We start from the raw sequence: 52,841 nt of genomic DNA, 5'->3' as shown, positions 1-52,841 counted from the left end.
GCTAAGTTTGTAAAATAGTGTGTTTCTTTGTATTACATCGAAAGCATCTTTAAGATCGAAATGAAAAACATATAACTTCGTGTTTTTTGCAATAAATTCTTGCGCTACACTAGTGAGGACGAAAATATTATCTACCATGGAGTAATATTTTCGAAATCCAGCTTAAAATTCGCTTAATCTACCCAATTTTTAATTCTATTATACAGGAGGGTTGTTGTTGTTGTTGTAACCCGCCGAGACCTGAAAGCAGATAACATGAAAAGATTGCAAGACGAATACATGGGTAAAGGAGTGGATAGGTGGGATTGAGTACTGGGATGAGGGAAGGGGAGGGTGTGGGAATAATTTGAAACTAACCAGGATGCAGCCGAAGAAACCTAGCTACTTCAAGAGGACGGGTCCAAAGATCGATTGGACTTAAATTGGTGTGTGCATTGGAGCAAGAAAACAGATGGGCGACGTCATGGAGCGTCGAGCTGCAGTTTGGGCAAACATTAGCAATGGATGCGTTAGTACGTGACTGTTAAGCACACGGCTATATCCTGATCTCAATTGAGATAGGAAATGTCTTGCCACACGAGAAAGACTACATTCATCATAGGAGGGTTGTAAATACTTTAGCTGATGTATTAAGAAATATTATTCCTCTACAATTTGCCACATTAATTGACCTTTTTTAAATAGGGAAAATATTATGGGTTTTTTGAAACTATCAGGTGGGACTGCATTTTTAAATATATAATTGTATGATTCAACCATACGCTCTATAAACTGTGGCGTGGCATATTTTAAAAACTCAGCTGGAATTCGGTTTTCACCTGCGGCTTTGTTAGTTTTTAAATTCTGGAGCACTGCACAGACTTCTTTAATCTTTATTGGAGCATATAAAGCTTCGTTTATTACATACGGTAGGGCATAACTGAAAGAATGGTTTACTATATTACCATTTAACTGGTTTTCAAAATGAACCACCAAAGCTTCGGCGTTCACTTTAATTCCTTTTATGTAATCTGCACGATTTATTTTTTTAACTCCACTCCAAAATGATTTACTATCAGCTGCTTGGGATATCGACATTGCCTTTTCATTGAAATATGACTTCCTTTTCTCATCACACAGCTTTTTGTATTCTCTGTTTACATTTTTGTATTTCTCTAAATCAGCTATATCACCACCTTTTTTAACTGTTTTGAGCCATTTAAATGATTTCTTTCTTGCAGTTTCACATTCAAAATCATACCATTTTTGTTTCCTATTTATACCCGCCGAATTACCCTGAAACGATTTTGCTGCTTGTTTTACACAATATTGAAGAATGTCATCTCCTTCCTTCGACGCAAATGTACTACCTTCGCATGCATTAAGGGATTCTTCAAGCTTTTCTTGGTACAGATCTTTATATTTATCTTTCCATATCAGTTTCGGTAGCAACTGCATTTTATTTTCATTTGAATTAGAGGCATCTAGATTTACCATAATTTCCAGTGGCTGATGATCCGAGTATATCATGTCACCTATATGAAACTCTTCAGTTATTATTAACCATACTCCTTTCACAAAACAATAATCTATCGTTGACCTTGCTACACCTCTGATAAAAGTAAATGTACCCTCTCTGTCGCCTTTAATGCGGCCATTTAACACGGTGACACCAAATGAATTGCAAATTTCTAGTAATTGTTTGCCATTTCTATATACAACTGTATCTATTGCTACTCTGTGGTCCAATACTTCAGACCACTGCATACTCGGGCTAAATTCCAAATATTGTTCTTCGCCTATTTGTGCATTGAAGTCACCTGTTATCACGACATTATCGTTCTGAGCTTCCACTACTATATCACATAAGTTATTGAAATCATTTTTCCAGTTATTGCAATTTAGATAAATTGGGATTAAACATAATTTTTGATTATAAGTGGTTATCTCGATTATTGTTGAGTTTACATTGTGCTTGTACACCACAGTACCGCAAAACTGCAATTGCTTTCGTACACCATACAATTTTTCTCCACTGGCTCGACCTCTATTTGTTGTTCTTGTTGCAGGCATCCTATGAAGATTGTATTCTCTAAATGTGTTTTCAATATAATCTGTGTTATAATTGTTTTAATTCCTCCACAGCGTCACCTTCTTTGCACTTTAGTTTCTTATTTTTGTCGAAATGCATTCTTTTTCCTGATATGTTTATGTTGTCATCCAAGTCTTCGAATTTCCCTCCTGTCCACATCTCTATCGTTTCTTAATTTTTCAATCTCTAGTTTTAGCCTTTGGTTTTCATTTTCTAATTTTTCCATTTTCAGTGACACGTTGCCCACTTGTTCCTTCAATTCGCATATGTCACTCTTTGATGCTTGCGTAGCTATTTGCGAATCAAACTTACTACTTAGGCCTGCAATATTTGATTCAAATTTTTCTGCCATTTGTTGAATAGCCTGCATAACATCACCGAGCGAAAAATCTGGCGAAAGCTCAGATCGCATACGCTTTTCTTGCCTCTGTGCTTGCCTATTTGGTGTGCAAGGTCCGATTTACTTTTGACGTTTTCTGCATCTGTTGGTGGCGATCTTTCAACTGGCATTTTTTGTTTTTTTTGTATATATTTTATATATTTGTTTTGTTTAATATTATGATATTAACTTTTAGCACCACATTCGAACGCGTAGTAATTACAAGAACGTTTATTTATAATAATCAACCAATTGACATTTATTTCTCACGATACAAATTAAATTTTTCATTAAACTTTTTAGCGCGCGCACTTATTAGGTATAATTCATTAGGATTGTCAATTCAAACTTTCAAAACCTGTATAAAACCTGTATTGTTAAGTATATAAACCCCGTAATTGTTTTGCAGCTGTATACCGCGTGTCTTCTCTGTGGCTTTCGACAAAAAACTGGCGTCATCACACATGACAGCTTGTGGGCTTATTCACTGCAGGCAGTTTTGGTTAGTGCAAAATAGGTGCTCAATACAGGCAAATTCTCAACAAATGGTTTCCCTCACAGCACGTCTCACATATAAAATTGAAAAATCCTTTTAACTTTAAGAATTCTGTTTGGTTTCTTCGTAGATATTGAAGGGGCTTTTGTGAGCACATTATCTGGGTGTTGATGATGCGCTCACTGGCTTTATAAATCAGCTGACTGGCTTTAAAGTGACAGACTCATTGAAACGACGATGGGCTCTTGAAGGAGGAGTACTCTCCCCAATCCTCTGGAACATAGTGGTGAATGAAGTGCTAATAAAACTGATGATAGAGGGCTGCGAAACTATTGCTTATGCGGATGATATTGCGATAATAGTCACTAGAAAATAACAATCTTAACAATCTTAGAGATATTCTGCAAAACGGTGGTAATATCTTAAATAAATCCCAACAAAACCGAAATCGAAGGTTTCACCAGAAAGCATATGGTCCCTAATCATTCTTGCTAACCGGAAAGTATGCTATCTTTCAATCAAATTGTCTCAGCTGTGGGGAAGACGGAAAGAGTGCCTCTCATCTACTATGTTAAGTGCATAAAATTCAGCGGCTTCGTTGACTTGCTCACGTCGTGCGAAAAGAAAAAAGTGCTCCGGCTAGAAAGGTGTTTGATTCGGTATCCGCAGGTGAAAAATGTGGTAGAGGACGTCCGCATCTTTTGTGGAAGGACCAGGTGACCAATGATTTGGGGGAGCTACAAACTGGCGTCAGCAAGCAACTAATCAGAATGGCAGGCGGTGGCTACTCAACGCGGCCAAGGACGACTCACGTCTGTAATGGCCAAACAAGTAAGTGAGGTAATAGGCTAATTTGTGTGTGTGTGAGGAAGTTTTTTCTGGAGATTTTTTTTTTTTGCTCTCCAGAGGAAATAGTTCGTTTCAGAAGTAGGTGTCAAGTTTTAAGGTAATTTCCTATAGAGATGTTAGCTGTTTCTTTTAGCAAGTTTTTAATAAGTTTTGAGATTTTGTTAAGTTTTCATTTGTCATTATCTAATCTTGAAGATTGCCATCTTTTGTGTATTTCTCTTTTATAAGAGACAAAGTAGACTCAGGAATTTTATTGTCATTTGGGCGTTTGGTTACTTTTGGTGTCGCACGATCTGTTGGTAGCAGAATTATTTCGTTTAAGTGTGTAATATTACTATCTATTTCATTTCTATCTTTATGTTAAGTATTAGTTCATGACTAATGTACTCACGGAAAATATTCTAATTGGTTTTATTATTATATATTATATATATTATTCTCTAGCTGTAATTACAAAATAATTGAGTTGGGTAGGGGAATAATCCGATGATAGGTCAAAGATTGAAGTTATCGAGAAATTATCGTGATTTATATTTTTAATTTATATTAAAACTAAAAATAACTTAAAAATATAAGGATTAAAATTAATCCCACTTTATCCCTGACGACAGATGAAGTGGCAAATGGTCTATTCTTCAAAGATAAAGATGCAAATTTAAGTTACCTTATAGACACCGGGGCAGAAGTTTCAATACTACCAAAAAAGATGCAAGCCGTCAATACAACTCCCAAGCAGTACTGCCTATATACGGCGAACGGAACGAAAATTAACACATATGGAACAAAGTTAATGCAAGTCAATTTAAGGTTGCGTAGACAGTTCCAATGGGAGTTCCTAATTGCAGAAGTGAATTACCCAATAATTAGAGCAGATTTTCTTAATAACTTTAGTCTGATAGTGGATCTTAAAAATAAAAGAATTTGCGACGGCATCACAGGTCTCCAGATAGGGGGTACAAAGAAAAAGGCGCACTGCATGAATCAAATACTGTTGACGCAGCTAGCCCAGTACACAACATGCTAAAATACTATAAAGAAATAACGGAACCAACTACTTTAAATAAAAAAGCACGGCAAGTCACATTGATCCAGCATCAAATTGTCACAAGAGGACAACCAGTATTTGCGAAACTCCGGCGATAAAATAAAGAATTGGCGAAGAAGGAGGTCGAATTTATGATAAAACAAGGGATTTACAGACCAAGTGGCGGCAACTGGGCAGGCCTATTATATTTAGCAGCGAAAAAGGATGGTAAACGACGACCGTGTGGAGACTGCAGAAAACTCAATTCCATAACACTGCCAGACTGATTCCCCACATACACAACTTCACCCGCATATTACACAATAAAAAAATTGTTTCAACTATTAAACTAGAAAGAGCATACAACCAAATTCCAATCGCCGAATAATAATAATAATATGAATTTATATGAATTTAACGTAATGACTTTTGGTCTATGCAACGCCACACAAACGTTTCAAAAATTTTTGAATGACGTGTAAAAAAACCTAGATTACATAATAACATACATAGACGACATATGCGTGGCATCAGCTGATGAGGAAGAGCATGAGATGCGCTTAAAAGAGGTTAATAACAGGTAATAAGAAGTACGTAAATCTCCAGTTGTGTGGACAGCAGAAGCCGAAAAAGCTTTTAAAGTATATAAAAACGAACTAGCAAATGCTGCGATGTTAGCCCACCCGGCTCCAAACGTAAAATTAGTGCTAAATGTAGACGCTAGTAACATCGCAGTAGGATTAAATCTGCAACAGCTAGTAAACAAACAAATGCAACCATTGAGATTCTATTCTAAAAGGCTGACAGAGGTGCAGAAAAAAAATATAGTAGATATGAACGCAAGCTCCTTGCGACATATATGGTTATATATACAGTTAACTACTTCAGGTATATGATTGAAGGCAGGAACTGCACTATACTAACGGATCACAAATCAATCATGTTCGCTTTCCTACAAAGACCGAAGAAAGCGTCTGAACGTCAACTTCGTCATTAAGATTTCATCGGGGAGCTGACAATAGATATTCAGCACAAAACAGACAATCAAAAAAACAGTTGCAAACGCTTTATCCCAAATGGAAAGTGTGGTGACCGAATCAGACGACCACTTGACTACCGTAAATTGACAGAAGCGCAAAAAACTGATCAAGAGCTCAAAGAATTGTTGAAAAATCGTGCAGCGTCATCTCTGGAACTTAAGTTGGTGAATATGCTTCTAGATGATGTTTTATATACTGTGACGTATCCGGAAAGATAGCAAAACCAAAAGTCTTTTAGAAAAAAGAATATAATAATATTTTATTTATTTATTCAATAGTCGAAAACTATTATTTTTATAAAATTTTTTTCAGAGTCACTGTCACTTTGCAATAAGTTTATTATCCCTTTTTATGTTTTTCACTTAGAAAACACCGAAAGTTACGAAGTAATTTTTTTTTGTGCGCACACGATTTTGATTCAATATGATAATTTTGCGAATATTTGATAAACAAAATTTTCGCAAGCAATGTAACCGTAACCTGCAAGGTGTTCGCATGAGAAAACATATGTTAGGTACGAACACGGAATACAAAATCCACATGCTATGTAACCGCAGCCTAATGTGTGATATAAAATACAATACTCAAATCAATAGTGGAAGCATTGAGTTTAAAGATTAATATTCTTTAAACTCAATCGTTTTACTATTATAAAAAAATTATATTACTTAATAGCTGAAATTTTTTTTTTCAGAGGTATACAAAATCTGGAGACTTAATGTTTGGTTGAAATAAATTGGCATCACTTTTAAAAAAATGCTTATTTTTGACATATGTTCTTTGTTGTGTTGTGTGCAGTATGAAATATAAAAAATGTGAACACTTGAAATTAATTAATTAATGTAAATAAAAGAAAACAAAATGAATATTAGAACGGTAATGGTTATTATTTTTATCTAACATTTTTTTTAATTTATATATTTATGTATTTATATTTATTAGTTAATGAAATGCTTACAAGTTTTTAGTGGATGACTAAAACTTAAGATGTTAAAAGAGCATTATTGTTGCTTCCCATGTTTTCTCTCGTAAGCTGCAAATATTTTTTGCTGCTCTGAAAAAAAAATACTACTAATATGAGTTTTAAATAGCTTTCCGCAAATATAATTTATATGTATTATGTTAATATTATATTATTAATATTCTATCAAACGTAAAAAAAATAATTAGCTATAAATATTTCGTGCGTAATAGCATTAACTCAAATCACAATAACAACAAAATAAATAATTCAAGTTATTTAATTAATTAATTCAATTCATTCTATAAATGAGAATATTGATACGTTTAAAAACGTCACGAACTATAATTTACATATTAAGGCAACAATTTTTTTTATAATTGGAATAAATGAGATTCATTTTAATTAACTGTAAATAGGCTATAGGACATAAACTCCATGTATCAATAAAAATTTGTTATAATGAAACTTTCCTCTTACGAAGTTTCTATTCTTGGTAATTGTTCTTTGTAATAAAGAATCCGAACGCAGCAAAGTAAATGTCAAACTGGTAACACTCATAATTTAAGAAAATATGTCATCGCCTCGCTCTTTTACTTCCGCCATTGTTCGCGATAGTTTGTTAAATTATGGGTAAGCAGAGTTTTTACAAACTAGTTAATAAAATTAGTGGATAAATAATGTAAAACATTATTATTTGGTACATGAAACTATATAATGATGTTTTCGCGAAGTTATTACGTTCCGTTACAGTGTTCGAAAAATTTGTAGTAACTGCGTGTATAAAGTAAAATTAATCTTATAATATCTGTGTAATCTTTCTTTATAAATTGTTTAGTTTGTATTAATTTTTGTTTTCAAAATATCATGGTTGTAGCGGTTTTAATAGTTAGGCTATTTTGTTATTTTTTCATAAAGGTAAGCCAAGAGGTTTGAGAACAGCTAGAAAACATGTTAATCATCGACGTGACCAACGTTGGGCTGACAAGGATTACAAAAAGGCTCATTTAGGTACAAGATGGAAGGCCAATCCTTTCGGCGGAGCTTCACATGCAAAGGGAATCGTTCTTGAAAAAGTGTAAGACATTTTTTTTTTTTTTGAATTAATTTAAAAACTGATCTATGGTTCGCAGTATATTTTTGTGCTTTTGTTGTTTTGAATTCAAATCACAGGATTATACTGTGAGTCGTGGTTTGGCAGATGCAACAGTTAAAAATTTATTGAGAGTTGTAAATTGTAAATTTTATATTAATGTGTATTTTCCTTCATAGAGGCGTTGAAGCTAAACAGCCAAATTCAGCTATTCGCAAGTGTGTCCGCGTTCAATTGATCAAAAACGGAAAAAAAATTACAGCTTTCGTCCCTCGTGATGGTAGTTTAAACTACATAGAAGAAAATGACGAAGTCTTAGTTGCCGGTTTCGGTCGTAAGGGTCATGCTGTTGGTGACATTCCCGGTGTTCGATTCAAAGTTGTTAAAGTAGCTAACGTATCGCTTTTGGCGCTGTACAAGGAAAAGAAGGAACGCCCAAGATCTTAAACCATCTGATTTCTTGTGCTTCACAATAATGTAACAATAAAAACGTTATAAAAAATTATTACGTGAACTTTACTTGAATGCGAATACTGGATTAAACACATTTACTTGACATCAGTGTAGGGTGTGATAAGTATTTATATTTTTCAAAATAATATGTTAATTAAAACTTATCTATAAACATAAATGTAATAGAAAATGTTTTTGGGTTAAGTGTTAAACAAACGCGCTGATAATTGATAAAAACGTATACATCAGGTTCCAAAAAATATATTAAATTTAGTTATGAAGGTCTAGAGTTTGGAATTTGTTATTATTTTCTTGGAACCAAATCTGAGTTTATCTTTTCAATTCAGATTTTTTATGCTATATTTTAAGCACGGGCATTTATATATATGCAATGTATAGATTTTAAGAAGATTTTTGTGATTAGGGATCCCGTGAATTATGCGGTATTTTTGTGGCAGAGTGTGTGGTGGTGTATTAACTTTAAATATTTTGTTTTTAAGATTCGGTTGGACCACAGCTTGTTTTAAGGAAATATTCGTGTAAATTAATTAAAAAGATTAAGGTTTAAATGACATTCATTAAAATGCGTATATTTTAAGTAGTTAAATCCGTTCGCGCATAATGTATCTATGTAGCTGATGCAATAATTTACAGCATCAACCAGCATACAATACATGAAAGGTAACCATTACTTCGATAAGGTTTAAATTTATTTGGGTGTTTGTTTATGAAGTAGATTTTTGTCGATTAATAATTAAAAAAATTACATTATGTTGCAGTGGGTTACAAACCATTTCGGCAGTACAAACTTGTAATTAGTGTATGTATTTACGGACTCCACATAATTAAGCCGATTTCCGTCATAATTTCAATGTGGAAGTTTGAATAAAAATCTCAAGAAATTTTTGTTTGCACTTCTTCAGTTCGTAAATGAAGTAAATTAAAATAGTGACTAGTGTGGCATTAAAGCTTGTCTAAAAGCTCTGATTAAGTTAGTACATGAATGAGAAAACTGGATATGTGGACATTTCACATACACTTTAAAGTGAAAAAAAAAAAGAAAAACTGACAGCAGAGTTTAACAATTTTACTTCAGTTCTATTTGTTTTACTAGGAGACAAATCACTACATATTTTATAAAGACTACATTTTTGTAACGAAATCGTCATCAGTTAATGATGCCATATGCATATTTATTCACCCCTATTCTGAATCAGATGGGAATAGGAGTTTATCCTTTTTTTTCAGTTCCCCTATTCGGAATCATATGGGAATGGGGGCTTTGCTCCCTATTCCCAATTCACTTATTCTGAATCAAATGGGAATGCGAGTTTTTTCTATATTTTGCAAAATCTTTCCCAATCGAATTTTGCGGGAGATTAAGTTAAAAGAGTATAGTTTAATATGTAAGTAACTTATAATGATCAGATTTTTGAATAAATATTAAAAAAATCATAATAAATTTAATATATTTAAATTTTTATTTTATAGATATTTTAAAACTTATAAAAATTATTATTATAATAAAAGTATTATACCAAATTAAATATATATACTGGCAGTTGCAGTCCAAACAAATTATATACGAACTATAAACTAATAAAAATTCGATTATTTCCTAAGACCACTGATGATGAGTACTTGGCAATACTCGAAACAGCGTTGTAAGATCAGCTAAATTTCAATAAATTAAATAAATTTTTGCCCTTGTACTTACTTTGCTGTTTGAATCCGTCTAACTTTTAATTAGTTTTCGTCATAAAGACGTGTCACTCTAGGCAAGAAAAAATTAACATTAATATATGTACATTTTTATTTATATATTTTAACTACATGGGTTTTTTCCACCAATTAAAGCATTAACTATTGTTATTTAAAACAATAGATAATAAAAGAGACTCAAATTCTGAATGAATGGGGATTCCTTCAATAAGTTTAATATAATTTTTTGTAATTATGCGCAAATGAAACTGCTTCCTTCTCTATTGTAACATCTGTGCAATTATAAACTATTATTACAGTTTATTAATTGAAACGCGTTTCTATCCTAATTATAAAAATAAATACGACTTTTGGAGAGGAACTCTAACTGCAGTTAAAACATTAGTAATTCCAATTATTAAATAAGATATTTTATTTTGTTTTATTGTATATAAGTAAAAAATAGATTATGTACATTTAAAAATTGAAATAAATAATTAAAATAAGTTTTTTATTATTTACTTATAAAATATTCAGTATCATATGTAATTCTTTTCTTTGTTTTGCACATTTCCACACTTTTTGCCATTATAAAATGCAAATGCTGCCAAGGTTCAACAAAAAATATTTGAAATGTTTGTTGTTTCCAAAACAGCTGTCCCCCAAAAAATTCATAAGTTCTATTCGAGGGAATAGCGATTCAAGAGAGAGACTTATTCGCTAGGAGTATTCAGAATAGAGGTGATTATATTATCTATATATTCAAAAAAAAAAAAAACACGAATTTAAGCATATATCAGTTAATACAATTTTTTATTATTAATTGCATTATACAATAAGTCAATTGATAATTTTTGTACAAGAATGTTTGTTTAAGTTAATAATAGATGTGTTTTATGTTTCTCGCATGTAAACTATTTTAGTAACTAAAAACAGAACATATTTTATTAACAAATAAAAATAAACCTCAAAGTTCCTGTATAGCAATGAAGAGCGAAAAACAGTTTATTTTTTAAACGAAACTTAATTTACCGCATAAGAAAATAATTCAAAATTGAAAGAATCAGATTTTACTATCTAGATATTAATTAAAAATAAAGTACTTAATACCATAATTGATACCATCTATCAAGGAAGATAAAGAAAAGAAACGAAACAGTACAAAAACAAAAGGCTTAATGTTATACAATGATGCGTGAGGACTTTTACCACTCGGTCATGCTATTTTGCCCACCCGGTCCTCTGCTCACCACGATATTTGCTAAAATAAAAGCAGTTTCTGAGGCTAGTGCCAAGTTAGCAATGCGTGAGGACTTTTACCACTCAGTCATGCTATTTTGCCCACCCGGTCCTCTGCTCACCACGATATTTGCTAAAATTAAAGCAGTTTCTGAGGCTAGTGCCAAGTTAGCAATATTGCTAGAAAACACAAGGCTGTATTTATAAAAGTTATTAACAAAAATTATATTTAAAACATACTCATAAATTCCTGAAGTTAAATATACTAAAAAATACTTAATTAATTGTTGCACGGTATTTTTTTGAAAAATATATATATTCTAGAATATTTTGGTATATAAATTATAAAAAATGAACGCTACGATTTTGCAAAATTAAGTAATTTTTGTTAATAACTCTTTTGTTTATTACTCGATTTTAATCATTTTTGCATCAATTCATTTTTTCAATTCTTAATTTTGTTTTAATACACAGTCAAACTTCTATAACTCTAACTAAAAACAATGCACCAAGGTTTTAGAGAACAAATTACATACAATTCAGCTTCCATAACTTGAACTTCTATAACTCGAACAAAAATTTTGTTCCATGCCGATAGTAATGTGGGAAAGTGCATTCCATAAGTCGAAACTTCTGTTTCAAGTATAAATGCATTTTGCTGTTAGGAAAAGTAACTTTTTCCAAAACAAATGTTTAATTTTTTCTTTCTTAAGTTATTTCTTTGTGCAAATGCCAGTCACTGGCAGCGTGGTTTAAAGTAAATAAAATAACTTCCAATGCTTCTCTTAACGATTATATTGAGTTTGACAATGAAATTTGTACATCAAGTTTTCCTACAGATGACGATATTATGGAGCATTCTAGCTCTGAATTAGTGGATCCGATTCTAAGCGGAACGGAAAGTAATGATAAGGGTTCGATGGGTGTTTGTTATTGTTCATCAACCTTCTAAGAATGAAGTAGAAAACTCATTCAAAATTCTGAATTTTTATTTACAAACGAATGATACTACAACTCATGATCACTATAAAACTTTAAATAAATTGGAATATTTTTTTATTAAATTTAAATAACCGTTTATCGCCATTACGATCCTAAATTCTCACTTTTTTGGGAACAAATGTTTCACGATTATCGCCATTATTTTAGGACAAGAAGAGACTGAGTCTCTTAACATCTCAAATTTACACATTTCTATTTTGTAGCTATCGCCTTCGATATTTTGGTCATGGAAGTCCTTGGCGTCACATAATTGGAAGTAATTACGATGATCTGTACTTTGTTTTGATCGGCACACTAAAATAACATTCAAATTTTGATCAATTTTATAATCACTTTCGCAATCAGAATCCCAAACCTACTCCATTAAATAGTTCTCAAAATTATCAAAATTACAAAAATAAATTTAATTTAGCTTTGAATTCAAACATTTTTAAATTTTACGAATGTCAGCAGATTTTTAAATAACCCTTAAGTGCTCGTTGTTGACCACTTAAATCTCACTTAAAATTCAATGGTAAAACTACAAATGTCAAATCGGTCCCTAAGTGTACAGCTGGCACACAATTGTGCAAGGAGTTGTTTTAACCACGATTAAACGAGATTACAGGAGAGTCGTATGCAAATGCTCATACAGCTTACTAATGAAGGTTAGCAGCGAAAATGGGCAATAGCTTTGTAGTAGAGATTTGGGCTTATCGTTTTGCGGTAACAAAATACAATAAGATTATACAATCAAGGTAAACACAACTGTCATGGCAACCCTGTAAAATGAAATAACAATACACAATAAAAACATGACAGTCAGTTTAAAACATAACCTCGGTGTGCGGTAGATGTGACATGGTGCCGAAACCCGTGTGCATGAAAAATAAGTAATTACAAATTTTTAATAAACTAATTAAGTGACGAAACATTTGCTAAAAAAGCAACGCGTCAGTAAATTATTTTAAATAAATAAACCAATAAACTAATTAGGTGACAAAAGATTTGCTAAGAAAGCAATGCGTCGGTAAAAAAACCACACACACACACAAAAAAGGGAAGAAGAAACAAAATGCTAAAGCCACCAAAGCCGCTGTTAATAAACAATGAACTTGACATGGCGCGAGAATGGTGCGAATGGGTAGAAGCGTACGAAAACTACACCATTGCTGCAAAAATAAATAAAGAAACGGTAGAAATGCAATTAGCAAATTTCAAGACCGTAATTGGAAGGGACGCTGTGCGTTTAATAAATAATTTGGGCCCTTCTGTGGAAGAAGCAGCAAACCAGGAGGTTGGTTGGTTGGTTGCAGTGGCAGGTCATAAGATAACTTCAAATGTACCTCAATTAGCGATTTTTCGCCGTTTTGTTACCACATTCCTCGCAAGAACCCTAGTATAGAAGAGTAGAGACTAAATCCATCCCACCGAATTTAGGTAATTTAACAGGTCTTTCATCCTTACCATTGAGCAGTCTGATAAACTATCACAAAAGTATTTTCCTAAGAACCTATATCTTCTGGATGCTAGAGCTGGGCATTCACAGAGAAAATGTATTATTGTTTCTTTCTCCCGCGGGTTTCCACAACTTCTGCAGTGAGAGTTATGGGGAATACGCAGTTTCTCTGCGTGAGTTCCTAACCACCAATGACCAGTAAGAACCGCAATAAGCCTTGCAGTGTTTACGCGATCTTTTTTGATGAGTTCCAGAGATTTATTTTTATTATAAGTGGGCCACGTTAACCTGGAAGTTGCACATGACCTTAGTGCTTTCCATCTGTTATTGGCGAGTTGCAGAAAGTAAAGAAAGGTACTTCTTTTGATGGTCTCCAGGGTAATATAGACTGATACCGCCAGTGACGCATCTAGGGAGGCACCAGAGCGGGCTAAACTATCAGCTTTCTCATTCCCTACGATGTTCCTATGCCCAGGAACCCAGATGAGTGTGATATCGGCCAACCGGTTTAGCTCGTCGATTGCTTCTCTACATTCTTTTACTATTTTTGATTTTGTTATAAAGGATTCAAGAGCTTTAATTGCTGCCTGGCTGTCAATAAAAATAGCAACACTACATCTGTTCTCGATGTGGCTTGCAATTTGCCGACAGGCTTCTTTTATTGCTAGGATTTCAGCCTGAAAAACCGTAGCTTCATTAGGTATCCTAAGAGAGATATTTATATTTTTAGATGGTGCGAAGATTCGTGCTCCTGCCCCACCGCTCATTTTCGAGCCATCTGTATATATTGAGATATCGTAATTTGCTTCGAAATTTTTCCTTTTCCACTCATTTCTTGAAGGGAATATTGTCTGGAAGTTCCTTTCGAAGTCTATACACGGATTCAGATAATCCGATGTCATCCTATACAGACAATTTGGCACTGTACCTAGAATCCGACTATGTCCATATGTTCGTTCTAACCATACGCCTGTTACTTTCAGTCTTACAGCGCTATTACAAACCATGTTTTTAATGTGAAGATCAATAGGTAGCAAATGCAGCATCACATTTAGGGCGTCTGAAGGAGTTGTCCTAAAAGCTCCTGTGATGCCTACACATGCCGTCCTCTGAATTCTGTTAAGTTTGTCGATATTATAGCTCTTGTTTAGAGTCGGCCACCATACGACAGCACCATATGTGAGAATTGGTCGTACAATTGCCGTGTACATCCAGTGGGTAATTTCGGGACGAATCCCCCATTTTTTGCCAAACATCCTCTTGCAAGAATAGAAAGCTACACATGCCTTCTTGATACGAAGATCGACATTGTGTTTCCAGTTTAACTTACTATCCAACAGAATTCCTAGATATTTGGCTTTTTCCGATAGTTTTAACTGTTGCCCGTTTAGTGAAGGCAACCTGAAAGCTGGTATTTTGGTTTTAGTAGTAAACAGCATCATTTCAGTTTTTCCTGGGTTAATACCTAGTCCACAACCTGTGGCCCAGGTACTTATCTTAACCAAGGCCCTTTCCATAATGTCGCTAATTATGTTAGGGAACATACCTGACACTAGAATAACCACGTCATCCGCGTACGCTACTGCTTTCACACCTATCTTATCTAGAATATTAAGAATATTATCCACGACCAGCAGCCACAGTAATGGTGAAATAACCCCTTCTTGTGGCGTACCCCTGCTGACGTGCTTCGTTTGTGTTATGCTGCCTAGCTTTGATTGAATAATCCTTGTTTTAAGCATAGTAATTATCCAATTTTTAAGCTCTTCCTCTAAACCTATTCTGGAAAGTGAGTCATGAATAGCTTTATTGCTTACATTGTTAAAAGCTCCTTCAATATCTAAGAAGGTTGCCAACGAGTATTGCTTAAAATGAATCGATTTTTCCACAGTACGAATAACCTCATGCAGAGCTGTTTCCGTAGATCTACCCTTGAGGTAAGCATGCTGGGATTTAGAGATTGGAAAGCGTTCTACCTTTTGTCTTAGGTGGAGCTCTATTACCCTCTCCATTGTTTTTAGTAAGAATGAAGTTAGGCTAATCGGCCTGTAATCTTTAGCGGACTCATGTCCGATTTTGCCTGCCTTGGGTATAAAGACTACTTTAACCTGTCTCCAACTAAGTGGTACATAACTATATTTAAGACATGCTTTGTAAATTTCCCCTAACCATGGAACCACTAAGTCTTGTAGTTTTTGCAACATAATAGGGAAAATATCGTCCAGACCTGGCGATTTATAGGGACAGAAGCTGTTAATTGAATACCTAATTTTTTCCGCTGTGACTATTTCTTCAGTCATCTGTGATGATGTGCTTGCCAAGGTGATTGAACCGTTTTCTCTAGCATCATCGTTACAGTTTGGGAAATGAGTGTCTAATAGTAATCTTAGTGTCTCAGCAGAGGTTTCAGTCCATGTGCCGTCCTCTTTCTTGAGATAAGAAGGATTTGCACTTTCCTTGGATAAAACCTTGCTGAGCCTAGCAGAGGATGAGGTTGATTCAATTGACTTACAAAATTCCTTCCAGCCATTACTTTTGGCCTTCCTGATAGCTTTCTTGTAAGCTTTAAGACATTCCCTATATTCATGCCAACTATTGTCCTTATAGCTTTCGTTAAACTGTTTTCGTGTTCTCTGCCTGAGATCACTTAATTCTGAATTCCACCAAGGTGGAAAAGATTTTTTGCTTCTACTTGTTGGACAAGATTTCTTGTAAGCTATATTAAAAGCTGCCTCAAGATTATATATCCTCTCGTCTAACTTACTAGTAGAGTCTATCTTAATTTGTCCTACTTTATTAAGTTCCACCTTAGTTACCCTTGTAAAAATATCCCATTTTATCTTCTTCGGGTTTCTAAAGGGGATGGTATGATTTGGTTTAATGTTTAAGTTGAAGAGAATCCAACTATGATCCGAAAAGGATTTCTTGTCAGATACCTTCCAATTACTAACTACAATATCTGGATTTTCGGATAGGAGTGTTATATCTAGCACTTCTTCCCATCCTTCAAACCCTTGTGAACTGGGGAAAGTGAAAGTAGGTGTTTTACCTCTGTTGCAAATTAAAAGGTTCGAATTGCTAATAAAATCAAAAAGGTACTCACCCCTGTCATTGGTTTCCGAACTGCCCCAAAGCGTATGCCGCGCATTGGCGTCACATCCAATTAACGTGGGAATATCTTTTGATGTACTTCTGTTTACTAGCGCGACTACCTCTTCCGGAGGAGCATCTCTATCATGTGCCATGTAAGCAGAAGCCACAATAAAATTTTGTCCACCTGGCATTTCGATCCTTACGACTGTTAGGTCTTTATCGCTATACTGTGGACATAAAAAGGCATTAATACATTTTTTTACTAGGATACATGATCTTGGCTTACCATTGTTCCTAATATATAAATTGTTATAATTTTTCAGCATTAGCCCCATGATGTCCTTACCTCTGACCCATGGCTCTTGCACAATGCTGACATCGACATCCTCCTCTATGAGAAAGATGGCGAGATTGTCCGATGCGATTTTCGAATGCTGAAGGTTAATTTGTGCTACTTTCAGCATTCGTGCAGGCTTACGAGGTTTCTGAAGCTTCTTCCTGAAGCTTCATACCGTCAAGCATTTTGTTAGCATCCTCTAACTCCTTGCCATCATCATCATTGCCTGTTGGGCGGAATATTTTTATTTTGGTGTACCGTACGCCAAACCTCAGCTTACAGTCCATTTCTTCCAATGGCTTCACGGATTCCTCGTTTATCGCCAGAAGAAGCGTCATATTGGTTTTTTGTGTGCCCTCGTCCTTGATGACTACCCAGTCATTCATTGGCACATTTTGGTTCTGCTGTTGTAGCAGCTGGAGAACTTTCTCATGCTCCATCTTCATAATTGGCAGCCAAATGCGGGCCCTTGGTCTTCTAGGGATATCGTTGGCTGGGATAAGCTTTAGCCTTAAACCTTCCCATGCATCACTTACCTTAGCAATGCAGTTGCCAAGAAATACTTTAGATAGCTGGTCATCACATTTGAAGACCCTGCAACCACGAACCACTTCTGATGAATCAAAGCCTGGTGTGGGGGCGTCTAGATTTGTTAGAAGGTGTTCCATCACCATTTCAGCCAGCTTGGGCTCAATCTCGCCCCATTTCTCCAGCACCTTTTTTCCATTCCCGGTAATATCATCAATGAGCGCCACCTGTAGCTCATCCCTTGCTACTTCGTTATATGCCCTTTTTGCACTCGTTGACGGTTTACTAGTATAACTCGTTCTCGCTACCTTGCTTTTTGAAGTATGGGCCGTCTCGTCCTGAGACCGATCCCTCTTCATTGCCTTTGCGGGTTTTGATAGGGTGGCCTGGTATTCGTTATACTCACCGACCACCTTCTGATATCGTACTTTGTCTGTACGGTCAAACGTCTGTTCTTTACCTTCAGCTTCATTTTTAGCAATCTTGCCAAGAATGAACATGGCCTTCTGGTACCTTTGACGTCTGATCTTTGCCTCAGACTTTTTTGATTTCTCGGCAGGCGCACTATGGCTGGCGCGCTTGTCTGCCGATTTTACTGTTATGTGCGAAATAGGCGCAGTGCGGCTGCTACTGCCTACTTTGGGTAGTATGGCGGTTTCGACTCGCTCGTTTTCTTGGCTTGATGCCAGGAGCTCGTCTTCGGAACTGGTACCTAGTTCCTTGTTAGTTTTTTGTTTATTTAATTTGTTTAAAGAATCCATAAATGTTCCCACGAGTGTAGGGGAAAGGGAGGTCGTCCGAAGCATAGCCCCCTTTACTTCAGAAAGGCTGAATTGAAACCGGAGGTCGCCAGGTATCCGGAGTCCACCGTTCTAAGACACACTTACGCAGTGCCATTCATCCTTGGGCACGGTCGTTCATACACCCAGGATTGCGGGTTTTATCGAGTTTTCCTCTCTAGATCCGCCATAATATGTGGCTCTGCACCACGTATGAACGGTCTTGGTTCGTCATAAACCCTGGTCCCCAGACACCTAGTGGACCTACACACTTCCATTCATTCTAAAAACACAAAGAACATACATGCATACATAGAGACAAAGACACACATACATGCACATAAACTACAGGACAACACAACTACTGGTAGTTCTTTGTTGTACCCACAAGCCAGACCGACAAAAAGGTCTTCTGACCATTGCATAGACAATGAGCAGGAGACCCAAAGTCAGCAAGCTTGCCTGTAGCTAAGCCCCTACACCACGTCAAGGTGCCTACCACGTAGGGGAAACCAGGAGGTAATAAAAAACACCATTTTATTCCAACACGCACTAAAATATATGAACGCTGCCAATTTCATCGTATTAAGCAAGAATCCGAAGCCTTTGACGATTTCTTGCAAAAATTGCGCGAACAAGTTTGCAAATGCAACTATAATAATGATGAGGAATTTCTAACGGATCAAATAGTTCTGGGCACTTATTCGGATGACACAAGACAAAAACTATAGGTGGAAGAGGAAATGTCATTAGAAAAAGCTATAACAATTTGCCAAACTGCAGAAAGAGCCGGCAAACAAATTAGCGAATTAAATAATGAACAAATTCTGACACTAAATTAATAAAATCAATAAAAGTAATAATAAATTTGATTGCAAACGTTGTAAGAGAACACATGGACCAAAAAGCTGCCCAGCATACAAAAAGAAATGTAAAAAATGTGGAAAAGAAGGGCATTTCGAAGTAGGATGTAAGTCGAAAAAGTTTGAACAAATGCGAAATAGCCATGGACGATATTTTTATACATGCTCCAACATTGAAAGAACTGCAAAACACAACCAAAGAATTAGTGAATCGATTAACTGATGCAGGTTTCACGTTGAATAAGGAAAAATGTGAATACGAGAAAACTGCAATAAAGTTTTTAGGTCACATTTTTACTCAAAATGGTTATTCAGCGGATGATGATAGGGTAAAAGCAATATGCCAACTGAAAACACCTACAAATGTTAAACAGCTACAGCAATTACTGGGAATGGTGATATATCTCGGTAAATTAACAATTTATCAGAGCTTACAGAACTACGTTCTCTTATACATAAAAATGCAGCCTGGAAGCATGAACACTCAAAAGCTGTTGATAACATAAAAAAAGTTCTGACGAATACCCATTCTATACTGGCATTCTATAACGTTAATAAGCCGGTAAAACTATCAGTGGATGCCAGCAGCAAATTAATGTGCGCATGCCTATTGTAAGATGGAAAGCCAATTGGTTACGCCACAAAAGCATTCACAGAATCGTAACAAAAACAACCACAAATAAGCAAGGAAGCATGGGCGATCCGTTTCGGATGTCAAAAATTTCATTGCTATGTATATGGAAAGGAACTTATGATCGGAACAGATCAAAAACCGTTAGAAACAATTTTCAATAACCCGATCCAAACTGCTCCATTACGTCTCCAAGGTATATTATATGACATACTACAATATTCACCAAAAATAAGATATGTCAAAGGTACAATGCTAACAATAGCAGATATTCTAAGTCGAGACTGTGAAGCAGACTCAGACGAAGTTAATCATGATGAAGTTTATCTTATTCATTTGTGATAAAGCAACGGCTGCAGATAGCGAGTTACAAGCACTAAAAAAAAGCAATAATAAAAAAATGGCCTGAGGAGATTACATTTGAATATGGATTGCTAATGAAGGGTAACAAAATTATACTACCAAATAATATGAAAAATTCTATAATCACAGAAGCTCATACCGGGCATGTTAGGATTTCAACAATGCTAAAGCGTCTGCGTCAAACATTTTTCTGGAATGGTTTAACAGTCGTCACAAAAAATTATGTTGAAAAATGTGCAATATGCCAGCAGACCCAACGTGCGAATCAAAAGGAGCCGTTAATATTAAGGGGTATCCCAGAATATCCCTTTCAACTCGTTTCAACAGACATATTTAAGTTTAAAGACTACGATTTTTTGCTGATCGCCGATCATTATTCGGGTTTTTACTGATTTCAAAAAACTGAAATCAGCAACGTCAGCTGAAGTTATCTTACTGCTACGTCAGTGGTTTTCAGTTCATGATATACCCGAGATTCTTGAATCAGATGGAGCACCACAGTTTACGAGTCATTTCTTTAACGAATTTAAAACAAACTTTAGATTCCAACACAGAGTTTCTTCACCCCACTATCCACAATCAAATGGTTTTGCAGAGCGAAATGTACAGACGGTGAAAGGCGTACTAAAAAGATGTTGGTCTGATGTAAGTGATCCATATTTGGCAATGTTGTTGCTGCGCAATACTTCTCGAAACGACATATTAAAATCGCCAAGCCAACGTTTATTAAGCCGTCAAACGAGAACAATACTGCCAAGCGATATATCTAATCTAAAGCCGAACATTGTTCCAGGTGTTACGAAAGAACTTAGAGAGTTACGCGAAAATCAAAAACGCTACGCAGATAGAATAGCGGTTCTACGTCAAGCACTTAAAATGGGAGACAACGTGAAAATGCATTTCGGTCATCGTGCATGGAACCCGGCTAAGGTAATCGAAGTAACCCCAAACCCTCGTTCCGTTATAGTTGAAATGCCGGATGGTAAAAAATATCGCCGGAATAGTATTCATCTTCATACTGCAAAAGGAAAAATCCCAAGTTCCCCGATAATTGAACTGAAAGAAAGCTCTCAGGAAAACCCTGATGTCTCACAACGCATACCGGAAGCTACAAGTCATGATCAGATGCAGAGCAACGTGGTTCCTCAGACCACCTGGTGGAAACAACCAAATTTTCGAGATATGGAAGGAAACTAAAACCAATTGTGAAATATGATCCTTCAGATCAAAGTTAATTTTTTTTTCGTTAGGATATTAATTATTTTTCTTAATTTTTTTTTCCTTTCAAATCAAAGTTAAAGTTTTTTTAAGAAGGCATTCCCATTTAGAATATTAATTGTTTTTTTTTTCTTTCAAAAAAGGAGGATATCATGGCAACCCTGTAAAATGAAATAACAATACACAATAAAAACATGACAATCAGTCTAAAACATAACCTCAGTGTGTATATACTTTACCGGTCCATGTGACAACAAGGTTGTATAAACTTTTTGTGTTTTGACTATACATAAATAAAGTATTCAATTTATTTTAAGAAATTAAAATTATAAACAGATTCTTGTATAAATAACCACTTTATAAGTATTCAGGAGCAGCTATAATACTCCGCCCTGAGGAAGAAGTCAAACATACTTCTAAACATCGGCAATACTTAAATAGAATACTAAATTATAATAAAAACAAAAATTAAAACTAATTTATAAGCTTTTATTTTTTCACTTCACCCTTTTTATCAATTATAAAGAATTATAAAAGTGGACCAACAACTACTTCAAACAATTTTTTAGTTTTAATAATTGAAGTTTTAAAATTGGAATGTGGGCCATTAAGAAGACACAATGTGTGATCTACTTTTCAATGATGGTACATAAATTAACTAAATCGTACTAAATTAACATAAATTAACTAAATTAGTATATATCTGTGGGATCATAATTGGGAACATTTGCCTTGCAAATATTTGCAATGATATCTAATCCAGCATCTTTCCTATTATTTAACAAATATGTTTAATTTCTTGGTTGACGTGCTTACATTGACACCACCAGTGTTTGCTGTTATTGAAAAGAAATTTTTTAAATTCCCGGTTTTTTTTTCTATTATAACAGTGGCAGACGCATATGATGAATCACTCGGTTATTTTATTTATCTCTCTAATATAATAAATCATTAATTAACTTATATAAAGCTTCACGCTCTTCAAAGGTAAGTTTTCTTGATGCAAAGTGGAAAGGTACATGAAAACTCAGTCATATATTTATTTCATAATTTTCCTGAATACCTTTATGATTTGAGAAAAAATAATTTTATACAATCTCTCCTATTCCCTGAAACTTAAATTTTTCAAATCTCTAATTTATATCTACACCATTTAAACCTTTTTTAAAATATTAATTTTCAAAAGGAACTTCATTTTCAAAAGGATAAAATTAATTTTATTTTCTATCATAATACTGCCCGTGTGTCACACACAAATTCGAACCTGTCGTCAATCGCATTACACAAAACAAAATTACTTTTGTCCATCGAGTAAGTAAACAAGCCAACCTCAAAAATATTTTTTTGATCTTTGGAAAAACATAACTCATTGCTTACTCTGTGTTCTTTATTTATCGGATACCTTCTATTTTTAGCATTTTTAAAATAACTTGAAATTTTTGCAAAAAGTCTCGATCCAGTAAAAGTGAGACAGGCAAAGTATTATCTAGCACTATAATCAAAAAAAACTTTTTTATATTTATTTTTAAAAATTATTTTACTATTTATATTTCCATGAGTTATAATTCAATATTTTTTTAGGCCATAACATTGAATTTCATCTGTCTCCTCTTGAACAGCTACTGTGACGGAAGTCTTGTGTATTAAACTAATCGCGGTACTGGTATCGAAAAGAGACAAAAGGGTTATGCTGCGCCTACATTTAACATCATTGAAAGTAACACTTCTGCAATTCATGGCTTCACGTACATATGCCACGTCATCAACAGCATCAGTATCTTCTACGGAATTCATGGTTAAAGCTACATTGGTAGCACTTTTAAGTTTCTATATTACTTCGGATGCGGACACGATTTCCAATCATGGCCACTCTTTCAACAGTTATAACAAACATGAGTGGATCATTCATCGTATGGACAAGTCGGACAGCGTTGACCAAACTTAGAACAATTAAAACAGCGGTTTGTATTCTGCGTTGTATTGCTATCTAAATAACCAGATGGCATCTTCAATGAACTTCGTTTTTTGTTTGACATCCAGCTTACAATTTGCCCCGCATATAGATTGAAGTTGTTTGACGTTTGGCAACAGCGTCTTTCATTTCATTTAAATATTTAGCAGTGTTTAACAAAGCGAAGTCAACGCGTTAAACTGAGAAATTACTGCTCCCACATTTTAGGAATATACACTATCTGATGTTATCTTCAACAAGGAACAAAGTGAACTGAGCTCATTTTAACCATTTAATGCACCTGGAGGCGATGGTATCTTTTATGCGTTGTTACAGAATTGCACAGATTTCATTCTAGACCCATTAAACAAATTCTTTTGGGCTTTTTTTAATATGGATTATATCTCTCACTCCTGGAGAGGAGTGAACGTGATCTTTATTCCCAAACTTGGTTATAAACTCAAGGACCAGCCAAAGTCTTACAAGCCTATTAGACTTACGTCTTTCTTATTCAAGACTGTTGAAAGGCTGATTGATCTGCACATACGGAATAAACTGGAAAAAACTGTGCCTCTCCACTCCACCCAATTACAGCGGAGGTCACACTGTATCATTTGGTCAGCAAAATCAAAGGCACCTGGATGTACAAGGTACTTTTGACAACATATCTTATGAATCCTATTCCGGAGCACTGACCTAAAAAGATATTGATTCATGCACAATAATGTGGATAGATAAGATGTTACGAGATAGGAACATATCTTTCAAGTTAGATAGTATTACCATCCAACTATTCTCGGGTGGACGATTATGAACATGATATGAATTCTTCCGATACTCTCTCGGAACTAATGGCTGGAGAGTTTAAACCCACCAAACTTACGGACGACGAATTGCTGAAATCGGACGACGAGTTCGTTGCCGATTCCAATACCTGTTGTACCAGTCACAGTACACCGGCGTCTAATTCAATCCGAACTACATCCAAAACTAACGACAGCATTCCGTCTACCAGTCAAAGTAGACCGAATGCCAACCGCGCGTCAACGCTCAAAAGTGCCAGTCTAAGGGTAAGGTTAAATCACGCAAAAAAACGACCAGCATGACACGAAAAAATCGATATCAGCGGGCGCTTTTAATGCTCAGGAAAATTGAGAGCAATAAAAAAGAAGGCAAGGCCCATGAGCGAGACGAAGTCGACGCTGTTAAATACCGCGCCATTGTGGAGGAATACCTTTATGATGAGGGTCTACGCAAGTCTGCTATCACCGGCAAGAAAGTCGGAGATGGCGGCAAGCATAACAGACCTCAAGAAGATCCCGGCGTGGCGGTGAAAAGATGGAACGGGGGATGCGAAGCTAATGGCAAGACCGACACAAGCTGCTCGTCCCGTCAGTAAAATGCCGAGAGACCATCTCAGTGTGGCCTTGATCGGCGAACACAACTTTAACGGCAAGATGCTGATGGAGAGGTGGGCGCTGATTGAGACCAAACTGTCCGAATTAGTTATGGCTGAGCTCATGACCAATCCGGGGTCAGTTCCATCTTTCGACTGCGCAGATATCGTCCGTGGTCACCGAGTGATCAGATGCGACGACGAGTGTTCGCGGAGTTTTCTCAGCAAGGCGCTCACTAAGATTAGTGAGAACTGGGACTGTTGAAAGCTAAAACTTGTCCCTACGGCAGAAATTCCATCGAGGCCTCTAGCGCGTTTTTGGTTGCTCAAAAACCTTGGTCCTCCGAACCTTATTCTGCAGCAGCTGATACTAGGTATAATCTTTTTTTTTATCAGCTTTGCTGATGGGTTATGACGCCAATGCCCGGTACTCCCTGTGGAGAAGCTCGGAAATCAACGATAGAGGTGATTCTCTTTTTGATTTTATATTAAGATGTAATCTAAAAATATCTATGTAGTAACGGTAACACTCCTACATTCATTTTCCCGAGTACGGATGATCATGTAGGCTAGGAAGAGGTTTTAGATATTACCCTTTGCTCGACTCATTAGCGATCAATGACTGAAGAGTTTCAGCCAGGAACTCCTTATCTGATCATAGATACATCATGTTTGTGATGAATATTCCCATAGTAGCTAAGCAATCTCAACGTAATCCCAGAAAGGCAAACTGGGATACTTTCAGGTCATTGCTCGATAGCAAAATCAACATAACCCTCGCTCCAATTAACTCGATTAGAGAATTAGAGTGTATAGTCAACACTTTTACAAATAACATTATTTCTTCCTTTGAAGCATCGTGTCTTCGCTCGTATGAGAAGAAATATAGGCCACCATGGTGGAACGAGATGCTCTCTTTGCTCCACTGGAATGCACGAAATGCTTTTAACGAAAGCTATCGTATCAAGGTATGGACTCCATATAAGAATGATCTTATAAAGAAAGTATTAAAGAATCGGCTAGACTAGCCAAACTGCTAGCCAATGGCCACTCTTGTCCCTTCCTCATTAACAAAGTAGAGGGATATCCAGTTAAATCCCTAATGGAATCCCTCTCACTATTAGTAGATACCCATTTTCCAGGTTTCTCAGGTGATCTCCTAAAGGTATCACCGTATCGTTCAGCCAACTCTGGTGAGATTATACAGGCAGTGGTATCTTCCAGAAGGGTCAAATGGGCTATCGATTTCTTCTCTCCATACAAAAGTCCGGGTCCCGACGGGGTCTTACCAATTATGTTACAATCTCTGGGAGATGTAGCTGTAAATTGGCTGTCCACGATTTTCTGCAGCTGCCTTTCACTTAACTATGTTCCCAGTGCTTGGAGACAAGTTAGAATACTTTTTATTCGAAAGGCAGGTAGAACAGATCACGGTACGGTCAAAGATTATAGACTCATCAACCTTACTTCATTTTTACTTAAAACTATGGAAAGACTGATCGACGCTTACATCAGATCATTACATAGTTTCGCTTAACTATCGAGTGCTGAACATGCATACCTCAAAGCGAAGTCCAAGGAATAGGCATTTGGATGTAAACAATTTACCTTAGCTGCCTTCTAGGATATAGAAGATGCTTTTAATAATGTCAGCGTGGAAGCCACTCAGAAGGCTCTCAGCGAAATGAGCATCCTGGCCTGTAGCTCTCAATGGATCGTTAATGCTTGGGTTCAGAATCATCAATGCTAAGATGATCTAAGCATTAAGAAATGCGTCAGGAGAGGTACACCACAAGGGGGAATGTTATCTCCCTTATTATGGATTTTAACAATGAACTCACTGCTTCTAAGACGTAACCATGGTCGAGTCAAAGCAGTGACGTATGCAGATGATGTTGTCCTTTTGGTAACAGGTATGTTCCCTTCGGTGCTGAGTAACGTCATGGAGGGTGCTTTTCAGAACCTTAGTAACCTTAGTGTTTCTGTTTAATAACAAATATAAAACTCCAAATTTTCCATTGCCAAGATTAAATAACCAAATATTAACTCTTTCGCTCAAATTTAAGTATCTAGGAGTAATTCTGGACACAAAACATAACTAGAAAGTCAACACCGACGAAAGAATTCGCAAAGTGGTAAGAACTGGGAATTGCAGCCCAAAATGATTCTCACAATGTAAAGATCTGCTTGTGTGGGAGCTACGGGGGCTCTAAAATCATGCCTCACCAGTGCGCTCAATGTCATAACTAACTTATACCTAACATATGATGACAGAAATTCAGACTACCTATGTCCTCGGTTACAATTCGACAATAACTTCGCCACCAAAACGCCTTCAAGAAGGGATTGGGAGGCGGAATTGTTTACAATGATCTATAACGACGGGTCTATAATGGATGAGGGCGTTGGAGCCGAAATCTTTTCTACGGACCTAATGATCAGTAAATCATACCGTCTTTCAGATTCCACCTCAATATTTCAGGCTGAAGTTTTTGCCATCCTTAGGGCAAGTGTTCTTGCTTTAAATATGGGCCTTCACGGAAAAGAGGTCTACATTCTAACTGACAGTCAGGCAGCTATTAAAGCTTTATCAGCAGTCTGTTTGTCATCGAGATTAGTAGAAGAATGTAAAGAATTTATTAGTAAACTAAGTGAGAAGTCCAAGGTTACTCTAGTCTGGGTTTCCGGGCATTCTAATATTGTAGGAAATAAGCGCGCTGACGAGCTTGCTAAACTAGGCGCTTCTTCGACGGATACTCCTATTTCGATCCCTGCCCCTGTCAGCTACGGACGTAGGCTGATTTATGACCATTTTTTGCGACAGGCAAATAGGAAGTGGACCCTTACTGCCTCAGCAGCCAGGTCAAGGGCTACTTGGCCCATCTATTCCAAATATAGAACCTCTGACTTAATTCGTAAAAACAAATCCGAGGTGTCCAGGCTAATATCTGTGTTTACGGGACACTGGTCCATAGGAAGACATGGAGCTAGACTCGTCCTTCCCTGTGGTACCTCTTGCAGTACGTGTCTACCAGCTTTTGAAGATATGACACCAGAACACCTGATGTGTTTTTGTCCAGGTCTGGTTTAAGTTTCTAGAAGCCCTCTTCTTCAATTCACTTGACGATATCTCCAGCATCAGCATTAGCCAGATTTTTGCCTTTGTTAATGCCTCTGGCTGGTTCTAGTTTAACCTTCTATCTACTACCCACTATAACGAGGTCTTTGTAGATTCAAAACGGTTTTTTAGCTAATTGAAGAGGACTTGTCCTCCCTTCACCTTAACTAACTAACTAACCATCAGCATTACTGCTGTACGGGGTCGCTCTCAAGGTGGGGTTCTCTCACCATTGCTATGAACGCTAGTAGTCGATGATGTACTAGTTAAACTGGAGCAATTTGGCTACAATGCCATAGTCTATGCAAATGACCTGGCAATCATTGCTTCTTGTAAATATGATAACACAGTTACTGACGTAATGCAGGCGGCCTCATACAAAATCCCGAACTGGTGTATAAAAAAAGGTCTAAGTATTAACCAAAAAAGGCGGTAATTGCACCATTTTCTAGAAGGTGTAAACTGAATATTGGGTCCCTATCTATAAAAAATACGGCTGTTGAATGCTTCGATGAAGTCAAATATTTGGGGTAACCCTAGATAAGTGTCTTAACTGGAACATTCACCTGGATAATATAATAGGCAAAGCCACTAGGGTCATGTGGACATGCAGGAACTCATATAGTAGAATCTGGGGCTAAGACCCAGAATTCTATTATGACTCTGTTAGACTGTTATGATACGCTACAGCGGCTGGCAAGCAAAAATAAAGTGATGCTATTTTGGTAATGAGTATAATGGTAATGAGTCAGCGGACAGTCTTGCGAGGTGAGGATCTGGCATTCAAATCCCTGGGCCAGAGCTATATTGTGGATTAAGTTGGTCGACAACTAGGTCTCAAATTAATGAATATTTTTCAGCCGAGAGAAGTCACTACTGGCGCGACATTCTAGGTAACCGTCCCGCTAAAGAGCTGGTTCATCCCTACAGTTATGCTAAGGTATCCTTCTTCAGCAGAACTCAGATAAGGTTGCTGTTGGAATATTTAACGAATCACCATGGACTGCGTTATCACCTGAACAAAATAGGTCTGTCCAAAGAGATTGATTTTCGACTCTGCTTAGAATCAGACGAGACTTCTAATCACATTCTCTGTGACTGCCCAGTCTTGATCTGAGCTAGGAGAAGGTCACTGGATCGAGTACTAGTCTCCACTTCTGACATTAGGAGGTCCTCAACGACTAACATTCTGGCTTTCATTCGGAAAGCGGAATGTCTGCTGTTCAGTTAGGGTCTGTTGCAACACAATAGATCGCAGTGCTTTGCTCCGCTAAGAGCTGATACCCTGTTTATTTCTATTTCTAACAAAGCGAAGTCGGAAATATGATTGCCTAAACCATTGAATAAGAAAGTAACTAACTCCACCTCCATAACATCGCTGCCGCAAGCTTGTCAGAACTGACTCTATTGACGCTTTGGCTATAACAAAAATTAGGAAGTGGCAGACAATATTGTAGATATCTTACCTATTCAGTATGTAATGCAACTATACTCCGTTTCCACAAGCAACTATCTCAAACAGGAAAGTGCAATAGGGAAATGTGTAGAAGTCACTTTACAGCAAATCTGAGTCCTGTTTGAGGAGTCGCAACCGTAGTACCAACAGGTATTGCAATAAAGGCAGAAATCGCGTAAAAAATCGGTTACTACATCAATTTTCACTACTGGGAGCTTGTTATTCTCAAGTCAAATTTGATACAGCTACCTGTAGGTGAACCATCCACTATCTGGATAATGTGAGTGCCCAGTAAAACTAAAGTGGTGTAGTAAATTTGTGCAACAACCAGTAAACGTATCTCTAGGCTACGTGACAAATATTATGTTGCATACATATGATCGCAGCTTCAACATTCAATTCTTAGCCGACACAAGTTCAGCCTTATCCATAATTAGAGTAACGGCAATGTGAAATAAAAAAGGGATCCTGATGAACTCATATTGTATGTGAAAAGCGGCACTATGATTAATACATGGGAAAACAAGCGATTATCTCTGTGTTTACGACACAACTTTACCTGAAACTTTATAGTAGCTTTAGCTAAATCGGCAATAGTGGTTGATTCCGTTCATATAGGCAAGGAAATTGATTGATTCTGTATTAATACTAAAAACATAATGTACACTTAAATCTATCTAGCCATGAAATATTTTAAATATATACGTGCGGGGTGTCACTATATTGTGCTTATTGATCATAAGCCACTAGTCTTCGGATTCAACCAGAAAACAGGTAAAGCATCTCCACATCAATTGTGACAGCTCAGTTTTATATCAAAATTCACCACACCTGTCATCCACCAGCCAGTAATAATTTAATTGCAATGCACTGTCAAGAGTAGACTCCATGGATATACCAACAGTCATCAGCCTTACAATCATAACAGAACATCAGGAACCAAATGAACAATCGCAATAACTCGTCACTGGCTTTAACTACTACTCTCAGTTTTGTTTGAACTTCTTGTAGCTTTCCAAAAGGATATATCGGCTTCTGCAGCTGAAATGCTATGACGCACAGTTCTACCACTCTCAGGCGAAATACTTTTTTTCCTTTTTTTTGCTGAAATCTTTTTTTCTTCATCTTAACCAAACGAAATAACAATGTACGAGGGTCAGTATTTATATGTCGAGCCTTGCCAACACTGATTGTTAGGTGTCATATGACGTTTCCATACGAAAGTTTGACATTATTAAACATAACTTACTTTAAACTTTTGTCTAAAAATTTCGTGCGATGATTTGATACGACTTCCGAAGTGGATTATCAAGACAAAAGTATATCCATCAACTTGCTTTCATATTTGGCGATGAAGCATCATCCCTTGTCACTGTGCAACGCTGGTACAATGATTTTACTCGTGGCCGCGGTGTGCTCAGTGACGAAAATTCGAAATTCGTGAAGGTCGTCCAAAATTAGTTGTTGCGCCAGAAAACATAGATGCTATGCAAAAACTGATAATACAAGATCGTTATACGACGTATAAGATTGAGGAACCTTAGGCATTAGTTCCGGCAGCATATATAAAATATTGCACGATCATTTAGTTGTGGGAAAGACTTGTTCTTGTTGGATCCATGGTGCATACAGCTCAAAAATACTCATGAAGTACAATGGCGGTGCTTCAAAAGATATATAAGTATATTTTTTTTTTTTTTGAAATCCATTTATTTTATTACAGTCTGTCAGGTATGAATGACAATAAGTAATATATATAATTATCAATCGTAATAATAATTATTACGATCTAAAAAAAGAAAGACACGTATGGACTATGCCCAGTGACATATCCATATATATTTAATATAAGTGTGTGATCTACATATACATATCTAAAATATCTATCTATATTTTCCTTTTCAGCCTTGTAAAAGTGTTGGAAGGGGACATCAGATGTGTAACTAGCGGGTTTGGGTGCATATATTTGCGATGAGCGTAATTCTTTAAAAGACTGGCTATTTCTTCCTTGATTTTCCGAACATGTAATTGTTTATGCAGCTGTTCATTCGTTATATAACAAGGTGCATTTGTGATCATTCCCAATGTTTTAGATTGGAAACGCTGGATAATTGCCAGGTTTGAGTTTGCTGCAGTACACCATAATTGGGCCCCATGACTCCATATAGGTTTTAGTACAGATTTGTATATAAGCAGCTTATTGTCGAGTGACAGTTTGGAATTTCGGCTGAGGAACCAAAATAAGTTTCACCATTTGAAACACAGGGTCTTACGGTTTTTGAATATGTGTGATTTCCAGGTTAGCTTACTACAGCTTGCGGTAATTCAGTATTGTTTATTAAAACAGGCGGGCACGTAGAACGTTTTGTAGTAAATGTTACCTGGACAGATTTTGATTCATTCAGTTTGATATGCCAGTTTTTCATCCAGTGAGCAACATTGTTAAGCCAAGTTTGAAGTTTGGCGGAAGCACGGATTGGGTCACTGTCAACTGATAAAATAGCTGTGTCGTCTGCAAATGTACCGATAGCACTCTCATCGGTAAGGGGAAGATCCACAGTATATAAAAGATAAAGCATTGGTCCCATTATGCTACCTTGAGGCACTCCTGATCCTATATCATGGAATACTGTAGTTTCGTTTCCATGCTTAATGAAAAAATGCTTTGCCGAGAGGTATGATTTTATAAATATGACAAAAATTTAGGGGTAGATTCAGTTTTAGTTTGAAAAGAAGGCCCTCATGCCATACTCGATCAAAAGCTTGTGAAATATCTATAAATGCCGCAGTGCAATATTTTTTAACATCTATCGCACTATGGATATGTCTGACAAGTCTATGAATTTGTTCTATTGTGCTATGTTTTTGGCGAAAGCCGAATTGATGGTCAGGGATGAGTCTGTTTTGTTGGATAATCGGATAAGGCGCCTTAGAAACAGGATTTCCTTAACTTTCGACAGGATTGGAAGTAGACTTATTGGGGGATATGATTTGACGTCTTCTGAGCTTTTCCCTAGTTTCGGTATTTGATGGAAGCTGCTGCAAGGCCATACCTGTGATTAAATCGTATCCTGGAGCTTTTTTTACTTTTAACTTTGTTATTATATCCCTAACTTCGTTAATAGTATATCTTTTATGTTAATTGGAAGTTCCAATTGATAAAGCTCTTGTAGAAAATTTATCCTTTCTTTCATGATATCAGGCATATTTTCGTTATCATTTGGTTTAAAGAGCTGGTCCAAATGTAACGCGAATGTTTCTGATTTTTCAATATCGCTTTTTGCCCATGAGTTGCCTATTTTGTATAAGTATATAAAATTACAACAGTAGTGGACTGTATAAATGTTTCAAGATGAACCAAATCCAACAAATGGTAGCTTGTTTTTCCGGGAAAGCTGGTCATGTGGCAACTATACCATTACAGGAACGTAAAACGGCCAATTTCGAATAGTATACAACCATTTGCTTACCAAAGGTCTTCAGTGAAATAAGGAAAACAAATAAGCGCCGTCGGATCATTTTCCATAAAGATAATGCCTTTGTTGCATTTAAAAACCATCTTTCGGAGGAGTCTGAAGAAGATGGGAAAAAATGCTTTGACAAATGGTTCCAACGCATGCAAAAGTGTATTAATCATAAAGGAGAATACTTCGAGAAACAATAAAGCAATTAATAACAAGTTACTATTTTTCCATTATTAGAATCAAAGCATAAATAGTGAACCTTGTATCCGATTATAAATTGCCTTCACATATTAACCTATTTAGACAGAACGTAAGTATCTTATATTCACAGTTAAATAATAACATACTGCCATAATAGCGTATGTTAACAGACTTCTTTATGTTTCAGCTGAATTTGTGTAAATCAAATTTTGTTACACCTTTTTTATTTTAAATATGTGGCCTATTTCAAAGATAGCCAAACTTAATTGTGAATCGCTGCAGTCGAGTTACACTTTCGCATACCATTGCTATTAAAAAATTTGCAACAAAAGAAGCTACGCTCTATTGCACGAGAGACGAATAGACGAATTTATCCCATAATTTATTATTGTTGTTAATTTTTTTATTTTTAATTATTTCATATTTGAACTATTTAATTATCCTCAAATTATAATTTCACTAAATTTTGAACTTTTAGAGCAATATAAAATCGCATAACCTCTTTAAAACTTATTTAAAAAATATACAATTATATTTTAAAGAAATAGTATACATATATTATATATATACGTGTATATATTCAAATTTAATTTTATAAAAGTTTAAAGTTATAATTTTTAATTAACTTATTTTAAAAATCTATGGAAAACGCATATTGTAATTTCCAACAGGGCGTCTTATGCGTCTGCCGCGTGTATTTCGTTGGTTTGGATATCCACGCATTGGGTTAGACGTTAGTTCATGACTTCGTTGGTTTGAAGAAATATTTCGGGAATGACCAGGAGAATCTTTAAGGAAATAAATGGGATAAATTATCTAATACACAAGTTTAAAGTAAAATATATATTTGTAATACCTTGCCAAGTAATTGGAATAGGCCTGCCTCGTTGGTATCCTCTCTGTGGTCTCCTGGAAGATCCTTTAGTACTTTTAGATCTAGTATTTATAGAAGGCGAAGAAGAAGCCTCTGCTTCGCGACCCTCCTCCTAGTAATGATTTGCATTTTTACAAAAACTATTAATAATTATTTTGACAAAAGTTATTAACCTCAATATCTTCAACAGCTTGCTTTTCCCCTTCAGAAGTAACACCATCTGCTCCTTCATTTTCCTCAGATACTATTTCACTCAAATTTTGTTGATTGTCTTGAAGCTCAGACTGCGAAGCACCTCCTATATTATGATCTAAACATGTATCATCAACGTGTTCAGATGTTGCAGAAGTACCTGCAACATCTTCAGCATAAACGTCATCCACTTCCTCTTCTTCATCGTCATTATCAGTAATCAATTTCTTACTTTCTTCTTCTTTTTGCGCAAATTCTTCAGATATGTATTCTTCTTCAACTGCTATTCCTTCATTCACTGTTTCAGTCTCATTCATTTTTCCGTCCTTTTCATCGGAATGTGCAGTAGATTCAGTGTAACCAAATTGAGAGCGTTGCGGAGAACTCACAATTTCAGAAGCACTAAAATATTAAATAATTGCGTTTGTAAATATAAATGATACGAAATATATAGCTATACATATTTAGAAATGGCAATCAATATACCATTAATGTATTTTATAGTATTTATTATTTTATGACCAAACGATTTTGAATCTCAGCTGGAAATTATCAAAAGCGGCTGAAGAGCTTAGAAATACTTAAAGCGGCTAGCACAATAAGAGCTTAGTTTAACACTTATTGTGCCAATAGGTCGATCATTTCTACATCGGGCCAATTTCATATTGAGAAAAAGGCAATTAATCCTTTTTTATCGTAAACCTGCTGTTCCATATAATATTACATGGCGATCCTGGCGTACATTACAGTATACCAATTTGTACATTACCCATAAAAATTTTTAAATTTTTTTATTTTATATATAAATAATTGAAATAAAAACAGATAAAAACATGGCACCCAATGTTATCGTTATTATTGCAGGTAGATTATAATAAAATATATTATATATTTAATGAAAATTTATTTTAATAATTTGAGTTATATTACGAGATCAAATTACATAAAAATGTTGTTTTTAGTTTATACAACAATGTGAACATATTTAGAAAAAAAAACTTACTTATCAGAGGGTCTGCCAACGACTACATCTTTATTGTTATCTTCATGAACTTTAGTTGATGTGCCTTGTGGTGATGTGACATTTGTTATTTTTTGTTGTCTGTTAAATGTGGACGATGCTTGTTGTTTCCACTGCGTTGGAGGTGGCTGTTGGATGTTTGAACTGGATTCAATACTGCCGCTGGTTATGGTTTGACTTTGCTGATGTTTTTCTTGCTGTGCAGCTGCTTGGCTTGTACTTGCTTCCGTGCTTTGATTATCATTGATTGAAGAATATTCAGCTTGGCTTTCTACGCATTCATCAACATCAACTTCATTATTGTCAATTTTTATTTCGGGACCATCGTTTCCACCTAAATCTGCATCAGGTTCATATGAATCTTCATAGCCATGTTCTGTATCACCGTCCATTGGACCATCATCAGGTTCTCCCATACCGTCATCTTCGGAATCAACGACAACAATTTCATCCTCTTGATCCCGTTGTGATGAAGTTGGTACTTGATATTCTACATCTAATAAATTGGCTTCGCTTTCATGCATTGGTGTCCTTAAACGTTTAGGTTGTTTAGGTTTATCTGCATTAGACTGCTCAGTACACGTAGATGCATCCCCATCAAGATCCCGGGGACGTTTGTGAGCTCCAGATGATCCGGCATGTGTAGTTGTTACATTGCTGCTAGAAGGTGTATGTCTATTTTGGCTACTTACTGCAATATGTGAAGTAGAGCTAGTTGTGCCGGAAGTACTAGGCTGCTGATTATTAGAATCTTGGTGAATTTGAGGATTTGGTGAAGGAGAATTTTGAATAGAACCTTCGACTCGAGGTGAAACTAGTGCTACAACTTGGGATTGCCCACCACTTACTTGCGGCTGTGAATCATTTTGCTGAGATAATTGAACACTTTCAGCTTCTTGAGAACTTTCTGCAGTGTTAATCGCACCCATGGGCGGTATAGTAGCAACTGCAACCGAAGCTGAACTTGTTGAAGGCATATAATCCGTATGCGATGATGTTGGAGAAGATGACATCGATTCTGCAGATGTACTTGCAGTTGTATGTACCTGCTGTTGTGGTGGAACTAGAGCCGTATTACTGGCGCTTCCTGTAGTAGAAGAGGATGTAGAACCACTTGCTGCTATTTGTTGACTATTTGGTAGTATAGCTGCCGTGCGGCTGTTTTGCACAGATATTGGTCGAATGCTAGCAAGAGGTGTTTCACTTCCACGCCATGGTGTAACTGTAGCTGACTGTTGCACTGTGGATCCCGACAAAGGTTTTACATTAGCGGTACGTGGTGAAGAGTCTGAAATTGAACATTTATCGGAGTTTGCAATAGAACTTGTACTTGCTTTTGCAGACTGCTGAGGTCCAAGTAGACGATTAAGATTATTTAGACGAACATTTAAGGATTCATTGTCGCGGGTTAATCGTGCAACTAAATCTTTATTTGAAATACTTTGATCTACTTGTTCTTTTTCAAGACGAGTTATAGTTTCTTCATATTGATTCGTAATCTGAATAAGCTTATCTTCAGATGCTTGGAATTTAGTTTTGATTGTTAATAATTCTTGAATTAGTGTCATTTTTGCCTCTGAGAGACCACTATTTTGCGCTTTAACTTCACCTAATGTATTTTTTAAATCATCACATTCTTTTTGAAGTTTTTGTTTTTCATCATCGAGTTGTCGGAGTTCTCCGTTAAGTTTCTCTATTAAGCTTCGTAAGCTGTCGATTTCTGCACTCAATGACGATAAGTTACTTAGACCTTCATTACCTTCACTAGTGTTATTTGTTGAAGTTTCCATAGCATTTTGTCCCGTATTTTCTTCTGATGCATTTCTTTTGTTAGATAACTCTAAATATGAATCCTTATATCGTTTAGCTATTTTACGAATTTGAATTTCTTTATTCTTTACATCTTGTAATTGAACTTCTTTTAACTCTATAGTTTCAATATGTTTCTGAATTATTTCCTCCTTTTGTAGAATTTTATTTTTTAACTCCATTAGCTCTAACATAATTCGACTATTGGTACTTTTAGCAGTCACTAGTTCATCTGAAACCTTTTTATGTTCCTCATTTAATGCTGCTAATTGTTTTGATAAAAGAGTGAGTTCAGTCTCTAATCGGACATTATCGGTCTTTAAATTGTTGTTTTCATCTGTTGCTTGTTTTAAAATTTCCTTCTCATTTGTCAACATTTTGGCTAAATTCTCTCTCTCCATTTGCAATCTTTTAAATTCCTCTGGATTTTTGTTTGTTTTCTCTACTAAAGCATTAGCTCGATGGCGCCATTTCATAGCTTCATTTTTTGCAGATGTATTTTCTAATACTAATTCCTCAATTTTTAACGTAAATTCACGATTTTGCGCTTGAAGTGGAAATAGTTCCTCTTCAATTGAACTTATTTTTTCATTAAGCTCCTTATTTCGGGCACATAATGAATTTCTTTCTTCACGTAAGACACGATTACTATCAGTCAATGCATCAAACGACTCAATTTTTCTCAAAATTTCCTCGTGTTTTGTTGCAGACACTACAATTGCTTCAGACTTAGTACGTTCCTTATTAAGAAATTCAGTTAAATCATTGACTTTTTTTTGTAGAATTTCTTGTTCTGACAACAGACGTGCATTCTCAGCCTTAAGAATGTCTAGTTTTGCTAAAGTTATATCTTTTTCTTTACGCAAAAATTTAATAATTTGCCATAGTTGTTCGTTGGTTTTGTTGTCTTCATCAATATTTGCTTGACTATTATCAAGAACAGAAATATCTATCGCAGATGAATTAGGTGAAATTGACGTTTTACTATCCTGAGTTACAAGTGAAAGTTTGTTAGTTAATGCTTCCATTTGACTATGAAGATTTGAATTCATATTATTTATAATACTAAGACGATTTTCATATTCTTCTCGCTCAGTTTGATATGATTTTATGGAATCTTCATAAGCTTTTTTCAATTCATCGTATGCTGTTTTAACGGACTCCTGCTCGGCATTATTTTCTTTTAGTTTATCTTGTACCTGAAAATATAAATAAATTATATCAATGCGAATACAAATTAAGTTTTTCTGTATAATTATAACTGAATAGTCAACATACCTACACATGTGTAATATGAAAATAAATATTTTCATTATATTACTTTATATATTAATATGCCTAAAACGATTTTGAGTGGCATTTATTTAATAACATATTTAGTTGCTGTGTGATATGGAAGTAAAACAAATGAAAATCTAGTATGTGTAACTTTTTTCTTTTGTTTTTTGTCAAAACATATATAAGTTCTCAATAACAACCTGATACATAAACTTGCATTAGAGTTCAGAATTTATCAAGATGCTAATATTACAATGGAATAAACGATATACCTATAACATAGAGAAAATTAAGCTAATAATTCTTTTGATACTTTATCTCTTAAAAGAGTTAGCGATGACGATGTCGCAACTGTTCTGAGCTCTAATTAACACTTTCTAACAAGCTATGAAATATTTGTCATCCTACTTGCGTTTAAAAAATATTGCTGGATAAATAGGAAAGAGAAAAATTAGAAGTTTTACACTGCCCCACAATAATCTTTTAATATTATTATTGTTAGTAACCTAATTTAGTTGTTAAAGTTTTATTATCATCATTATTAATTAGTTTTATACTAAACGTTTACTATTATTAAGTTATTATGATTTCAAACTTTAATGGTTAATTTAATATCTATTAATTATCTATACAAATGTTTTTCATCTAAACTTAAATTACAATACCGCTACTGAACTAAGCTCAATGACGACGCGTGCCCTATCTGAAAGGCTGTGCGACCCGCCCTTCTACAATATTTTTTTACATGTACCACTTAAATATAATAAATTGAAATATATGAGATGTTTTAAAATAATAATTAAATTTGCTTTAAATTACATTTTTCAAAAATAATTATTATTTTTTATTTTATTTTTAAAAATAAAATATAACTCGCTGCATGTCTGATATTTATCGGCATATATATTCATAGTTTTACTTATGTGCTAATTTATTAAACCCTAAGAGAGACGGCAGAAACACTATCACTAACATTTACCACATAAATATTGTGTATAGTTTTAAATTATATACTTAACAAATGGTTAAAACTACTATATGACTATCATACGAATATCATATGACTCTACTTGTTATTTTTATATTTACCTTATTTAATTCAGATTTGAGCTTAGTCACTTCTTTTATATCAACAGAATGTAATATCATTTCATTTGCATATTTAGTTTCGGCTGTATTAAGTGATTCCGATAATTTTGTATTTTCTGAACGAAGGGAACGTAAGGTACGATTGCACTCCGCTAATTTTTGCAATGCATCTTTCAACTCATTTTGAGATTTAGTTAATTGTTCAGTACCAGATGTTGTTGGATTTTCCGGAATTGTTGACAGCTGTATTTCTGATTCAAGTTCAGTGATTTTCGTCTTTAAATCGAGTTCAGAACACTTTAACTCTGCAATCTCTTTTTCTGCTTTAGTACAATAAACTGAATGTATTTCGTGTAATTTTGTAACTTCTGCTTCCGCGTTTTGTGACATTTTAAATAGTTGTTCTGTATGTGCGCGCGAATTAGTTAATTCGGTTTGAAGTGAATTTATTTCAATTTTAGCTTCTTCACATCTTATTTCTAATTCTCTCACTTTTTTATTTGCTACTGTAATAGGATTATCATTACTTGACGGTGTTAAGCTTTCTTGTAATTTTTTACTGAGGTCATCAATTGAATTTGATTTTATAGCTATTTCTTCTCGTAGTGCAACAATATCAGTGCGTAATTTTTCTGCTTGCTGCTTTTCTTCCTCCATACACATTTTCGCTGTATCTGCCTGTCGTTTATAATTATTGATCATTTCACGGAAGCGATCTTCTTCTTCTTGAAACCGCCGACGTTGTGCAGAAAGTTCCCGTACAGTGTCATCTAAACGCTGTTCCAGCCTTGCCCGTCCTTCTATTTCAGAACGTTCTAAATTCGTTTTAATAAGTTCAATATTATTAAGTAAAAGATTTTGATTTTGTTGATCACGATAGAAAATTTCTTTTTCCGATTGTAATCGTGTAATCGTATTCTTTAGCGAGTTATTTTCATTGCGTAAAAGTTTCATTTCTGTTTCAGCTGATGAATATCCCTTTTGAGTTTTTAAAAGTTCATCTTTTAAGTATTGTAAGGTCTGTTCATGTTTTACTATAGTGTTCTCATAGTTTTTGTTGCGTTCTTCTAGAGAAACAATTTGTTGCTTATAAGTCGCAATATTCTTTTGTTGTAGTTTTATCTGTTCCTTCGTGTACTCCAGTGAAGACATAAGTTTGCAATTTGACGAGGTGAGTTCTCGTGCTTCAGTACGCATTATGTCAAACTGTTCATTTAGTATTTTCTCATTATTCTTTTTTTCTTCGATATAATATTCATACTGTTCTTTTAATGTTTTATATTGATCTTTCATATCTTGGATCTGACTTTCTAAACTATTTATAGTATTTTGGTTAGCATTACTGTTATTGCTCCGTTTTCTACTAGTCGTAGATTTTGTTGGTGTGCTATTATCAACATTTCCATCTTCTAAGTCACTAAAATTCTCTTCAGCAGATATTTCAAATTCTTTTTGCGATTTAAAGTACATTTTTTTATATCGTTCAGTTTTTTCTAATAATGTGGAAATCGTGTTCGCCTGTTGATTTATGGTTTCTTGCATGCTTTGAATTTTCGCTGTGTAATTATCTATTTTTTCCTTATAACATGATTCGTTTATTTCTAGTCGCACATTTTCCGATTCCTCTAATTTTGTACTTAAATCTCGCACCAGAATTAATAACTTCTGATTATTTTCGTGTAATTCAGTTATACTGTTAAATGTAACAAGTTTTTTAGTTATAACATCATCTGTAGTTGAGAGACCTCCACAAATTATTGATGGACCATTGTTAGTAATACCCATTCGCAAATGTTCTAGTTCTTTCAATAGGTAACACACTTGCCGGCTTAAATCATTAATTGCATTTTTAAGTTTTTTATTTTCTCGCTCATTATGATTTATTTGATTTTCCTGACTAGTGATAACCTCTTCCATTTCGCCCTTTTTACGAATTAAGTCTTCATGCTCTCCAATTAGTAAGTCATATGATGCAGATAATTTTTGATGTTCCTCATCCCTTTTCTCATGAATTGGGGCTTTTACTCGTAAATCTTGTACGATATTATTAAGCTCTAACTGTAGACGAGAGTTTTCGCGTTTCTGCTTTTCTAAATCTTGAGACGTATTCACATAGAGAGAATATATTTCGGTAAGCGACATATCACTTCTAATAAGTCGACTAGCAACAGCAGCAGATGGAGCAATTTTTGAAATTGCATGGTCAACATCGTCATCTGCTTTTTGTTTCATAAGTTCGTTTGCATGTTTTAATTGGATTTTTAATGATTCAATGACCTTATCCTTGTCCTCTTTTAATTGATCCAGCTTGACTACAGTCGCTTTAAATTTTGTTTCCAATTCACCATATTGATCACTTGCATCAATCAGCATTTGTCTTAAGTTCGATATAGCGTTTCTTAACTCATTCTTTTCAACATTTGAATCGTCCGAATCACTTTTACACAAATCAGCTAATTTTGTTTTTGCTTCTAACTCTTTTTTATAAAATTCCATCATCTTACTGGTTTCTTCATTTTGTTTTAATATTTTTGAATTTAAATCTTGAATATTTTGAGTTAATGCGTCAATCGTTTGCTTATATTGTACACATTGATCCTGAACAATTTTTAATTCTTCCGTTTTTTCATTCAAGCGGGTTTCAAGAAGAAAACTTTGAGTTGTAGTTTTACTTTGAATATTGTGTAATTCTAAACTGGTCCTACTTAACTCATCATTTAAAGTTTTTATCCTATTATTTAGCATTGTACGTTCCTGTTCAATGCGATTCTCTTTAAATTCAAGAGCAGCTTCTTTACTTTTAATTTCTTCCACATATGCCAAAGCTTCACATTTCGCGTTTACAGCAGTTTTTAACTGCATCTGATACGACCGTAGCTCTTGTTGTAAACGTTCCAAATCTGAGTTTTGACGTTCAATGAAAGTTTGCAATGAGTCCCGCGATTCAGCAAGTGAATTTTTCGCAATACGTAATGTAGCAAGATCTTTTTCATAGGAACAAATAGACTCATTTAACTGTAGGCGTTCTTGAGTAACTTTGTCTAACTGATTTCGCAGTTCGTCAACATTTTGATTACAGTTTCTTAATTTCACTTCGTAATCCTGTACTTGGGATTGCAGCTCCTCAACTTTTTGTTCATTTTGATCTAAAATTTTAAAATATATAAAATTGTTAAATGTTTTATAGAATCCAACTTTTAAAAATAAAGTAAATGTAAGTTACACAAAACATATTAATCTTAGATATTTTTATATACATACAACTCACTATATTCCATCTATCAATCTCTACTTTATTTAAAAGTTATTCGAAAAGTTATTAAGGTATTTTTTTGTTAAAATGAAGATGGCTGTTAACATACTTGTTATATTAAATGCAAAATCTTTAGTGAATTTAAATCTTCAATACGCCTTATGATTATTATTTTTTATCACTCTTAAAACTATTGTCTGAAATGTCACTTTACACAAGAGAGTACAAAATTCCGCTTTGGATACCACTATTAAAACACACTGTAAAAGAGCAGTTCAAGTAAAAAGATACTGGAAGGCACAAGGGGTCTCTCTTCTGCCATAATGCATCGGTGTTAAACAACGATTGTTACACACGTATTACTATACACATACTGGTAAGGTATTTTGTAATAAAAAGGTAACATTTGTCAAGTCTAAAAAACAACTCCAGTGGCGGTTATTGAAGCTATTCTTATAATGAATGAAAATGAGAGATGGTGCAAAACTTCGGCACCAAAAAATAATGTCTTTAATATCTATACAGACTGATCTAAAATACGAGGAGTTACAGCCAGATGCTATACTAAACAACGCTGAAGTACATACGAACTCCGCGAATGGTTCTAGAAGCGATCAAGTCCACGTCTTATAATCGCTTAATTTTGAAGTCCAAATGCTGTTCACCATTTCCAAAAAGGGACTATACTAGTAGACACGTGTTTATTTGACATTTTATGTCTATGCTATTCTATTAAGAAACAGGTTCGGACCATCTTGCTTCTTATGTACTTCTAACGGCCAGAATTTAATATAATCCTGATAAGGGGAGCAATCACTTTCTCTTGGTATTGTTCTTTCTGCACCCTTATCATCAACAGAAATCAAACTGTGGTTAGATACAACAGTTGTAATTACTGGTACCAATTTCATGTGTTCAGGTTTGTATAACCACATAGATTGGAACTCCGCCTTAGAGACGCTTGTTGATCACCAACTCTTTGAAATGAATATTTCCCATCGTAGTCATGATTACTTGAATATGATATAGTTTAAAATTTTCTTAGGTAAAAATTCTAATAAGCTAGAAATAATTCATAGTTGCCTTTTTCCCAACTCTAGATGCCCTCCGCAATACACCCCAGATATAGCTAACCTTTTAGATGGGGACCCGCAAATCTACAGAAATTTCAAAAAGGTGAAATAAGCCGACTTAACGACTTGTGTCCATGTCTCCTGATTTGAATAAGACAGAAGAACCAATTCCGCAGCATTTTTATTAAATCTGCCGTCGCATCAGTTCCTACAGATAAGAAAAAAGTTTTAGGGCCAAATTTTTGTAGTGATATTGTGACTCTTACCGAAAAGCGACACAATATAGAAGAAACACTTAGATATATATTCCCTCTCTTTCTTATACCAAACAGACAAAATTCCATTTTTAGTTCCAAATGGCAGTTTTTGTCATTATTTTTTGATTTTTGTATGTATTAGTTACTCAGTTTGTATGTATTGGTTAATTTCCAATTTTTCCTTTTTGATTTAACGCTCAACCTTTATGTTCTAATGGAGGGATAAGCTTGATTTAATTAATATCCTATTTTTTTCTTTTAGCATTTTAGTTCTCTCAATGGAGGCATTAGCCTCCAGTGTCTCGCACTCTACTTTGATGAGATGTAATCTATTTCATTATTTATCCGGCTTTACAACCGCCGTTTTTATGGTCCTAATCACATTCACTCTATCAGTCGGAATTGTCCCTTCATCATACTCGGTGAAATGGTTAAGATAAATTTAAATTATCAAATGTTAAACCGAATAGTTTTGTATGTTCTCAATTACTGAAACAAGATTCTTAGCATTCACACCTTTAGGATGAAATGGATGGAATCTGCATTGTTCATTCCATACATATAAAATTTTTATGAAAAATATTTCCTCCAAAAAAAAGTAATATTGAGAACAAAACTGTTGTGCAATGAAATTAAAAAGTTATATAATAAAATAAATTGATCTATAATAACCAAAAGGAAATCTTTAACAAGATAAAACAAAAATAAACCATTAAGGAATGTCTTAACAAATAACAAAAATCCTATTGATGTATGGCAGCTAGCAAATGGCCAAAAAATGGAATATTAAAACTTATGAAAGGAAGAAAACACTGAGGTATTAACTAGTGCTGTTCATATTACTAGAATATTTTATAAACGGAAATTCTCTGATTATTTGGATTTCAACGAAGTCTTTGAAGTTGAAAATGAAATCGAATTTTTCGTAAATCCGTAGTCTTCAAATACATTGTGACCGAAAAGCTTCCGGAAATTTTAAATAAAACGCAAAATTCTTAATCTTCATCAATATTTATTTTATCTCCTTCAAAATATGCTCCATTAGAAGCGATACACAAATGCCAACGTTTCTTCCAATCATCAAAACATTTTTTATAGGCGCTTTCCGGTATGGCTTTGAGTTCCCTCTGCGAATTCTGTTTTACGTCTTCTATGGATTCAAAACGCGTTCCTCTGAGTGGTAATTTGAGGTTGGGAAACAGGAAAAAGTCACACGGTGCAAGATCAGGTGAATACGGTGGCTGTTCGATGGTATTTATTGAATGTTTGGCCTTAAAATCGTTGATAATGTTGAACAAATTGAGGTGAATCGGAACAAGCCGGGCGTTGACACGTCGCATACACAAATTGTCCACCAAAATCAAACGAGCCATCTCACGACCGATGCCTAGCTCTCGTGCTATCTCTCTAACACTCACATGAGGATTTTTGAACACGATTTCCTTTGCCTTTTCAATGTTTTCGTCGGTGGTAGAGGTCGAAGGTCGTCCAGAACGCGGCATGTCTTCGACGGTCGTACGACAGTCCTGAAAGGCTTTGTACCACTCATAAACTTGAGTTTTCGATAAAACTGATTCCCCATAAGCCTTTTGTAGCATTCGCAACGATTCTGCACACGAAATTTCGTTCGAAAAACAAAATTTGATGCAAACTCTTTGTTCAATATTTTTTTCCATTGTTTTTTTCGCAACGCACTACTGAGGTGAACTGGTTTCAACAGCTGCCGTAAACGAACTGTCTGACAGATCGCGCTCATTTTTGGCATAGTAATTAAGGACAGTGCTGCCAAACTACATAAACTTAAAATATCGAAAAATATACAGCGCGCGAATTTTAAATGAGAATTTCCGACCGAATTATCACGTAATGAGAACCTCCGAAACTTTTCGGTCACAATGTATCTGGATTTACGATTATTCACAGTAAAATTATTTGGAGTCTTTTTGAGCAGAAGTTAGTGGGAGAGTACATAATGCAAACGAACGTGCATCACACAAATTAACACAAATTTTTTTTAGGATGATAAAATTTGCTTTGTTTGTATAATTTTTTGTGTTTGGTATTTTAAGCGAGATGCAGACTATCATTTTTGAAAGTCATTCAAGTTGCACTCTCTCTTGCTCAAATTTATTTTAGCGACTGAATTTGAACATGCTCACATTCAAGAGTTGTCATTTAACCAACATTTTTGAAGAATAAGGGTATTTGCGGACGCTGTAAGTGTGTTTCGTACGCCAATAACCAAAATTTTGGTGAGCACGCCAACATGTTGGTTGCGTCTCATTCAAAGATGCAGACTATCATTTTTAAGTGTCATCCACAGATTTTCTCTCTTGAATGACATTCAAAAATTCAAGGTCTGCACCGCGTTTTACGCAGAAAATTATGTGTTCGTTTTATTTTATTTTTTTATTACATATTACTAAATAAAAATTGTACACTTCAAACAATTTATATTTATAATTTATATTAAAGAAATTATATAAATGAAAATTTTAAATATAATATAAAATACATATGTAAAGGTTTGATAATATTAATATTTATGGATTTTTAAACATATTTATATTATTTTATTAATAATGAAAATTTAAAATAATATCCTAGTTAAAACCTTTCTATATTTATAATTTATATTAAAGACATTATATAAATGAATATTTTAAATATAATATAAAATACATATGTAAAGATTTGATAATATTAATATTTATGCATTTATAAACATATTATTTTTATTATTTTATTAATAATGCATATTTTAATTAATTTCCAAATTAAAACCTTTAAAATTAATTACGAAAAAAAATTAATTAATTACATTAAAAATTAATCAATGGATAGAAATGCTTTATTGTGATATATAAAAACGCTTGTTTCCACACTTTCAGGAGCAAAATTAACTGCGATGAGGACATGTATGTATATCATCGCAGTTATCGTTTAAACAAAGCAAATTCGATCATCTCTAAAAAAAATTGTGTTAATTTGTGTGATGTACATTTGTTTGCATTTTGTGTTCTTCATTTAACTTCTGCTCATGAAGACTCCGAATAATTTCACTGCGAATAATAATCGTAAATCCAGATATTCGAACACTCCGGATTTACAAAAAATCCGAATATATTTTCAATTCCGGAAATTTCATTTTTATCAGATTCAACGGATTCTCCGGACACTTCGTAAAACCGAAATAGCAGACTCAATAAAGTTATAAGGAAAAAATCTAATATGTTCAGAAATAAATTGTAACAGATATGAAATGAAGATATTGATAGATCGGAAAGACTTCATAACATCTTTCATTTACATAAACAATTTTAAGAGTTTTTAAAACAAATATAATCTAACATACTATGCAAAATAAAATATCAGATATATATCAGATACTGGCGCAGAAAGGACATGTACTTATTACTAGGGATACTGTCTGTATCAGTATCTATGTAGAAATATTATTCCAATATTATTATGGCATAGATGATCTAAAGTTATAAGTAACAGAATCTAAAATAAATTAAAACATCAAAATATAAACATTTTGGAAATGTGAAATTCCAATAGATATTAAAATTCTGGGCAATAACACAATCGATATATAAAGGAGAATATCTCTTTGTTGCACTAATCAACGTTCTTGGCGGCTCTCAAGAAATTATAACGCATTTCACTGTAAAGATAACAGATTAATTAGTTTGATGAATCATACATTATAGATATTTCTCAAAGTGATACACAACAGAATATAAAATAAATGCGAAAAAGTGGTGGGTACAATATAATTCGATTTGAAATAAAGAATTGGAATTAGAAAAGAAATATTTTGTTCTGTTTCTGAAATGAAACATTAGAAAATGAATAATAAATTTTTTATATGTTGGTATAACCCAACAGAAGTGTAACGGATAACATTCTGAATGTTAACTGAGGCATTAGACAAGAGTGAATTTTTTACCTATATCTATAACGTGAATATGTATTCAACGTGAAAAGGTATTAAAACCAACGGTATTATTGTATATAATATTAAACTTTCGGACGACCTGCCCATCTTAATCAATTAATTTTTAACATGGACAGGAAGCAGAAATATTATGAACTGTTTTTAAGTAAAGATGAATATGGCAAAAGACGTATTTAATAAACTAAAGAATATATTCACAAGCTTAGAAATTAATATACCACTAAAAATTATATTTATGAAATGTAACACATAGTCGACACTATTTTATGGTGCTAAGACTTAAACACAAAATAGCTAGCATGAACAGACACAAGCATTTGAAATGTGGTTGTACAAGGAAATACGTAGTATAAAATTAATAAAAAAAAAAGAAAAAATGTTAATGTACTACAAGAAACACAATTCAATAAAAAACTGTTTTTGTAGGCAAATATTTATGCAGTTATCAATTGAAAAATCTGGATTGACTTTTTCAATCACTTTCAGTGCAGTTTTCAATTTCGATTGGTAAACCTCGAGCAATTTATACCATCTAGACTTTTTGTCAGAGTAACATGATTAGACTGAATATAACAGCTGTTTTATATAACTTGTCAAATGAAATGTGTTTTGATTCGACATATATATTTAGGAAAAATATAAATGTTTAGTAGCACTTTAACGAGAATATTAGATTACTCCAAATATGTTCGATTGTGCAACAAAATGTGACAGAGTAAATCTAGATTGAGCCCAGAGTTACTGATCGAAAACGCCATTAAAACTGAATTTGTAATCAAAAAACTCTTCCAGTACAAATATCCAACCTTTTTTTCATAATCAGTTAAAATAATACTCCGTTCTGAGGAACAAGTCAAACTTTAAAATGTCTTCGATATTTATAAATAATATAGTTATATATAAAAATAAAAAAAGTAACTAGCAACACATTGTTTAGTTCTACACAATCCTTTAAAAACATAATTATACTTTAAAATTAATAAGAGGGTGAAGTGAAGTTATTAAATCTTAAGAATTAAAAATGTGAACTAATAACTACTTCATATATAGTACTGTTAAATAACTGAACTTTAGCTATATCAATTTAAACATTTCTTTAATACAGTAGTCGAGTAATCACTTCTGGGTTTACCTAACTATTCATTCACTTTCGAAAGATAATGAAACTGCATATACTTGTGGTTTACTAAACAAAAATACTAAACAAATAATTCTTAAATTTAGATTATGTAAATATTTTATTTTGAAGTTAACAAATGTCTAAAAACATTTGTCGTCGAGTCCAGTATTTGAGTCACTTTGGATAAAAAGTATAACTAGGCGTTTAAGTGAGTTCTACAAATTCGAAATATTAATTGCTGCAAACAGACATAAACTCAGACAAATTACATATTATAGATAAAACAATGCATAGATGATAAAACTTTTTAGTCCAAATACATAATGAGCGATGCTTAGATTTAAAACTGCATACATTCGCAGTACTGTTAACGCAAAACTTCCTTGAAGTGTCTACATAATATAATTTTTACTTACCGAGGCGATTGATAGCAGCTTTTCCTGCGTAATATTCATCAAAAAATTTGTTAATATGCGTTGTCAATTTTTCCTGAGTTTCTGATGGTATATGTTTTAACTCATCTTCTGATAAAAAATTCTTTAAAATTTGTGGACCGGCGAGATCCATTTTGTATATTCGTGTATATTAAGAGACAAAAGTTAGTATATCACCACCGACTACAAACACAATAAATTACTGCAAAAGAATGACAGCACGCCAAATGTTCAGAGTTGCCATATTTTGTGCACTCACAAAAATTGTTTTATAATTCAACATTAACCAAAGATTATTTTTGAAAACGGATACTTTGTTCTATAAAGTAAATTTTATTTTCCTTAAAATATGTATATGCATAAATAAAAATTTACTTTATATATAAATATTTTTTATACGAGATGAATGTTGAAATGAAATAAATCGCTAGACATAAGTTATTTTATAAAAAATTAATATTTATATGAAATGAATTGCTAGACATAAGTTATTTTTATACAAAATAATTGTTTATATGAAATGAATTGACTATATTTAAGCTAGAGTTATTTTTAGAATTTATTAAGAATAAAACAAAACAATAGTTGTAAAAATCATCTGCATAAAAATTATTTAAACAAACAAAACAAAACTAACAAATTATTTACAAAGCCAACAGCGAACACACGCACGCACGACACGCAAAACGAAGCCAACAGCGAACACACGCACGCACGACACGCAAAACGAAGCCAACAGCGAACACACGCACGCACGACACGCAAAGCAAAGCTGACAGCGAATTACACTTGTGCGGTTGTGCGTACATCTAAGCAAAGCAAAGTGTCGCATATAAATAGCGGAGATTTTGTATGAAAGATCACTTAGCACCGGCACACCGAAACGAGTAGTACTCTACTCCAGCGCTAAGTCTTTCTTTTTTGAGAAGCCCATGGTGTTTTGACGCTAAGGCTTAATAAATCAGTAGAAGTAGATTTTATAAACGCCATTGATGTTTTGACGTCTTTGGCTAGAACTAATTGCGTAGCTTTGAAAAAAACCCTTTGATGTTTTGACGTCTTTGGGTAAAAATTATTGAGTAGATTTATAAACGCCATTGATGTTTTGACGTCTTTGGCTAAAACTAATTGCGTAGCTTTGAGAAGAACCCTTTGATGTTCTGACGTCTTTGGGCAAAAATTATCGAGTAGAGTCAAGCTTAAAAAAACTATTGAGTAGAGTCAAGCTTAAAATAAATTATCGAGTAGAGTCAAGATTAAAATAAATTATTAAAGAAATCCTTTTAATAAATAAAGTTTTGTTTAAAATAATAAACGGTCTTTTTAACTTTCCTTGGTTTACCAGCTTCGAACTGGTCAATAGAATAAATTTATTGCAACGACCCGGACCACGACTGAGTCATACCTCAGCAAATTTAAAACGACAAATCCGTGTCGTTACAATTGGCGCCCGAGCAGGGACTCGAGTTCGAAAATAAACCAAACAGGAAAGAAAACCAAGATTAGTGATGTCGGTGGATTTAAAGGTGACCAGTGACCAAGAATCTCGAAGACCTCCTACTCCCAGCAAGTCGTGGTTATACAACCTACGCAAGGAAGAGCTCATCCATTACTTGGACGAAATGGAATTGGGTACAACAGGTTCTGTAGAGGAACTTCGACGCAGGCTGGCGTCATATATTGAGGAAGAGGACTATGATATGGCAAGAAGAGAAATGTTATGGGAGCTCGCACGGAAACACACCAAAACGGTACCAACAGTACAAGAGCCTAGCAACGAGGTGCAGATCATACTCCCACCTATTACACAAACCATGGAGCAAGTGAGGAAGTGGGCCATCAAGTATGATGGTGGCAAGGACCCACTTATGTTTATAGAAAGGATTGAAGAGTTGGCCGACGTATATGGTATTAACGTAAATCTAATGCCACGGACCATGCCAGAGTTATTAAGAGACAAAGCACTGATCTGGTATCGTAACAACAACAGGCAATGGAAACTATGGTCTACATTTAAGGCCGATTTTCTGAAATTTTTCCTACCGGTGCGATACTTCGAAAAGTTAGAGGACGAAATTCGTGCCCGCAAGCAAAAGCAACGTGAGGGGTTCAAAGATTTCGTCATCGTCATGCAGGACCTAATGCGTCATGCCGGCCTCGACATGTGTCAACAACTGGACCGAATTTATCGGAACTCTGGCACGGATTACCAGATGTATATTAAGCGTCGCGACTTCGCAAGCCTGGATGAACTAGTTACGCTGGCCGAAGATTTCGAGATACTTCGTCTGGAACAGGAGAAATCCAACCACCATAAAATTCGCGAAGAGCGTAGCCACATTGTGAAGACCCAGACCGACAAAATAGTCAATCCCAACCTGGCCTGTCGTCGATGTGGGCACTATGGACACCTCGCTAAGAGATGCCAAGGGCGACGGATACTCTTCTGCTGGGTATGTGGATTAAAAAACATACGGACCGTGGACTGCTGCCGAAAATATTCGGGAAACGGCAATCAGGAGCACTCCACCGCGGGGACAGTGACTCCTACCGACCAAAACCCTGCGCACATGACAAACAACCACTCTACCTAAAGGATGCCCAAGTGATGGCCACCGTACATTTAGATACTTATACGCTAGAAGCCACAATAGATACTGGTGCCTCACGAAGTTTCATCAGTCGGACACTTGCACAAAATTTACAACTAAGAACTCGGGAATTTCGGACCACTACTAGAGTTCGAATGGCCGACAACACAACGCGTGATCTTACCTGGGGTGCAGAGGTAGCGTTACGACTAGGAGATGACACCATTCAAACACAGCTATTGGTATTAGACGAAAGTACAGACGACATAATTTTAGGCATGGACTTTTGCCAAGCAATTGGAACCACGATAACTATTGGAGGAGCAAGTATCACCGTAAATGAACTAAAAGTACGAACACTACAATTACAATCCACTACACTCCGGTTGACCAAAGGGGAAGAAAATATGCAGGAAACACAACATCTGCATTGCTCGAAACTCATCAAAGAAAATCCAGAAGTATGTTATCAACAAACCCATGCACAACAGTCGTCAGCCAACCGCAATCAAAAGACACAGCCACGAGAACAAAAGCATCAAATCGAAGAGCATGATTTATCATCACGTCCAACACTGCCACAACGTTTAACGATAGTACCAGAGTCATCACATGTCAAACATCCATTGTTACCAACTTCTACAAGTTCAGAATCATCGTCGCAAACGCCACAGAGTCATTCGCAAAGTAATTTCAAATCATCGTTACAACCGGAGGAACTTGAGCCGCAGCCGCCATCTCC

At 34.9% G+C, this 52,841-nt stretch overlaps 4 protein-coding genes across 4 annotated transcripts; 1 reads left to right on the top strand and 3 right to left on the bottom strand.

The window, feature by feature from the left end:
- Positions 1–639: 639 nt before the first annotated feature.
- Positions 640–2,052, bottom strand: LOC119675149. The gene is made up of 2 exons (XM_038086338.1): positions 1,902–2,052; positions 640–1,835 (listed from the first exon to the last, which is right to left on the bottom strand). Exons 1-2 carry the CDS (start codon positions 2,050–2,052, stop codon positions 640–642), a joined length of 1,347 nt encoding a protein of 448 aa, XP_037942266.1.
- Positions 2,053–7,363: 5,311 nt separating this feature from the next.
- On the top strand, positions 7,364–8,418 carry LOC119684053 (40S ribosomal protein S23). The gene is made up of 3 exons (XM_038097998.1): positions 7,364–7,453; positions 7,739–7,898; positions 8,093–8,418. Exons 1-3 carry the CDS (start codon positions 7,450–7,452, stop codon positions 8,358–8,360), a joined length of 432 nt encoding a protein of 143 aa, XP_037953926.1. The 5' UTR covers positions 7,364–7,449; the 3' UTR covers positions 8,361–8,418.
- Positions 8,419–17,313: 8,895 nt separating this feature from the next.
- On the bottom strand, positions 17,314–18,465 carry LOC119675148. The gene has a single exon (XM_038086337.1). The coding sequence runs from the start codon at positions 18,463–18,465 to the stop codon at positions 17,314–17,316; it is 1,152 nt and encodes a 383-aa protein (XP_037942265.1).
- Positions 18,466–33,677: 15,212 nt separating this feature from the next.
- On the bottom strand, positions 33,678–49,814 carry LOC119684058 (nucleoprotein TPR-like). The gene is made up of 6 exons (XM_038098005.1): positions 49,491–49,814; positions 39,408–42,553; positions 35,214–38,239; positions 34,192–34,612; positions 34,001–34,130; positions 33,678–33,932 (listed from the first exon to the last, which is right to left on the bottom strand). The coding sequence occupies exons 1-6, from the start codon at positions 49,639–49,641 to the stop codon at positions 33,784–33,786; spliced, it is 7,023 nt and encodes a 2,340-aa protein (XP_037953933.1). The 5' UTR covers positions 49,642–49,814; the 3' UTR covers positions 33,678–33,783.
- Between the last annotated feature and the right edge of the window lie 3,027 nt (positions 49,815–52,841).

This window comes from Teleopsis dalmanni, chromosome 2 (genome assembly GCF_002237135.1).
Source record: "Teleopsis dalmanni isolate 2A chromosome 2, ASM223713v2, whole genome shotgun sequence".
NCBI classification, from domain to species: domain Eukaryota; kingdom Metazoa; phylum Arthropoda; class Insecta; order Diptera; family Diopsidae; genus Teleopsis; species Teleopsis dalmanni.
This window is presented reverse-complemented; position numbering and strand designations above follow the sequence as displayed.

Bases quoted from the DNA above. Each gene is read 5' to 3' on its own strand.
- LOC119675149 (XM_038086338.1), bottom strand. From the start codon at position 2,052: ATGCCTGCAACAAGAACAACAAATAGAGGTCGAGCCAGTGGAGAAAAA. The intron at 1,836-1,901 runs GTTTAATCCCAA...TATGTGATATAG, and splicing joins CACTTATAATCAAAAATTAT to TAGTGGAAGCTCAGAACGAT.
- LOC119684053 (XM_038097998.1), top strand. The intron at 7,899-8,092 runs GTAAGACATTTT...TTTCCTTCATAG, and splicing joins GGAATCGTTCTTGAAAAAGT to AGGCGTTGAAGCTAAACAGC.
- LOC119675148 (XM_038086337.1), bottom strand. From the start codon at position 18,465: ATGGATTCTTTAAACAAATTAAATAAACAAAAAACTAACAAGGAACTA.
- LOC119684058 (XM_038098005.1), bottom strand. From the start codon at position 49,641: ATGGATCTCGCCGGTCCACAAATTTTAAAGAATTTTTTATCAGAAGAT. The intron at 42,554-49,490 runs GTAAGTAAAAAT...TTAAAATTTTAG, and splicing joins AGCTGCTATCAATCGCCTCG to ATCAAAATGAACAAAAAGTT. The intron at 34,613-35,213 runs GTAAGTTTTTTT...TTAATATTTTAG, and splicing joins GTTGGCAGACCCTCTGATAA to TGCTTCTGAAATTGTGAGTT.